Raw genomic sequence first — 70357 nt, forward strand, 5'->3', positions numbered from 1 at the left:
ACCCCCAAATCGGAGGGAGCAAGAAAAGCGCCCCTTTGCATTCCCAAGCCCGGCTGGCTACCACCTTCTGGAGCTTGCAGACCTCTAGCCTTGCTATAGCTCAGCTGGGCCTCCAGAACGATGTTCCTGTTCCGTTTCCATCTCTCGTTTCATGACCCTGACCAGGGGACAAAAATCCCATCCACCAAAGTGGGGGGGGGGCGGCAGGGAGAGTGGGGAAGAATATTTTCCAAAGCACAGGAAACAACATCAAGGTAGATGATACGTGAAAGCAGCGGCAATAATAATTGGTGGACCTATTGGAGATAAATGGGGATGAAAATAACCTCAACGGCCAGGATTCTTCCAAATACATCCGGTCAGGAGGAGGTGGGGGGGGGCTAGGAAGCGAAGGAGACATGGGGAAGTTAGATGCCGCGGTCCTGGAAAAAATATAATAGAGCCAGATCTAACTAGGCAGGAGGGAAAGTGACCCCCTGAGAAACCAGGGAAATTCCCACCCTCGGCCTGACCCTCTCTTTCGAAAGAAAAACGAGTTGGTCAAAGTTTAGCTTTGTCATCGTTTCTATTGTCGTTCGGATCCTTACCCACTTTCCCAGCCCCGACCCGCGCGTCTCCTTGCTCCTTCCTTCAGTGGGGACCCGAGTCAGGCGGGGACACATGGGGACAGAAACAGAAAGGGGCGGACTCCTCAGCGAGTTCTCCTGCGAGAGGAAAGGGAAACGGTGGCTTTTCTTACAAAAAACCGGGCGACGGTAAAGAAAAAAAATGATCGACAGCCGTCGATCTTCGCCTCTGTTTTGTTTTTGACTTTTTGAAACGGGGAACGTCCGTTCTCCTACCCGCCGCTGTATAAAAAATCAAGGTGGAAAATGTTCTGAGAGGAGGAAACTAGATTGGGGGAGAAAACCCGAGCTGGGAGCGGGTTGGGGAAAACATCAGTGCCCCAGAGGTAGGGAGAGAAGGCGCGTGTGGCGCCCGATTTTCCAGTTTACTTCCCAATGATTGGGGGGGGGGGAGACACAAGAAGATTCTCAAATCTAGCTGGTCTTCATTTTCCCCTCTCCCTGGTGCGGCCTCCAGAGCGTGTGGGAAAGTGGGCCTGGGAAGCCGAGCTTGCGGGCTCCTTTGTGCGTCTGGCGGGGTGGTTTTGGGGCCCGCACCGGGGATTTGAGAGAAGGGAGCCCAGTGGAAAGGGCCTGGCCTCGCTCAGGATTTGCCTTCCCCTCGCAGCCCCAGCGGGGCCCAGGCCTCGGTTTCCGGCCCACCGCGGCCCAGAGGTCAAATAGCAACTCATCTCCAGGCTTTGGGTTAAGGACCTGGGGTTGCGCACTTGGCCACCTGGCAGCACCCGCTGCACCCACGGGCCTCGCTCGGACTGGGGGAAAAGATAATGATGAATATAACTTGGGAAACGAAAGCGAAGCTCTAGGAAGCCACTGGGGCCTGGCCGAAAACCGGGGACCCGGGTTCTGCCTGCTGGACGCAGCGGCGTGTGCGGCCCGGCGGGCCCGCGCGCCCGCATCCGGCGCTGGAACCGACTGCGCGCTCTCCCCGCGGGCCTGACCTCATTAGCTCCTTGGGGGGTTCAGTTGACCGCGTTCCTGAACTTTTTGCCGCCGCTCCAGCCCCAGAAGAACCAGGCCTGGAGTCAGGCCAGGCTTTGGAAAACCCTGGGGACTGGGGGGGCGCGCGAAAGCCGGGATCGAACCCCGAAGCTGGGGGCAAGTCCAGCTTGCGAAGTCGGGCTCCCTGGGGAGGAGGGGGGCCCGAGGCGGGGAACTTACCCTCCCGGAAGGCCGGGCGCCCCGCTCGCTCGCTAGCTCCGTGCCGGGCAGGCCTAGCTCTGTCCTCCGCGCCGCCGGGGGCGTCTACGCAGCACACGATTCCCAACTGACCCCAGCGCGTATCCAGCTGCGCGCAAAAAGCTCGCGCGCGTCCTTCACGGGGCTTCGTAGAAGTTATGCCCCTCGATGAGATCAAAAATAATAATAAACATGAGTATAAAACCAAATAGAGCCCCTCGTCCCTCTGCAGGCCCCGGCGCTATCATTTTTTCTCTGCGGAAATCGCCCCTCTCCAAGCCCACCCACCACCCGCTCGCCCCCCGCCCCCGCCCGGCCGCGCGGGGCCGACCTGCAATCGCCGGACTTAGCTAAGGGACCATTCGCAGAACGGGCTTTTTCTCAGCAAGAAACACTCCTGCCCCCGCCGACTCTCTTTCTTCCTCCCACGGTCTCTGTGTCATTTCCCGTCGGCGATAACCCAGTAATTGCTCCTAGGCAGGTCTGCAAGGGGACCACGGAGTTATCGCGCCCCAAACGCAAGCCGCAGCAGAGGCACCGTGGGCCACGTTCACTGGCCGAGAGAGAGAGAGAAAGCTCCTCCTCGGAAAAAATAATTTTTAAATAATAAGGGGGGACTCTCTTGCCTCCTGCAAGAGCCCTCGGTTCCCCTGGAACCACCCGATTGCTTTCCAATCGTGGGCTGAGGTGGGCTCCCACCTCCCTGCGCGGAAAGGCCCCCCTCCCCCTCCCGAAGAAAATCGATCTTGGCTCAATTTGTGTCTGAAGTCCGCCACCCCCATTTCCCCAGAGGGCGCTGGGTTTGTTTATTTCTTTATTTATTTCCGCGCGGCCGAGGCGTCCGGGACTGGTGGCTGCGCGGACCCCGGGACTGATGGGCGAAGACGGGGGAGAAATTAACCTCCCGCCGCTGCCCCCCAGTCGAGCGTGACAGCGCGCGGCCCGGTTGCGTGACTCGTGACGTCTCCGAGTCCTATAGGTGCAGCGGCTGGTGAGATAGCCGGTATCGCCTGGTTGCCTCTTTACTTTATTGGGGTATGCCCTGGTAATAAACAGTAATATTTAATTTGTCGAAGACCACAAACCAACTTCGAGCTGGGAGGTACATGCTACTCTTGACAGACGCTGGAAGAAGGTTTGGCCTAAGAGGGGGTCTCTTTTGGGGGTCTTTTCCAAACGCTTCACCTGAGCCCCCCCCACCCCAGCGAGGCGTCACCCCTGGCTTCTGCTCTGGATAGAAGAGGTGGGATTTTTGGAGGTGAGTGTCGCCCTGGAGAGCTCTGGGGAGGAGGGGGGTAGCTTTCTCTCAGCTTTCTGCCTGCCTTGGTCCCCTAGCTTCCCGCCTCTCCTGGGTCCTGCCGAATCCCCCCCTTCTCAGCGTGGCTACTTCTCAAGGGGGGGCCAAATGAGAATGCACTTTCTCGCCTTTTGCCTTCGGGTGTCACCTGGCACGAATAGATCCCCCCCCCCCAGGAAGTTCCAAAACTCCCCACTTCGCTCGGTGTGGCCCACACCATCTGCGCTCCACAGACTTCAGCGGATCCGGCCAGGCAGTGGCTTCGGGGAGCCCAGATTTTCCCTCTCCAGTGGGGCCTGCAGGTTATTTATGGGAATTTATTTTATCCGCAAATCTCCGAGAATTTGCAGGGATTGAGGAGGTCTTTCTGGATTTCCCTTCCCCTTTGCCAGCGACGCAGACATGTAGCCTCATCGCGGAGCCATGTTTGTTTTCGGTCGTTGGCCCCGGGGGTCGCCTCCTTAGCAAGCCCAGAGGCCTCCCGAGCTGACATTTTGGAAGGGCCGGGGTGTTTTCACAAATAAATAAACGGCCCCGGTGAAAGGCTGTTTGCAAACAAACCTGGAAGGTGGAGTGAGAACTGCAGCGGAGGCTCGCTCGGGTTGGTTTTCTCCGGGGCTGCCCCACTTTCGGGGTTGGACAACTCACTTTGGAGTTCTGCAGGGATGTGTCGGGCCTGCCCCTGGGCTTCCCCGGGTTTTAGCCCCAGCGGCTGCAGAGGATTACACCGAGGGGGCTGCCGATCCCCAGGACCTTTCTCTTCCCTCCGTCCCTCCACCCAGACCTTGGCCTGCAGGTCCCAGGCTCTAATCAGAGCCCCAGAAAAGAACAGGGCGAGGGGGGACCGGAGACCAGAACGGGAACCCTGACATTCCAAGCGCTTGGTGCTCCAATCTGGGTCTGCTCAGGCTTAGGACCAACTGACTGCGTTTACGCTTCTATCGACCTCTTCAACTCGACCCTCAAAATAATACATTTTTTTTTGGGGGGGGGGAGGTGGGCAGGGAGAGGAGCGACGGGAGATGAAAACCCCGACCAGCCCCCAGCGACTGTTGGATTATTTTAATAAAACTGGGCATTGCCTGTGTACACATCCAGCCCGGGAGGTCTGGTGGCCCGGGGGTGGGAGTGGGTGGGGGGTGTAGGGGCCAATGGCGATTTCTTGGCATCTTTGATCTCGGCCCCCATCCCAAAGCACCTTCACCCTGCCTTCACCCCGGAGTCACTGAGAGCCTGGGTGATGAGTGGGGAGGGGGAGCGATGTCAGGGAGCGGCGGCGGCCGGCTGGGCCAGGCGGGGTCACGCAGCTCTCGGTCTTGAGGTCAGCGCCGGGAAGAGCGCGCGGGCCAGGCTGCAGGGGAGGCGCGCGGCGTGTGTGTGCAACACGCGTCCTGCGTTCAGGCTCCGTGCTCCGCGCGGCCCGCGTCACCGAGATGACTTCCCGGGCAGAAGCCGGCTGGTTCGCGATGATTTGTGCAGGAATTTTTGCAGCCACCGAGCCGCGCTCCGAGCGGCGGAGATGGATGGACGCTGGGAAGGGGGTGGAGAGGAGGGGGTGATCTCCAGGTCTGGGTTTGAGAGTCGTGTTGTGATGTGAGTGTTCGGGAAATCTAATGGAAAAATGTGGTTGGGGGAGGGAGTGGGAAGGGACAGGGAGGGAGGAAGGGAGGGAGGCACAGGGAGAGAGGGAGAGAGAGAGAGAGAGAGAGAGAGAGAGAGAGAGAGAGAGGGAGGCAGGCAGAGCGCAGCAGGAGTTAGCTGGAGAGGCAATTCCAGGACTTTGTAAAGCATCGAGGCGGCCCAACGTCACTGAGCTCAGCTGAGTCGGCTTGCATTTCTGAGAGACGGAGAGGGAGAGGGAGAGAGGGAGAGAGAGAAATATCTTACCTCGGATTCCGGAACTTTAACCCTGAAAGCGGCTCTCAGAAAGGACTTGGACCATTCCCACGGCTTCCTCTGGTCTCCCAGCTTTCCCTCCCTGGGGGTTCCAGGGAGGAGCAGGCCACTGAGCTTATCCTATTGCGGGTGCCCCGGAGGCTGCTGGTTTGCGTTATTCGGAGCCCTTCTGGCGCCTGACAACTCGGAAGTCTTTAGGGAGAGCGCGGCGCGGCGCGGCGCGGAGGAGGTGTGTGTTGGAGGTGGGCCTGGCCGCTGAGGCTCCGGCGGACGGTCCGTGCCCCTCTGTAGGCAGCGTAGCCGCTGGTCCGGGCACGCAGTCCCCCGCGGGAAGCCGGAGCCAGCATGCCGGCGCCCCCGCCTAGCCGCCGGCTTCCCTGCTAGGAGCACCAGGGATGCGGTGAATGCACCGGCTTCACCCAAGCGAGGTAACTTTGCCCGCGGAGGCCCGGGAGGCTCGGGAGGGAGACCCCCGGCCGACTGGGCTCCGGGAGGCGCGCCTGGCAGTCCTGCAGCCTCGCCTTGGATTCTGCAGAGTCCGGCTCGCAGAGATTTCACGCGGCCCCGAGCTCCTGGCGCGTGGGGCGGAGCAGGCGGCCGCGGCCCGGGGGGAGCGGCGTGGTTTCCAGGGCGCGCGGCCTGGTTCTGTCAAACCGTATCTGGTTCGCCTCCGCCAGCCCCGAGCTCCCCGGAATCCTGGTGAGGGCGCCGCGCCGGATTATCTCCGCGGCCGGCGGTGCACCGGGGCGCACGTGGGGGACGCCAGCCCCGCTATCTTTTGTTGTGAGCCTGCTGGGGGGTTCCCAGCAATGCCTCCCCCAAAGCCCCAAGGGCGTGGTGCGGGAAGCTCTTGGGAGTCGGGCCTCAGCCGCTGCCCTCGGCCCCATTTCAGGGTCTCCGGCCACTGCAGACGAGGTGGGATCTGGCTCTTTGCTCCAGAGGCTGCTGAGATTTGGGGGTGGGGGGGTGTCTTCCCTCGCGCCTCCTTCTGTCTTCCCGGGTTTCGAGGGAGGAAATCCCTACTTTGGGAACGTACAGGAGATTGGAAGGAGATCAGAGCAGGAGGCTGGCTCATCCGGGCTTGAACAGCTCTGCAGCTGCTATTTCGTGTGTTCCAAACTCTTCTGCCTGCAAACCCCGGCCCTTCTGCGCCTTGCGTGGAACCTAGGCGGCCGATTCCACGCCCGAAGCCCAGGATTTCTCGCTGGGACCCATTTTGTCCGGCCAAGTGCCGAGCTTGGGCCTGCACTTGCAGCGAGCCAGGCCCGGCTGAAGCTCGGAGAAGCTCCCTTCGGCCTCCCCGCTCGACAAAATGCCCGACCCGGGCTGGAGAGCAGAGGAAGCCGGAGAACGCGCGCCCCGGGCGGCGGCGGAGCGCGGGCCCCGGGCGCCCAGTAGCGCGACCGCTGCGCCGCGCGGCGCTCCCCTGCCGGCCCCCCTGTTTTTGTTTTTAACGTTCCTTCAGGTTGGAGGAAAGGGGTGGGCTCTTAATGTCAGAGGGCTTTTCACTGTTAGGCCCTGTAACCGATACAAGATGAACCTGAATTCTCTCTCGGACGGACGGGTCTCTGGATCTGCAAATCTTCCCCCGCCGAAGTGTTTGGTTTTGCAAGAGGCGGGTTTGTTTCCGACCCTCTGCCCGCCGCGCAAAAACGATTCCGAAGCTTGAGAGTTTTCATCAACACAGCTCTGAGGACCTCCTGTAATTCGACGGGGGTGGGGAAAAAAAATTTCTCAAAAGGACACTAGGTTTTTTTTGTTTTGTTTTTGGTTCCTACCCAATGGCTTCCAAAAATACCCAGGCCTTATCTTTATTGGCTCTTCCAGAAGTCCGGACAAATTTGACGGGCAGCTGGCTTATCGCGCGGGGAGCCTGCGCAGGGGCGATGCGGGCCTCGCCTCCTCCGGGTCTGACGCGGGTCTTTTCGCAAGAGGTGGTGGGGTGGTGCTGCGTGATCATAAAAATAATAGTAATGGAAATAATCACCGGACCGTCCGCGGCCTCCTTCCGCTGGGCACGGAGGTCCTGGTAGCCGGAAAGTGGGGCTGCAACTGCTCCTTCTTGTCGCTTGAACTGCACTTCCAACCCTCTCTCCCTCTCCCTTTCTCTCTCCCTCTCCCTTTCTCTCTCCCTCTCTCTCCGCTTCCCGTCCCCAGTGCAGGACCCCGCGCGGTCACAGGGCCCCGGGCACACCATGGCCGACGCAGACGAGGGCTTTGGCCTGGCGCACACACCCCTAGAAACTGACTCCAAGGATCTACCCTGCGACTCAAAACCCGAGAGCGCGCTAGGGGCCCCCAGCAAGTCCCCGTCGTCCCCGCAGGCCGCCTTCACCCAGCAGGTAAGATAGACCCGGCCTAGGGCCTTCGGCACAAACCAAAGCCCCTCTTGCGCGCGGGGGTGGGGGGGGAGGAGGGGACGGGTGGCCCAGCGCCCCTAATTGTCCCCTGTCTTTATTATTTCCCCACTCAGTCACGCCTTCCGCTGCCCTGCCTCCCCAAATACTAGTTGATTGCAATCCGCTTTGCTAGGGCGCTTGATCTCTAAGGCGGGAGGATTTCTGAAACGCTGTTAGGTTGTCAGAGAAGCTCTTTGGAGCCAGCTAACAAGAACCCAGAGCCTTCCTTTCCCGGTGCACGAGGTGTAGACTGGGCCCCCGAGCTGCTCATTAAGGGCCAGGTCAGCGGCCGCCTCAGGCCCGCATGAGCGATGGCCTGACCCCTCTTCAGATCTCCCCCAGCCTTCGCCTCCGCCCGCCTCCTCCGCGCCGCCGCCCAGACCCGCGCGGCGCACCGCCTGTCTCGCGCCGGGGCCTGGCGGGCCGGCGCGCGGGGCTGCGCGGAGAGGGCGCGGGGAGCCGCGGGCTCGCCAGGCTGGACGCTGGGCCCGGGGCGCTGGGCTCCGCGCCGCCCCTGGAGACTTTGATGATTTTAAAGAAAGCTGTCAGATGGCGCAAAGCGGGTGACTTACCCAGAAGAGATGCTTGGACGCAGCTAAAACCCTTCTTGGGGATTTCGACGTCCTTCCTGGCTAGTTCAGATACGTCTATATGCAGACAAGCAGAGAGAGCAGTGGCCTCCCCCTTTTTACAGAAAAGAAAATTCACTTATGTATGGATTATTGCCAGATGAAGACTTTGTATATAATTTTTTTTTTTTTGCATCGCTTTTGTAAAATAACTGAGTCGAAAGCGGAAATGTGAAGTGGCTTCCGCTGTGCTCCTAATTAAAACGGCTTGAGTGAAGGAAGCTGGGTGTGAGGAGAGCCTAGAAGGCTGATTCAATATCGACATCTGAGAATTCATTTTTGGTTTGGGCTGCGGGAACCGGCTGTCACCCATAAATATTTTAAAATTTAAAATCGCGCCCATGTGTGTATTTGTGCCACATGGTGAAAATAAACTCGCCACCTATACGGTGTTGGGGCGCCTGTGTGTTTGCGTGGGGACATCGGAGTCTCCAGGAGAAAGGCCCTGAGTGGGTTTTCGAGATTGAGCGTTTTTTTAACTTCAGTTGCATCTTGGATAAAGTGGATTGGGACTGGTCTTATTTTCCTCAGTCCCGTCTCCCCATTGGCCATTCTAGAGCACCCTGATGGCTGTTTTGTTTTGTTTTTTTCTCTAGTCTTGTGTAGGTGACATTAGCAAGAGACACCCCCCAACCCCCCATGGAGCATAGGCCGGGTTCCCGGGCGGGGGCTGCGCGCCGCTCCGGGGCGCTCCAGAGCCCAGGCGGCTCTGCGGTGGGGCCGGGCACAGCTTCCAGGCTCTGCGTCCGGGGGCTCCAGAGGGAAGGAGAGGTCCGTGTGTTTGGGGGCAGTTTGGGGAGCCAAGGCCCGCTGTCCCCGGGCGTGTCCGTGTGACTTTTCTCTCCTTCCTCCAGGGAATGGAAGGCATCAAGGTGTTCCTCCACGAAAGGGAGCTGTGGCTGAAATTCCACGAAGTGGGCACGGAAATGATCATAACCAAGGCTGGAAGGTGAGCCGGCCGCCCCTGCGGAGGGGTCGTGGGGAAATTGTGGGAAGGGGGGGGGAAGTGAGGAAGAAAAGGTGCCTGGGGCAGAAGGGGAGGGAGGGGAGAGGGGGAGGTTGAGCGAGTGGACTGCATTTTGTCTGCCCCAATTCTTGGAGGCTCGGAGAATTCCTCCAGTGAGCTCCATCGGGGTGGGGGGAACCACCTGGACCGGCCAACAGGTATTTCTTCCAACTGGGCAATTCTTCCACCTCTTATATAAGGGGAACCAAGAGCTTGGGAGGCTGTGCTATGGGGACGGGTTAGCAATGAGGGGGAGAGAAGGGGGGGGAGCCTGCAAACGGAGGTGCAGCGGGGACTCGGACAGGAGACCCCGTTTCAGACGCGGTCCCTGCGCCACCCGCCTGCCCACCCGGCCGACCTTGGAGCGGCTCCAGGGTTCCCCCGGGCGCCCAGGTCCGCGCCGCGGAATGTATTCGCCACCTCCTTCATTGTTTATAGAAAGCAGGCGAAGCCTTTGAAACTGAGCCGGGGCTCGGCCGGGCTCTATATACAGACACCGATAAACACGGCCGTTTCGCCAAGACACTCGCCCTGCGTGCAGTTCCTTTGGAAAGCTCGCTGAGTTGGAGCTTAGAAATGCTCGACTTCGGGGGGCTGGGGGTGGGAGGGACAGTCGTGCGCCTCTGCATCTCGGGCTCCGCGTGCGCCGTGCGCCGGTGCCCAGGCTCGGGGACAGCGCGGCCCCATCGCTGCTGGCCGTCCGTGCCGGGCTGGCCCTGCGCGTCCCGAAGGGCAGCCAGCCCCCGCGGTGACCCGAGAACGCGCGCAGGAAGCCGGGGAGGCCGAGAGGCCCCCGCCGCGCAGTGTGTGAAGGGGGAGGGTGGAGCCGCCTCGCCAGACGCCCCGGGGTCTCCAGCCCGAAGCCTCCCGCAATAAACTGACAACAGTGACATTTATTATTATTTGAAATTAAACAATGTCTGCTCCCCCGCTCGGCCTGGGTGAACTAGGAGGCGCGTTCTGTTTATAGCAAAGAACTAAGGTTTTCTTCCCATTCCGCCGAGGAAGGAAAGCCACGGCCGGGGGCCCTCCTTCCCCCGGAGCCCGAGCCGGAGCCGAGAGGATTTCACTATAAAAGGCCTGCGCGGCCTCCGGTGCCTGCGCCTCTGGGCGCACTCGCTCGGGCAGATAAACACCGAGGCTTGGACTCCCAGGCTCTCCCGGGGAGGCCTCCACTCGCCCCTTCCCGCCATCCCTGCGCCAGCTAGGACACCCCCCCTCCCGGGCAGCCTGCAGGATGCCCGTCTTTGAGGGCGCACTCCTCCCCAGGCGGGACGGGAACTGGAGGCGCGCCTTTGCGCGCAGAGGGGGCAGGCACAGCGCGCAGTTCTCGGGCACGGGTTTTTCAGCCACCCCAGCCTCTTTCTGAGACCAAATCTGGGTGGGTTTGTGGAGGGGCAGAGAGTTTAGACTCTGCAAGGAACAGCGCCTTGCAGAGAAGTTGTGGGGGGCATTTAGGAATAACCCCCTGGGACCGAGCTGTACCCTCTGGGGGCGGAGGGCGGGAAGCCAGGACAGGACATGTGTGTGTGGGTGGGTGTGGGCACCCACGTGTCCCTAAGGCGCACACACACCTTGGCGTCCACGTGACAGGGCAGCGCTGCCCACTCGGGCCAAAGCCCCTGGCTGGGTGGAGGGGGTGGCCAGTTTTTTACCTAAGAAGCCTCCTCTGCCCCCCCCCCCAATGTAAAAAGTAGGTGCCTGGCTCTGAAGAGAGCATTAGGCAAGCGTTGGAATGGGGGTCCCGCGCAGGCCGTCTTCAGACCCAGTTCCCCAGGAGCCCTGCCTCCTGGTTTCTATTTTCTGCCCAGACTCAGTGGCCGGCCAGCCCGGTTTCCTAGCCTGTCTCCTCCCCACAACTTCAAGGGAAACCCGGGATGGATCTCAGCCAGGGCGGAGTGGGGGCCACTTTTGTCTTTCACATTTCTAAAGGAATTGTCTCTTCCTTTGAGATGCGTGGACTTGCCCTTCAGAATATTAGCTCTAATTCTCTCTCCCCCCTCCCTCCCTCCGTCCCTCTGTCCCTCTCTCAGGCGCATGTTTCCCAGCTACAAAGTGAAGGTGACTGGCCTTAATCCCAAAACCAAGTACATTCTCCTCATGGACATTGTCCCCGCCGACGACCACAGATACAAGTTTGCAGATAACAAATGGTAGGCACCAGAGGGGCAGGTGGGGAGGGCACCCCCCTCAAACCCAGCCACATTTTATTTTGAGTTCCCACTGTGGGCGAGAGGCTTTGGCTGCCCACCCGGTTGCATCCCCCTGACCTCATCCTGAAAAGAAGAGCAGCCCTTAGCCCCCATTTTAGAGACGAGAAAACTGAGGCTCAGAGGAAGTAGCGTGCCTGTGTCTGCTGTTGCACCCGCGGGTTGCCGATTTTTAAAAAAAGGGTATTGTTACCAAGCGCTGGAGGTATTCGGGGGTATAAAACCATTTACAGTTACTTTTTATGAGTTACCCGCTTTGAACATGCCTTTTTATGAAATTGCAAAATCGGCCCGTGGTATTTGAGTAAAACAGGCAAGAGCGGAGAGGAGAGGCCCATTCCTTGGGTAGATCTCTCCCGCAGCTGCCAAGAGTACAGAGGCTTGGAGGGGAAGCCCCCTTTGAGAGCCCTCAAGGAGTTTTCCAAGACTTTTTTGCACTCCCAGGCTCCCAGAGCCCGCAGATTGTTTGTGGGCAGCGAGAGGCTGCGAGACCCGCGCGCCCCTGGGGCTGGGGAGGGATGAGATGGAAGAAGAGAGAGCCAGGGGGGCAGCTGGTCTGGATAGCAGCTCCCGGCAAAGCAGAGCCGAGGGTCAGGCCATTTCCAGAAGATTCTCACATGGAGCAGCCGGGGCCTGCACCGGCCCGGGCCTGCCTGACGTGTGAGCTGGCCTGCACCACGGCGCACTGAGGCTGAGTGTTCCCTGGTCTAGGTCGGTGACCGGCAAAGCAGAGCCCGCCATGCCCGGCCGCCTGTACGTGCACCCCGACTCGCCGGCCACCGGGGCGCATTGGATGCGGCAGCTCGTCTCCTTCCAGAAACTCAAGCTCACCAACAACCACCTGGACCCGTTTGGGCATGTGAGTACCCGGAGCAGCCCTGCCCAGCACCCTCAGGTCCCTCCCTCCCTCCCAGCTCCTCTCCCAGGCTTCTTGAACCCCCCCTCTCCTTTCCACGATTCCTTTATTTCACCCCCTTGGTCTTTTTCTTCCCCCTACTTTCTGGATCTGGCCTTCCTTTCTCTTTTTCCTGTCTCCTGTTTCTCTCACCTTCTAATTCAGCTTTGCGTTTTCTCTCCCCCTTCTCCGTTTCCACCTCTCTCCCCCCCGACGTTTGCCCCTCTGCAGTCCTGTCTGTGGTCCACTACCCCACGCTCTGGTCTGTTTTTCCCGAGTGGATGGAGATGGGGCCCGGGTTCTCCCGGCCTGGGGCTCACACTGCGTCCCTGCCACCGGCCCCTGCCTTTGCTGAGGGGAGGGGATCATGGTGTGGCTGAAGCTGCACATTCCCGGCCTGGACGCCGGGGCTGGGAACTGGGTCTGAGCCCCAGTCCCGTCTGTGTCTAGGGGTGGGGGGCTGGGTTTCAATCCCGCAGAACAAAACATGGTCACTCTCGCCCAGTGGGCACCCAGCGCGGACAGCTCAGAGGCCAGAGCAAGGTGGAGCCGTACACCTTCCCCACCCCCTTCCAAATCCTGCCAGGATGTTCCAGCTGAGAGGGAGACCCCCAGGCCGCCTGCCCCGTCTTTTACAGATGGGCACACCCACCCGCTGGAGGCGAGCCCTGGTGCCCCTGCTCCTTTTAGCTTGATACTCTTGGGCAGACCTGTTTTTTCCCAACTCCCAGCTTTCTTCCTCCCCCAGCAATGCCCAGAGCAGGCCAATCTAGACCAGGCTCCTCAACCTGGAGTCCCATTGGCCCTAAGAGAGAGGGGGGGCCTGGTGAACCCCCTGAAACTGCATACAGGATATTGAGCACGCAGCCCCCACCCTCCAAGAGACATGTAGCTTTTAGCAAATGCTCCAGAAGGCACCACCCTCTCCTCACCAAAGAAAAACAAATGAAGAACAAAACATTGATTTTTAGAAAAATGTCCCTAAAACTCGCTGTTGGAAAGAATTCATCACCAGCACAGAACATGGTCTCTGAATTCAGTGTCTCCTCCCCTTCGACTGGCTCCTTGGCCTTAGGGCATCTGATCCTCATAGCAGCCTAGGGAGGGGGCCTGGAGGGCAGAAATATGCAGCCTTTGTAACTGGGAGTCCCCGGGAGGGGAGGGGACTTGCCCAAGGCCCTACAGCGTGTATTTGGAGACAGGTTTTGAGGCCAGGTCCCCAATTCCAAAAGTGCTCCCTGTCCTGCTACGTTCTCTTTAGACAGAATGGACAGAAACATGGTCCCGGATTTGGGGACATGAGGGGATTGGATGGGAATGGATTTGACCCCCAGGGAGGTTGGTGTGTGAAGGTCCCAATGTGAAATCTCCTGTGGGGCCCTGGTGGGGAGGGGACAGCGGGGGCCCTCCACGGATGCTCTCAAAGCTGCTTTCTAAGTGTGGTGGGTGGGGAGCTTGAACTGCTGGCCGCTGGGGCAGAGAGGGAGGCCGGTTCCCTTTCTGGGTCCTTGTTGGGAGCACTCAGGAGGGTGCAGAGGGGGGTGCAGGACTCCTCTGGGTTTACAGCAGGGAGTTTTGTCCGCTGTGTGCTGTGTGCGGCTGGCCCCCAGAGCAGAAATGACCTCGAGCTTGCATGGGCGTCATACCTGCAGGGACTGAACCGACCATTTAGGTTAAGTGCTGGGGAGGGACTGAACTATTTTGTGAAGGTCCCTCTTGCACCTTCCGGCCCGCTGGGACCCAATTGTGGGAACCTGCGTGGGATCTTGGTGGCAGGAAGCCGGACTGTCCTCTGGCCCCAATTGGGCGCTTAGCTTTCCCTCTGTGGCTCTCGGTGCGCCTTTGGGGTCGTGCTGAGGTGGACCCCTGGGGAAGGCGCACGGCCCGGTCACCAAGCTCCGGGCACCCGTGGGAGTCGCAGGTCTTTAGGAGCCGGGGGAACAGAGAGCGTGCTGGGGACCCCGCAGCCGCCTCGCACTCCCACCCCAAACTCCGGGCTTTGAGTCCGGAGCCGTCCTAATGAAATTAGGAGCCATTAGATCGCCCTCGCGCTGATGTCTCCACACTGTCCCCGGCTGTCAAAGCAATTTGGCTAAGCCGGGACGATGACCTGCGCCGGACCAGGGCTGCCGCGGCCCGCGGGAGGGCCCCGCTGCGTCTCCCTGTCGCCAGGCCGCCCGGCCGGCGTCGCTATGGGTCGGGGCGGGCCGCCGGGCCGTGTAGGCTGAGATTAGAGCCTTGCGGCCGGGATCCGCGAGCCCCGGGGCCCTCCCCCTCCTCCAGGCGGGTCTCTAGGGTTGGCCCGAGAACCCTGACCCGGGGTCATCAATGCAAATAACCAAAGACACCCGGACGACCTGCACCCCTCCAGCCTGCGGTCCTGGGGAAAACTCAGGCCGGGTTTTCAGCGCATCAAACGCGGGGTGCGCCCATTCGGGGGTACAGATGGGAACATTTTGATAAAAATCAGCGCTGCCAGCCTCCCGGGAGCCTCAGGCCCCATAGAACCGCCCCCCCAGGTTAGGAGGAGGGATGCTCCTCTCCCAGCAGTCGCCCTGCTCCGGCCCAGAGTGTGGATCCTGGAGCCTCCTCCCTCCCCAGTATTGATTCTCTGGTTGTAAAAACAGCGCAGCCACGGCAGTCAGGCCCCGCTGGTCCCCGGAGCGCCCCAAACCAGAGAAGATAGAAAGGAAGGAGACGGAGACTATTCCCAAGAAAGGCCGTGCCGCGGTTCTGTCTGGAGCCATGTCTGGAGATAACTCCCGTTGTGGATCCTGAAATGTTGATAAAGTTGGAGAAAGACCCTCAGGGCAACCAGGCCCTCGCTGGAGGGTGGGGGGCGGGCGCTTCCCCCACTTCCCTAGCCTTAGGGTCCCCCCCATTATCTTTTCACCCACCCTCACCCTTTGTACCGTCTCCAAAGAGCCATTTTTACTCCCGTTTTGCCAATCCTTCGTCTTGTTTTTCATCTCTTAGAGTTGTTGTGTGTGTTTTTCGGGGGGTGGTATTTGTATGTTTGTTTATTTGTTAATTTCTTCTCCCCTTTAATTCCAAAAATTGTCCCGCACGCTTTCCGGGGCACCAGTCCCTAGCTCCAGACTTGCTTTGCTCCCGTTGGGGGCCGGAAAGTGCCCTACGTAGGGAGTTAATTTATTAAGCAAACTTTATTAAGAATTCTGATTTACTGCCGTGTGTGCTTTGGGTAGATTCCTGGAATATTACCCTGGCTTTTTCGGTTGGAAATTGTCATTTTTGAAATGTTTCTTTTTAATGAAATCACTGGACCCTTTTCAAAACAGGAGGGGGAAGAAAATCGGACTATTTTTCGAGAGCCTCTACGAGGAGGCGAATTTGGGGGGGGGGGGGCGGAGAGCGGGGTTTTATCTGGAAACAAAGGGGTTTTCATTTTTCTTACAATCTCGTTTTCTTTATTATTTTTTAGATTATTCTAAATTCCATGCACAAATACCAGCCCAGATTACACATCGTGAAAGCCGACGAAAATAATGGATTTGGCTCAAAAAATACTGCCTTCTGCACCCACGTCTTTCCTGAGACGGCGTTTATCGCGGTGACTTCCTACCAGAATCACAAGGTGAGTCCCTACCCCACCAAGGGCCTGGGGCTGCCCGCGACGCGGGTCTCCCGCGGAAGCTGGGCCGGGGGCAGCCTGAACTGCGGGCACCAGCGCCTACCCCGGGGGCCGGGCCTGGGACGGCTGCGAAGGATTGTAGCCTTTTCCTATTATATTCACGGTTTGGCAGACTCCCCTCCCCCCCAAACACACACACACACACAAACACGCACACCCCAGTTAGAAACAAAGTTATCAAACCCTAGATTCCCAAGCACTCAAATACAAGGAGACATCATCCAACCCCACGTAAGAAATGCTCAGTGAGGAGAGAGGTTCCGTCCTTGCATGACTCGAGCTCTTAGATGGGGACCCGGGGCCACCCTTCCTGGGGCCACTTTTCCGTGGGGATCAGCCTCCACCTTCCCCTCCCTCCGCTGCTCTGCCTATTGGATGCATTTCAACTCCAATCCGGGCAGGCAGGTGGCAAAGTTGCCGGAAACCTTGGGCTGGGATTTTCCAGATGCTTCTCTAATTGGTTTCAGCGATTTCTGATCCCCCTGCCCCCCCAACCACATGCGGAAAGCAAGGTCTTCATTGTTAAAACAAAAACAAAACGTAAAGCCGCGCGCTCTCCGCCATCAGCAGCCTAGAGCCCGGCGCCCAGGACTCGGATAGGATCCTGCAAAACCGCAGCTTGGCGAGGGGGTCAGGCACGCGGCCCCTGCATCGTTTGGGAGGGGGTGGCTTCCGTTCAGGGCGGAGGTGGGATGCTGCCCGATGTTGTCCATGGCAGACCCCTCGGGGTTTGAAATCCGGAGTCTGATTTGGGCATTTGGAAGCTTGACAGTGCCATGGGAACGGGGTGCCCCGCAACCACAGGCCGGGGAGTGCCATCTACTCTCTCTCTTGACTTGTCATGGTTTACGTCTGTTCTTTAGAAACCCGAGGGCGTGTGGGTTCATCGCACTGGGTGGGAAGCGGGATTAAATGACTCCTGAGGCTTGTTGTGAAAAGATCGGGGATCTGGAAAAGGCAGGAGATGGGTGCTGGCGGGGAGGGGGCGGAGACTCAGCCAGTGCGCAGTTGTAGCCTGTTGAGAGTATTAGGCAGTGATTTGGGGTTAGGGAGCTGCTGCAGGGGAAAGCGGAGGGCTCCATATGGGATCGGCGAGGGCGGGTCACGTGGACAACTTAAGGAGATGGATGTGGGAATGGTGGCGCCCCTCCCCCTCCACAGCGCCTGCCCCCACCTGCAAGATAACGGAGTCAGATAGGCCGGGGAGCCAGCAGGGGAGGCCAGCAGGGTGACAGCACCCTACAGACTCCAGTCATCCACCTGGCCACCCACTGAAGGTCGTTCCAGTACAGACTGGGTGCCAGGTGAGCCCCCCTCGGGAAGCCGGGGTAGTTACAGAAAGCTGCGGGGTCATCTCCAAATTCAGATTGTCAGCGACCAGGCCAGGCTGTGATGGATGGTCCCTTCTAGGCCACCAGGCCTGCCTGGGAGCCCTGGTCTGGAGAGAGCTTCCCTCCAGAAGAAAATTCGCTGTTCCCCAAAAGCAACGACTTTTTAAAGGGGAAAGAAGATTTGGCAGAGTTCTCCCCATCTGTGAAACCTACGAGAGCAGAAACGTTAAGACTAAATGCCCTGAAAGTTGCAAAACCATTGCAGGCTCCTTGAAGTCTGGCTGCTGGAAACCTGTTTCCCATCCCTGCTGTAAACCCCTGTGTGCTTAGAGGCTCCCAGACCTGACTGAGGGCCCAAAAGTATATCGAGTCTTTTTTTTCCCCCCCCAAGAAAGCCCAAGTTCATACGGAAAGGACAGGAAGTGGTGCACATAGGACAGTGACCTGCTAAAGAAACATGTGGATGGGCAGGTCCTTTGGGGCAAATTCCTCAGCACTGTGTAGTTACCATCTTGGGGTCCATCAGGCCTGGGCAGCTATGGGGAGTTCTCTCTCCTCTCTGTTTACAGCTTTATGGAGGCATAATTGTCACATAATAAACTACAATGTTGCAAGTACACAACGTGATTAGTTCCGTGCAGGAAACTAGCACCATAACCACTTGTGAATATACCTGACTCCCCACCCCCTCAATTTCTATGTTTTTCTCATCTTTAAAAATTAAATTTATGGGGGTAACATTGGTTGCTAACATTATATACATTTCCGATGTATGACATTATAATTCGATATGTGTGTGCCCTATCAAATTTCTACTTTTAAAAAAAAATGTCTTCTCCAATGAATAGATTTAGTGGTCTCCCTGCATGAGGGAGCTTGTCCAGGGGGGTGTGTGCATGTGAATTTCAAGCAGAGTCGAGGAGATTGTGTGTCTCAGTGCTCATGGGTCTAAAAATGTGTATCTCCAAGTACGCATTTGGGTATTTGGGTATTTGATGACCACACGCCGTAGTCGCTTGTTTTCTTTGTTGGTTGGTCCAGGGAACCCAGGTGAGCTGCACATACAGGTCTTTTTAGGCAGCCTGACACCCAGAAGAGGGATTTCTGGGGAGACATCTTTCCATCACTCTCCCCGCTGTGAGGTTCCCCTCCCTTTTCAGTCTCGAGGCACGCGAGGCACCTACTTTCTTCGTCAGAAGGAAGCCTAAAGCAGTTCAGTTTTCCAGTTCAAGTCCAGGGCCGCTGCCAGCGGGCCTCACGTGGATATACGATGTGTGACTTAAATCCGCGGGCCGGGCTGAGTGTTATTTGTGGCCTCTTGTCTTGTTATTGGCCCACCTGGACCAGGTGTTGAGACCCCTGACTTCATGGGTAGAAGCCACCTGAGCTCTTGCCACCGCATGGGGTTAAGGTGGGACTCCGGAGGCAGACTGCCTGGGTTCAGATCCATTTGACTTTGAGCAAGTTACCGAGCTCAGCTTTCCCCATCTGTAGAATGGGGATAGTTGAAGGCTTATACGTTGTTATCGCTGTGAGGATTTCCGTGAGATAACCCGTGGAAGGGTGTGGCATAGACCCTGGCACAGGCTTAGCTCGGAGTGTTAGTGGAAATTCCATTGTCTTACTCGGTTGCTGCTCAATTTTATTAACAGGGCAGCTCCATCCCAATCGCAGGCTCTGGCAAACTCCTTCTTACCCTATTTTAGAATCTGAAAGGCTGAGATTTGCAATAAGTTCTTCTTACCGTGGTTGCAAAACCACAAAAGGTTAGTCTTTGGGGCTTCGTTTATCCACCGATCATGTGGTCAGTTCGAGGCCTCTCTGCCCAGCGTGATGCTTTGGATAAGTGGGCAGGGAAAGAAAAGCAATCCGTGTGATTCAATTGCCAAGGCAATTTGGGAAAGTAGGAGCCACCGATTTTTCAGTGAGAAGGGCTCAGCGATGACAAGGATCTGTGTGGACGCAGGTACCAGGTGGACGCAGGTATGCGGCGGGGTTCATTCCACAGGCCGCAGTCACACGCCGGCGTCCACGCGGGCTGCTAATGACACGACGCGTTTCCTCGGCCCAGCTGCGATCCCGAGCTGGATTTGGGAGTTATTTCCCCAGATGGTTGACAGCTTGGAAAAGATATTTAAACACTCGAATCTTCCCCAGCGACGCTCGCTCCGTGAAACACGTTTTTGTAAGGTTTTCGCTGGAGTTGTCAGCAGCTCCGGGAGCAATCCCTAGAAATATTTAGGTGTTAAAAAAAGGTCACGTGGCCATTTCATTTCCCTGCTCTTGCAACAATGGCTGTGTATGCGAGCTCGCCTGTCCCCCGATATTAACTTACTTTGCCATTAAAAGGCATTTGCCTCCTGCTTAAATCATTGTGTAAGGAGCCTGTATTTATGAGGTATGAGCTTTCTGCTTGGGACCAGGAAATGAACCCCTAATAGAGAGACATAATTAAGATTTTTGGCCCTCGTGAGAGGTTTTTCTTTTTCTTTTTTTTTTTTTCAAAAGCAAGAATTCACAACAATTATTCTCATTAATTTTTACAACCTCTGTCTCACTGGTTGGAGCTGGCATTTATATTTGTACTTTCCCCCACCCCCACCCCCTCCCCCGGATATCCAGCTTTAGGCTCCTTGCGGAGGGAGCGTGGAGTCAGGTTCAGGGGAGCCTTTTGGTGCAGCTCAGACATCACGGTGCATCTGTGTGTGTGTGTTTGTGTGCCCGTGAGTGAGCCGGCTGACACTCAGCACATCGGAAGGGAAAGTCAAGGGCAGGGTTACTGTCTGGGCCGAAACAAAGAAGACATCGTTATTACGGAATAAGACGGACATTTTCACCTGCAGCTAAGCTTGCGTGTTAACATCTCCCAAGGGTCGTCCTTACGTCCTGTAGGCATCTATATTCAGTCTCCAAAGCAAGACACACGCAAGAACAACACACCTAAGTGTCCATGTAGCAGATTGCATGTATCCTGCGCAATCCCATTTTCTGGGGACGGCGGTAAGTGCAGGAATTAGGTACAACTAAACTATTTGCAAGAAATGGGCTTGAGCGATTTTGACCGATAAAATATCCAAACCCACCCTTATATTTTTCTCTCGGCTAATATTTTCGTCCTGAGCTCTTGCTAGAGCAATGATGTCATGAACTGGGCATTAATTCAGACCCGATGCCATCTCCCATTTGTCTTCAATCCGCTCAGGGACTGGTGGCTGGGACTGCAGGGGAGGGGACAAAGGGAGTGGGGCAAGAGCTCATTTTCTCATTAGATCTTCAGTGATCAAATTCTTACTTAACTTTTTGAGAATCCCCCGCCCTTTAAAAAAAAAAAAAAGTGACTCATGGTCCAGGTGTGTTGCATTTTATTGTGACAAGACCCATTAGATGATGGGCTTTCAGACCCAAAACAGAACTGGACTCAGGAGCCCGAATTTTAAAGACCATTTTTTAAAGGGATTTTGTGGACTTTTCTACTCATTCTGAAGAGTCACATCGAAATCAGAAAGCTGCAGGAATGGGTACAGTTTTGTTTTGTTTTTAAATGAGGGAGAGGAAATGTGTATACACATAAATACCCATATATACGTATTTAAAAATTTAGTGGTTTTTTTTAGAGCAGTTTTAGGTTCCCAAGAAAATGGAGCAAAAAGTACAGAGACTTCCTATGTGCCTCCAAACACGAAGGCCTCCCCCATTATCAATGTCCCCACCAGAGTGTGACATCTGTTACAATCGCTGAGCCGATACTGACGGGTCATTTCACCCAAAGTCCAGTCTCCGTGAGGGCTCACCCTCGGTGTTGTCCATCCTGTGGCCCCGGACAAACCCTTAATGACAGTGCCCGCCATTCCAGGCTCCTAACAGTAGCTTTCCTCCCTAAAACCCCCGTGCTCCGCCTGCCCATCCCTCCCTCCCTCCCCTCCAATCCTGGCAGCCGCTCATCTTTTTACTGTTTCCCTAGTTTTGTCTTTTCCAAAACGTCATACGATTGGAATCACAGCACGTGTTTTAAAATATATTCAACCCACATATATCGCTGTGATGCACACGCACGTATGCGCACTTCGCACTCCGACGCCCGTTCAGGATGGTGGGGGCAGACGCCCCCAATTAGCCACGTCTTCTGGACAACAGACCCGAACGCCTGCCCCCGGAGGGGCTGACTGGAGGGCGCCTTCGTGAGTTACGTCCACTCCACAGTTTCCCAAAGTCTCCAACGATACTGCGGGGCGCAGATGAGGTGACTGGGGGGTTGCTTGAATACGATGCCATCACAGGAAGTCCCCCTTTGACGGTCTTTCTGGTCAACGCCAGGGAGACAGTGCGAGTGCCCTTGGGTTACGGGCGCTGGGAAAGCGCCTCATCTCCCCCTGGAGCGGAGAAAGCAGGCCTTTGGCGTGGAGCCTCCTGCGGGTACCAGCGGGGAGAACTGGATTCGACTGTTTTCTTTCCTTTCACCAGCAAGTGACGCTGGTTTGACAGAGAGAGACGGGATAGAATGTTTTGTATGAAATAAATCGAAGTAAAAGGTGATTAGGTTGAAATAAAAATAGGAAACAGACGAGTGTACAGGTGCGATTTAGAAACGACGGTGACGGGGAAGGTCAGGCTCGAGTGGCCGAACCCTGACGTGCGCTGCCCTGGTGTCCGCAGAGTAACATGACCTGTAGAAATTAACTCACGCCCGGCTTTCAGGAGGTACTTGTGGCAAATGCTAGATGGAGGTGCTCTCTCCTCTGGGTCTGCTGCTGTTCACTCCTGCTAATGGAATATATGTTGATGGTTGACATGCATGTTCCGGGCCTGGAACCAAAGACCCTGTTCTGTGACTGAACTTTGTACATCGCAACAAAGATATCCAAGAGGAGGGCCCTCTCCTCCTTGCCTAAAAAATGAGAGCGGTTTGGCAGCTGTTCCATACCATTGTGTATGTTAAAATTCTACCCGTTGGTGTTTATTTAATTAGACACCGTTTTCCACCTGAGCTAGCAAAATCCACCTGAAACTAGGAAATGATGTCGAGTGTGACTCTAATGGGCAAACCCCATCTCGATTTTTCTCTGTTTAAAAGCAGTCTGATCTAGGTCATTTTTTCAAAGCTTCCACCTGAAGCAAGTGGCGGGGTGGGGGTGGGGATCCCGTTGATGGGACTGGCTCGATTTGCTAATTTTATTTATTTTTTGGTTGCCAGAGGCTGCGTGCGTTTTGCAACAGTCTCGGCTGCTGTCCTGAGGTTGCCTTGTGGGGATCATGTAAACACCAGCTCTCTCCTTTCTCTAGATCACTCAGTTGAAGATTGAGAATAACCCCTTTGCCAAAGGATTCCGGGGCAGCGATGACATGGAGCTGCACAGAATGTCAAGAATGCAAAGGTAAGGCCCTGGGCTCCCTCCTCTCCATGAACCCCCTGAACAGCGCAGGTGAGCCCCCAGCCTCGGGGCGCCTCCCCTCCGCCAGCCAGCCAGGTACAGAGACATGGGGCCCCTTCAGCCATCAGGCGAAGGGGCCCCCCACTTTCTAAGATCATCTTCACATGTGGCTTCCTCTGTCGGGCAACCTGGGGAGTGGCTCCCGGAAGTGTGGGGGCGGGATGCCCCGAGAACTTGGCCTCCTGCGTGCGCCCAGGGAGCAAAGCTACCCGTAGCTGCTCTTCCTTTGCTGTCTGTCTCCTCCTAGTGAAACCCTCTCTTTCTTCCCATAAGTCCCCGGCGATGAATGACTTTCTTTCTGGCAACAGCTCTTGGTCAATGAAAGGGAACTTAACGACTTGATTTCCTGGGGGTGAAACGCAGACAAACTCGACACCACGTGGTGTCCAGGGCACCGGGGACTGGGAGATGGTGATAAAAATCGCTGCATATTTTTACATATCCTGTGGTCACAGTCGCTGATGTGATGGATAGAAGGGGCCGCGGCAAATGTATATCGTGGGAATTGGGTCTGATTTGAAAGGATTGTACAAGCATCGCCAATTTTGTCAAACACTCTCCCTGCCTCTTGATATGCTTCCAAAATAAGTTACCATATGGCAAGAGAGTTAGAAATACATCTTGATCCCTTTGACCAAGAAAGTGGGCGTTTTGTGTGTTTTTTTCTTCCCCTTTTGGTGGGTTTCGTGTTTCAAAATAAGATGAGGTCATTTAGGAAGCTTTTCCTTCTTTCTGGGAGACAGAGAGAGGGAGAGTCAGACAGATGGACAGCCAGGCCCATTCAAAGGACCACAGAGAACTGAGACAGAGAGAAGGGCCCAGCTTCGTGGTTTTAACATTGGGCTTGGAAATGCGAGCCATGGACATTGTGTTTAGGCAGCAGGCTTAGCAGATCCGATTTTGCACACTTGTGGAAAATAAAGGGCAAGGTGAAGGGGAATGAGAGGTACAAATGTCCAGGTATAAAAGAAAGAAGTTGTGCGGATGCAATGTCAATAATGTGGTGATGACCTTGGGTGATGGTGACTAGACCTAGTGTGGTGATCGCTTCATTAGGTATATTAGTGTTGACTATTTTGCACACCTGACACTAATATAATGTCTATTAACTGTATCTTAATAAAGATAAACACGTCATTATCTCCAGGTGTGCACACCCCACTCAGACACTCCCTGGTCATAATTGGTTTTCTACATGATTGTGGATTAGTAAGATGCCTTTTTTGACTAAGACAAGCAAGTTTTTAAATGATTATTTTTTTAAAAATTGGCATTAAGCGTCTACATTTTGAAGCTGGAGTTGGATTTAGCCTCTGACCAGTGAAACAGTTGACGACCAACAGCACAGAAAGCTGAGAGGGGTCAAGCTCTCTGTGGCCCTGGGCTCAGAGTGCGAGGTTTTTCTTTCTGCCGGGTTCACACTCCCAGCCCTGTCTGCGGCAGTCTCATCTCCTGGATTAAGGTGTTCTGAATCACCCACTCAAGCTTCACCAGTGGATTCTACCCTCTTAACATATCCCAGAACCCACAGCCCAGCCCCCTTCTCCTCCTGCCTGTCTATTCTGGCCGCCACCGGCCCTGCCCGCAGAAGCCTCCTGACTGACTTAGACCTGGTTTCGGGCCTGGTCCCCTCCAGGACATTCTCTAGGCAGCCGCTAAAGATGGCTTCGCAAAACACAGAGGAGACTAGGCCCCTCCACAGCTGGAACAGCCCGGGCCCCCCGTGGTCATCCCTATGGAAGGCCCAGACGCCTTCAGAGGCTGACCGTGCCCCCTCAGGCCTGGCCACTCTCCCTAGCTTTGTCCCTCACCAGTGCCCTCTGCTCCAACCATGTCCCAGACCGAATTCTTTCCCTGACTTTTGGCTCTTTGAACAACACGTTTGGTCTTCCTCAGACTTTGTCCCCTCCTCCTGCACTTGGCCATTCCCTGCCCATCACTAGGCTCACCTGGTAGCTCCAGCAGGCTTCCCCCTCCAGCAGGCTTCCCCCTCCGGCAGGCTTCCCCCTCCAGCAGGCTTCCCTGGCCGCAGACAGCCGGGCCCTGTCTGCTCCCGGGTCCCCTCGCTGCCCTCCCCGTCAGGCCAGGCCCTGCGCTCCAGAAGCTGCTCGGGCAGGTGATAGAGGGGGGAGGGGAGACGGGCAGGAGGCCCAGGTGCTTAAGAGCTCAAACTTCAGTGATCCTGCGGACTCGCCCTGAAGGTCTGAACACAGCGGGTAGATAGTAGGCAGCTGATTCTGCTTGGGCCTGAAGGCCCCCCTCGCCACCCCTCGTGGAGCTGGGGGAGGGCTTGGTTAGATGGCTTTCCCGGCCGGGCTCTGCAGAGGGCGGGAAAGCCTGGCTGGTAGTCGTAGGCGCTCAGTCATTGACAGGCGGGACCAAACCTCTCAGCCCGAGAGCCACTGGCCTTTGTGGCTGTGTTAGGAGCTGTGTTGGGGAGCGAGAGGGCCAAGTGGTCACCAGGTGGGGCGTGTGTATGGGGTCTTTTGTCCAATTTCCTGGACATGGCCCATGGGAAGGACAGGAGACTAAGCAGGGTGGTTGCAATAGAAGGCTTTGGAGTCAGACAGACCTGGGTGCAGTCCTTGCTCTGCATGTGACCTTGGGCAAGTAATTGAACCCCATGGAGCCTCAGATTCCTCATCTGTAAAATGGGTGCAAATAAATGCAGCTTTCACTGTCTAGGGTTCCTGTAAGAATGATATGAGAGAACGCCTGGAGAGGGCTGGGCGCCTAGTTCAGGCCCAGTAAAATGTATCTGGTGCGAGGTGAGATTCCCCATTGCTCCCCGTTTCGCCCTTGCTCAGAATTTATTCTGGGCTGTGGTCCCAACTCCCAGGTTGCAACAGGTAGTGACAAGTGTCCCGGGAAGGTGGCTGTCCGGCGTCGGCCTAGATAACGTCCAGGCCGGACCGGCCTGCTCACGGCTAATCGTCTAATCCTGTTTCCTGTTCCACACACACCCGGTGACAGCTGCTGGGGAGAGAAGCAGGAGGGGCGAAACTTCCTCCGCGTCCAGCAGTTGGGCGGAGGCTGAGCGTGAACTTGAGGTTCGCCCGCAGAAGTCACTCTTGGATGAGCTTGGCCAACGTCTGGGCACGGACCCCACTATCTCTCTTCACCTAACTCCATGTTTGGAAAAATGCAGATGGTGCCTTAGTGATTTTCCAACCTTCATTTATAGTTTCTAGTTACAGAAGCAACAACTGTTTCTTATAAAAATGGGAGAGCACACAGAAGAAAGAAAATCAAATCATTTAAAAACCCCGTCTCCAGCAGACTGATTAAAATATGCGCCAAGGTTCTTTTGAAAGGTTAGCCTGTGGCTTAAAAAAACATCTAATCCTAAAAACCAGTATTTCCCAAACTGCAGCGTCTCTACCCTTGGTGACAAAGACGATGAACTGAGAGGGTGCCAGACTGATTCCATAGACGTTACTGCTCTGAGAGTAAGCTCGGAGGGAGGGAGGCTAACGGGAATTAACAAGTTGATTATTTAAAGAAAAATAGTAACCAAATTACATTTCACACTGAGTTGCAGACTGAGTACATTCCACCCCATAGACTTCGGCGTGCGTGTCGTTAATTAAATTTTACGGCAGGTAAAATTTACATACAGGGAAATACACAGACCTCAGGTGCACCATTCACTTTTGGCCAAATGCACACACCTGTCCCAGCCAGGCCTCCGTCGCCACAGAGACCCCGGCACCCTGGGAAGTGCCCGCGTGCCCCACCCCGGTGAGCTCCGGCCCGGCCTCCCCAGCAGACGCAGTCGGTGCCCTGCTCCTCTCGCTGTCAGTTGGTTTTGTCTGTTCTAGAATTTCGTACGTGAATCATTCAGTGTGCACCCTTTTGCATAAGGCTGCTTTCTCCTGGGGAGCTTTTAAAACTCCCCATGTCTAGGCTACACTGCAGGGGAACAAAGATCAGAGTCTCTGGGGGGTGGGCTCAGGAGTGAGAATTTTAAAAAAAAAGAAAGAAACGCGGGCATTACAGTTTGCAGTCACGTCTGAAATCCACGCCCCTAGAGAGGTTTCCCCATCCCGAGCCCTCCCCACTCTAAGCCCCGTTTCTCAGCGACCCCACCCCAATGGTTAATGCTCCCACGTTAGAAATGAAGTTTTTAGAGACCCGCTCCCCGGGAGGGGTTCTTTTTTCCCCCCTAGGACAGGAGACGTTTAGATTAGTACACAGAACAGTTGGCATTCCTGCAGGAGCTGTTGCTTTGGGGTGCTAAGCCTTTTTGTTTTAAATCCTCACCTAAGGATATGTTTTTATTGATTTTAGAGAGAGAGGAAGGGGGGGAGAGAAACATCACTGTGAGAGAGAAACATCGATTGGTTGCCTTTCCTACGCGCCCTGACCGGGAATTGAACCCACAACCTTTGGGTGCACGGGACAGTGCTCCCACCAACTGAGCCACCCAGAAGGGCGCTAAGCCCTTCTGTGCAACGTATTATTTTCTAACCCCGAGAGGTGGCGTGTCTTCTTCCCATTTTCTAGACAGAAGCCTGAGGCTCAGAGGAAGGGGGAGCCTAGCCAGCACCTCATGGCCAAGTTCAGGGGGGCCTGAAGGAAGGCCCAGCCACACAGCCTGGCTTCAGAGCCCCAGCCTGGAGTGCCTGACATTAAATGGCCTAGAGATGTGACAGGGGAGCCCCCAGATCTCAAACCGAAGTTGTCCTAAGAGTTGTGTGCTGTAGGCCACAGAGGGAGGTGTCTTTGAGTTTCTCGGTGCCCCTGGAAGCATCCAGCCCTGGTTAAATCAACGGTGGGGAGGTTAGGTGACTTCTTGTGGGCCCCTGTCCTCACCAGCTGGACGGAACGACCGGCACCCGCCATCCCTTGTCCAGCTTGCTGACGTGGTGGGCACCCAGCAGCAGAACAATTGTGGGTGCCAAGGAGAGAGCGGTTCTTGCCAGACTGAGCGAAATGCCACCTGGGGCGAACCCATTCCTCTCGCATCCACGCGTTACATCAAAATAACTTCCCCGCCCGGCCGGTGTGGCTCAGCGGTTGAGCATCAACCTAGGATCCGGGAGATCGCGGTTTGATTCCCGGTCAGGGCACAGGCCAGGGTTTCGGGCTCGATCCCCAGCGGGGGGCATGTAGGAGGCAGCTGATCAATGGCTCTCTCATCATTGATGTTTCTCTCTCTCCCCCTCTCCCTTCCTCTCTCTGAAATTAATAAAGACATATTTTAAAAAATGACTTCCCCAAGCATATTAGAAGGTTAATAAATCGCGAACGCTGTCTCGGGGTTGTGGGGCCCTCTGTGAATTTAAGCACAGCCTGGAGTGCTCCCCGAGAACAGGAATGTTACAGTCCCCAGCCTCGCCCCTCTGCACTGCTCCAGTTGTTGGGGAAAGGCTGCCAGGAACTGAGTAAGCAGCGCAGGGGACACCACCGCCGTCGCCCAGCGCCAGCAGCCGGCCACCTGCTCCCGTGAAAAGGCCGATTCAGCCCGCTGCGGTGGAAAAAGGTTCTCAGGGGCGCTCGTTAGCTGGCGGCACGCTGTGGGTGCAGCTTGGCCGCGGGTTTCAATATTCCCTTGTAACGTTTTACAACCCAGAGCCGGCGACAATGGCGTCATTCAGTGCACTCGCTCACGTGGAACAGAATGTGAGGGCCCAGGAGGAGCTGGGCTGCGGCGCCGACTCCCAGGGCGGAACAAGGAGCTCGGGACCCTCGGCGGGTGCCCTGTGAGCCCAGACGAGGCAGAGCGAGTTGGCAGGATCGGGTGCAGCTGTGGACACCGCCAAGCGCAGTGGGACTGGACAGTAAACGACAGGTTCTAACAATAGGGTCAGCAGTTCGGCGCGTAGACCTTGACACTGCCCGGGTGTAGCCAATACCCAGCCCTGTTATCACCAGGAAGCTTTTTATCACAGGATGGTTGTTGCCCAAGCAGTTGGTATGAAGGCAGCGGTTTCCTATCACCAAGTGTAAGTTGGCGAGAGCTTTGGAATAATACTGACCCGGCCTGACACTCAGCTTTACCCTTCTTAGCTGTGTGGTCTGGGACAAGTTGCTTAACATCTCTGAAACTTAATTTCTTTACCTCTAAAGTAAATCTAATCATACCCATGAAGTGGAGTTCTTGCTAGCATCAGATGAGGGAAAGCATTTAAGTCAACCAGTACCGCGGCTGGGACATCAGGAGACACAGGACAATGTGGGCGATTTGGAGGAAGATGAGGATGGTGACAGTGATGGTGGTGGTGATTATGATGGTGAGGATGGTGATGGTGGTGATGGTGATGGTGATGATGGTGGTGATTATGATGGTGGTGATGGTGATGGTAGTGATGATGGTGATGGTAGTGACGATGGTGATGGTGGTGGTGATTATGATGGTGATGATGGTGGTGGTGATGGTGGTGATGGTGGTGATGATGGTGATGGTGGTGGTGATGGTGGTGGTGATGGTGATGGTGGTGATGATGGTAGTCGTGATGGTGGTGATGGTGAGGATGATGGTGAGGATGGTGATGGTGGTGATGGTAGTGATGATGGTGGTGATGGTGATGGTAGTGATGATGGTGGTGATGGTGATGATGATGGTGGTGATGATGGTGGTGGTGATGGTAGTGGTGATGGTGGTGACGGTGAGGATGATGGTGGTGATGGTAGTGGTGATGGTGGTGATGGTGGTGCTGATGGTGGTGGTACTGGTGATGATGGTGATGGTGATGGTGATGATGGTGATGATGGTGATGGTAGTGATGATGATGGTGGTGATGTTGGTGATGAAACACCAGCCCTCTGTTGCTACCCTTCTTTCCTGATACACAAGGGCCTCTCAACTCTCATTTTCATCCTCTTGTGCCCTGGATTCTTCAATGATGCTCTCAAGCTGTGGAGAAATATAATTTATCTTCTCATCACAAGGACTTCAGAGATTTTCCCCTGTATTGCTACTGATCGTGTTGCTTTGATGAGCCCAGTGACAATTACCCGAATGTGGTTTGATTGCAGCATTTCCTCCCCTTTGTCTCTACCATCTCCTACTGACTGAGAAGTCACTTCACCTTCCCGCGCCCCTACTTCGACACCTGTCAGGTGGGCTCGCAGCCGTCGTATTTCAGGCGTGATGGATGGTGGGGAAGATGTTTCAGGCTCCTCAGAGAGAAGCACACTGTGAGGGACAAGTGGTTATTGGGGTGAAACGTCTTTCCCATCTCTGTGAGCATTAGTAATCAAAGGCAGGACTTGCCCTTTCCAGACAGTAATTTTGCAGTTTGGCAATGCGGAATGTAGAATTCCTCAGGGCCCATTGATACACTCTCTTATAAACTCCCTCAGCCAACATTTTTGGGAGTTATTTTCTTTAATTAAAAAAAAATAACCATCTCCATTAAGAATGTAAAACTAAGATCCCCCTCCTTTTGGGGGAGCTCCGACAGCCCAGAACTTCCACTAAGCAGACCCAAATAGAATTGCCAGCGAGATTTGACAACTTTAATGTTTTATTATTATAATTCTTCTTCATTTTCCATGACGTAGCTGGAGCCGCAAAGCAAGAACTATAAAGCTAATTTCATTCCTTTCAGCCTGTGGGACCCAGGGGGAGATTCTGAGTGGTGTGGCTGCACGGGATGGCTCCAGCTTTGGTTCTGAGATGGCACATGCCACGGGAAATCTCGGCTGGGAGACCCCTGGGTGTCCTGAGGGTGTCTGGAGCCTCATGGAAACTTGGCGGACACTTTGTGTTCCCTGCCTGGCTACTCTGACGTGCTTTCACATGAGAGACAAAGGCAGGGGCCCAGAGTGGAGGTCGTTATACCCCTGAGGGGTGGGAGTGGTGAACCCCAAACCCCTGCTCCCCATAAAGCACATTGTGTTTTAAATATTAATGGAAGTAATTAGGAGATTGTCTAGAATCATTAAGGGGACTGTTAGGTTAAGTTTCTGGTGTGTCTCTTTCCAGCTCTGTGACTATGAGCAAGTTGCTTACTCTCTTTGGGCCTCAGTTTCCTAATCTTTAAAATGGGGACAAGAAAGGCACCTACTTTCTATGGTCATAGAGGGGATAAAATGGGTTAATGCAGCAGCCTTCAAAATGTGTTAGGTGTAGTGTTTTCTTCTGTGAGATGATTTCAGGTGTACTCTTTGATTTTGATAGGTAAGAATTTATTTTAGCAGCACTAGAGGAACTGTAATTAGCATCACAAGCCCATAATTTCACAGATATTATTGCTCAGAGTGAGGCTGAACTTATTTGGATAAAAACTTAATTTAAAAAAATGCACTAAGTTAAAGAAGAGTTGGTTCTGGGTCATGGCAAAAAGCACAACTCCGTTTGGAATTTACTGATATGTATTTCTTCTGGGTCAGGGATGCTGAGCCTGTTTAGTGCCATGGACCTCCCTGCTCGTCTGGTGAAGATTGTGGATTACTTCTTAGAATAATGTGATTAAATGCACAAAATAAAATGCATGGATTGCAAAGGACACCAATTATACATTAACAATGACAATAATGATGATGGCTGTCATTTGTTGAGCACTCATTATGTGCCAAGTATTGTTCAGTTTTTTTCACATGTATTCAGTCATTTCTTCTCTCAACACTCCTTTGAACTGGGGATTTTTATTACCCCTTGGAAAACAAAGGCATGGAGAAGTTAAATATTATGTCAGTGGTGACAAGTACAGCAGCTCTAAAGGAAGTTCTAAGGCACAAGCAGTAAATTCAGAGTTGGGTAATTTAGGATCATCCCTGACTATCCATTCTTGACTCATTTACCTTTCTGCATACACGTAGAACTATTCATAAACCTACTTGCCTAATGTATAAGGCATGAAAAGTTAGTGCCCAAATATGTATATCCAAGGCATATGATGCACTTGAGTATAATTAGATCACTTTGCTCATCAAAGACCCCTTTGTTTTTATTCTGTGATTTTTCTGGTGGATTCATTGACCCCGTGGTTCAGCCAGTGGGAGGATCTGTATCAGGACACCGATCGATGTTATTTCCCATCTTCTCTCTTTCAGTAAAGAATATCCCGTGGTTCCCAGGAGCACAGTGAGACAAAAAGTGGCCTCCAACCACAGCCCTTTCAGCAGTGAGCCTCGAGCTCTCTCCACCTCATCCAACTTGGGGTCCCAGTACCAGTGTGAGAATGGTGTGTCCGGACCCTCCCAGGACCTTCTGCCCCCACCCAACCCATACCCACTGCCCCAGGAGCACGGCCAAATTTACCATTGCACCAAGAGGAAAGGTGAGTGTGACATCCTCTGCCCAACATGCCTCTTCCTCTACTTCTTTCCTTTCCTTGGGAAAAAAATAAAAGTACACATAACTGCATTTATTTATTTTAAAAATGCAAACAATACAAAAGTACACAGAGATTGTAAGAAATTGAAACCATACCAGTAAACCATGTTTTCCCCCAATTCTAGCTCCTTCCGTGGGGAAAATTTATTTGAAAGGTCCAAATGTATTTTATTCATGTACACACACGCACACACATAACTAAAAATAGCTTTGTTTTAACTTCTAGCAGTTACTCTCCAACTGTATATATTGTGCAGCTTGCATTTTTTTAAAACTTCAGAATATGCTATAGATATCTGAACCCAGAGCTGCCTCATTTTATTTTTTTTAAGTGATGAAGAGGAAGTATTACCTCAAAACTCTCACTAGCGGACAGGCAGGTGGCTTCCAGCGTGCCTGGTTGTATCACAAGCCGTGCTGCTGGGATCGTCCTTCTCGTTGGATGTGCCGGTTTAGTTCATGTGCCAGGCTTTCTCCCAGGTGGATTCTGAGCTCTCCTTTCCTTTCCAGATCAAAATCAGCACAGAAAGAAAAAGAAAGAAAATCACAACTGATTTTTTTCTTCTTTGCACCCCTTTTTCAATCTACTGGGCTGGTGTCTGAGACACTCATAGTTTCCTTTGCCAAATAAGAAATGGATGGCTTTTCCTTAGTCATTTGAGTCCAAAGGGACTAAAGAAGGAACTTTCTGGTGGCCCATTTTTTGGGGGGTTTTTTTTGAGCCCGAATGGAAACAGGTGACATGGGTGGTGTGGTTGAGCTCAGCTTACTAGATCCATTGCTTGGTGTGAGCTGCAGACAGGATGGGTGAGGACAGGAAAGACAATGGGGCCATGGAAACACAGGTTCGAGTCTCACGTCTGCTACCAGCTTCCTGTGTGATCTCAGGCAGGTGTTCCAGGCTCTCTGTGCTTCAGTGGCCTGCTTTGTAAATGGTGCTAAGTTTCCTAGAGCACCTGATACTTGTGAGCACCCAGGGAAGTGGTAGCTATGCTTGAGTAAGTGGCAGGTATCACTCCAGAAATCGTGTCCCAGGGAGAAGCAAAGAGAAGGCTGCTCACCTAGGTGAAGGCTTCAGAAAATGGATACAGGGGGATGGGACCATGTAGCCTGGTGCTTATGCCCATGATCTGCAGAATCAGACAGTTTGGATGAATCATATCTTTGCCAGTTGCAAATTTTGGTTAGGAGCCAGTCACTTAACCCCTCTGTGCCTCATTTTAAAAAAACAAACCTGTGCCTGTGTGGACCGTCTCATAGGCTTGGTGTGAAGACGCCGTGCTATCAAGCTGATGTTCAGCACAGGGTTGACTCAGTAGCAGTCGCTGTTTGGCTCAGGCTGGCCCAGATCCTAGTCTTTAGACTGATGTATCCCAAAGCCTCAGTAGTGCCTTTGGACATCCTGTGCCCAGCGTTTGGCCCTTTAAAAAAAACAGCAACAACTCAGTAATAAGGACCAATGGAAACGAAGCTTTGGTGGCTTTCTCTGGAGCTGGGGTCACACGAGGAAACTCACCACGTTGACTCTGTGACAGTTACTCATCTTGCATTTTAAAAGGAGGGAAGAGCTGTCTTTGGTCCAAGCTCAGGCTGGGGAGCTGACCTGGGTTGAGGCTGAGGTTTCCGGACTTACCTGCAGCCCATCCAAGCTCCTTGGATCTCAGAGGCCTGAACAGTATCACTCCCCCCAGACCTCTTGGCCCGACTCCCGGCAGGCCCTCTGGCGGGTGGGCTGCAGACCAGATGCCTGCAAACGTGTCTGCCGGTTCAGGCACGAGCGGGGAGGAGGAATGTCTCACGGAGCACAGGTCCCTGCCCGGAAATCCTGTTTTCTGTTATACTTAAGGGTGGCCTGCCTCGGGTCCAGACCGCAACCTTTTCGGTAACGCTATTAAATAGGTGCTTCTATTCACCAACGTTACAGATGGGGAAACTGAGGCTCAGAAAGGTGAAACCACGTGCGGGCGGTTCTTGAAGGCGGAATCTGAACCCACGCCTGGTCTGCAGGCTCCCCCGGGCCCCGAGCCACCGCTCTGTGCTGTTCCCTTTGCTTCTCAGCAACAATCTCAAAACTTCACCCTCCGCTGGAGACTTGCTCTAGAGACTGGGTCAGGCGCTCAGCAGGTTTGAATTAGGGAGCTCGGCCTGTTAAATCAGCGCCAGGCCAAAAGAGAAGGTTGCAGAGAATCAAGGCGCTTTTTTCGGTTCAGTATTTTCAGCAGCATCCTACACGCGTGTGCCTGGCCGGGGAACCGCTTGTGATGACAGGAGACGTGACTTTCACGGGGTACTTGGTGGCATCCTCGCGTGAACGCGTGGTCAACTTAAGGTGGCCACTGGGTAGGCTGGAGCTGGTGGCTGGTCCATTGCAAGACATGGCCATAGGTGACACTTTCCCAGCTGTTTGGCCCTGGGCGAGCTGCTTTGACTTTCTGAGCCTCAGTTACCTTTCCTGCAAAATGGGCATAACAATAGTACCCACCCTGTGGGCTTGTTAGGGGATGAAATGAGACCATCCTCATAAAACACCTAAAACAGGAGCTGACATAGTAAGTGCTCAGCCTGCCCTGGTGCAGCTCGCTCGTCACAGCGGATCAGACATTCTAGTGACATCTAATTATATGGCTCTTGGGTGGAAATGGTGATCAGACGCCATAAAGGGGATACTCAAAGTGCTAATGAACTTGAAAGGGGGTATCAGACTCGGGGGGATCGGGGAAGAATTTAAGCGCAGAGTAGCTGGATAGGAGGATAGTGGGTGTCCAGGCACAGAGGAAAGGGCGTGTGCAGCCCCTGGGAAGATGGGGAGCCTGCCCCCTACCCCTTGGGGAGTGAACCAAAGGCCAGGGCAGCTGGAGCTTGTGAATCATTCCAAGGACTTTAGGTTTTATCCTGACACCGAAGGGCAGCCATCAGAGGGGTTTAAACCAGTGAGTGATGGGATTCCGTTTGTTTTGAAGCCATCACTTGGCCGGAATAGGAGGGGACTAGAATTGACACCAGAGCTTAGTTGGGAGGTTGCAGGGGGCTCTGGGGCTCGAGCTGACGGTGGCTCAGACCAGGCTGTGGGGAGACGTGGTGGAATCAGGACTCGGTGATGGGCTGGAGATAACAAGGTGAAGAATTACCCCTTTTTCATGGATGAGGACACCGAGGCTCAGAGAGGCTAAGGAACCTGCCCAGTGCCACCCAGCTAGTGAGTGGCCCCACCCCTAATCCACAGGGCGACCTATGCACTGGGGTGCATGGGACTCGCACCCTGTACGGGCTCCTTTCACCCTTCCAGAAACCTCTGCCCTTCTCACCTCCCTCCACCCCCAAGAGAAAGCTCCTGGGGACAGGGAACATTCCAGCCAGGCTCTGTCTGTCCTGCCTGCCTCAGAGACGACAAAAAAGCAATTCATCATCAGCCTCCATTGTAAAGTGATAAGGAATCAGCGGAGGCTTCCTTCCAGTTCGGGATTCCCGTTAAGTGATAACTCCATGGGTGGCTTTCCCCTGGCCCCTGGCTGCCCCACTCCCTATCTGACTTCCCCTCATTGTCTGTCTCCCTTCCAATGAGCCCGGGAGGCCAGCGCAATGAAATGTCAAAGGGCCAGGCAGGCCAGAGGGCTCCTTGTGTTTGGGCCCAGCTGTCTCCAAACTATCTGTCCCGATGGATGGAGCCGGGAAGGTCTTTTATCAATGCCACTCAACCACAGCCGGACCCCGGGGCCTGGGAGAGCACTTGCCTGTCTTCCTTCCCCCCTCCCACTCCGACGACCCCCACCCCATTAGAAACCCAGGGCAACCTAAATAAAGATTTTAGGCGAGCCATTCAGGAATTGGATATGCAAAGGGAAGTCAGAGGTGAAAGGGGAAGGGGCACTGGATATGGTAAAGGGTTTGCAGGGTGCATTTGCTCAGCGTGATACACTTTCTTAGAGCAGCTTCACAGGCTTCCTTCACTGGACCCTCCCTGTGCTCCTTGAGCCAGGGGAGATGCCCCCCCTCCCCATTTCTCAGGGGCAAGCAGAGGACGAATAGGCTGGGCTTGATCGCTGAGGCCCTGCGGCAGCAATCTAACCTGAGGGCACCTGAGGGTGGATCTGGGATGCATTCGTCAAATAGATATTGCCTGGGCACTTACTTTGTACTGGGGTAAGAGCAAGATGGCAGAGCTCCCTGCTCCCGTGAAACCTGTGTTCCACTGGGGGAGACAGGTAATAAGGAAGAAAATAAGTTGAATGGCTTCCCAATCAGGGACAGTCCTCCAGCAGCATTCCAGTCCCTTCTATTTTAAACTAAGAGCTAAAATCCACCCATTCATCCATCCACCCCCCCCCACCCATCCCACCTATCCATCCCCCCCACCTCCCCCCACCCACCCACCCCACCTATCCATCCCCCCACACACCTCCCCCCACCCACCCATCCCACCCATCCATCCATCTGAGCCAAGGTTACCACCCTTTCACCTTCTCTAAGCTCAAAGGCTGGGGCCGTCCAGCAGAAAGAGCACTGTCTGGTGAGTCAGAGGCCTGGATTACCGGTAGTTCCACTTCTGTGTTGCTGAAGATCACTCAGCAAGGCAGTGGCTGCTCACCATCCGCCTCTGGGGTCTCGGTCTGAATGAACTCGGCCGCCAAGGGGAATGACCCATTCGAGAATGGTGGCGATACCTGCTCAATGGGATTAGTGATCTGAAAGCAGCTCCATGAGCTTCCCAGCTCTGGGACCCACCCAGACACCTTCAGGTACTGGATGACCTTCACCGAGCAGCTGTCCAGTCTTCCAAGGGGAAAGAGAGATAAGAAAGAGTCGACCTCAGTTACTTAGATAAGATTTAAACACTTCCTTTACGCGCAAGGAAGACAGAAGCTAGACTGCACTTCTTAGGACCTCGATTCCTACACGAAATTTCTGTATCTTCGTCATGTGCAGTCAAGAGCTGAGATTGGCAAGGTCCCAGTGGTTCGTTCAAGGTCACATAGCCAGCGAGAGCCAGAGACAGAACTCCGTGCCCTAAAATCCATGTTCTGGATTCGTCATTAAAGCCACTTTTTCCAGAATCAACAGCATCCAGAAAAGTGCAAGGGACCAGGGTTTTCCCCATCGCTGTGCAGAGCTCGGTGGTCAGAAGCAGGAGGAGCTTTACTGCTCTCCGAGGTCCTCGGGTGGGTCCCAGGACCGCGCTTTTCGCAGACCTTCCAGAAACCGAGCTGTGGGCTCATCTCACCCAGGACTTGCCCGGGGCCTACAGCCCCTTCCTTCCCTGACCGTGGACGGTAAACATGACTTGTCTGGGAGAGTCGATCAGTTGTCGGGCTCCCAATAAAAAGACAGGAACCAAATCGTAACCGAAATAAACGCAGAGATGACATCCAAAGCATTTATCGCAAGCTGAGATTTGGATGCTGCATTTGGAATTTCTTTACAATGCGGTGAGGTTCGAGAGGAATCTGAGAATGCTCGGGACCCGCTTTCATCAATGAGCCAGGATCGGGCCTTTCTCCGGACTCCGCAGCAGATCTTTGGGGCACGGAAGACTGGAATGTGTAATTTTACGATTTTCCAAAATGGGCTCCAGCCTTTTGCATATTATTGTCCCCCCCCCCTTTTTTTTTTTTTACTTGTAACAGACCTGGAAGGGGATCAGAAACTCGGAACGGTTGGTTTGCCTTTTTCCCCCCTCCTGCCAAGGGTACCCTGCAGCTGTATTACTGAAAGGGGAACGCCCTGGTTAAATGGAAAACCCGAAGGTTCCGACTCCAGCAACAATGGAAACATTCAGATTTATGGATCTGAGGGTGGAAGGAAGACTGGAGGGAAGAAATCGAGGGGGAGGCGACCAGGACAAAAAAAAAAAAAATGGAGTCTTGGCCATGTCTTCAAGACGCCAAAACAACGCCCAGTTGAAAGGTGACCAGCGTGGTCACTCGCTCTTCTGGGTGTCTTCAAACATCTGGCATGACGTAGACAGACACCTGGAAGGGTGGCTGCCCTTTTTCACTTTTTTGTTCGGACAAATCCTTGGGCGTCCTCTGGGTCCCAGAGGTGGCCCAGAAAGAGTATAGCTGAAAATAAACGTGCAGGCTGCTCGGTGGGTACAACCCTGGCGTAGCTATGTTTGGTTGGGGAGATTTCCGACTTACCTGTGGGTGTCACGGTGACAACGAGGAAAACGAAGGTGTCGGGGTGGACCCCACACCCAGGCCGCCCTCCCCGGCTGGGGAGCTGTTTGGCGATGTAGTCCAGAGTCAAAGGATTTCTCTCTAGGAGAGAGCCCAGCACTTTCGTTAGTTCCCGAAGGGGTCAGAACGTTCCCACTGCCCCGCGCTAGGGCGCACCTGTGCCTCGGGAGCGGCGGGGGCCCGCTCAGCAGCGACACGTTAACTTGTGCTGACTCAGCAGATATTAACCAGGCGCTCGCGTAAGGCTCCAGGAGAGGGTTTGGAAATCCATTCATCCACGCTCCCATCTGCTTGTCCATTTGCCCGCTTGTCCACCCATCTGCCCTCCATCCGTTGCACAGGTATTTATTGCGTGCCCTCTGTCCGTGCTGCATGGCACTGGCCTTGGGAGTTAGATTGCTTGGCTTCTGATCCCGGCTCCACGGTCTGTCAGCCATATGAGGCCTCGGCAAGTGTATTAACCCCTGTGTCTCCTCTCTGTCCTCTGTAGAATGGGGATAATTGCAGGACCCACCCCGTAGGGCTGCTGTGGAAATTAAGTGCTAGGCTATCTCATGGAGAGGACCTACAGCACTCGGTGTGTGGTTTTTACTGTTAGCGCTGGTTTTATTACTGTTTTTGTTACCAGGTATGAACCAGGTGCTGGGAATTCCCTGCGTTCGTGGAATTTACGGCCGGGGAGGAGGGAAGATAACAGGAACAATAATTCTGATTTATTGAGTGTTTCCTTGTGCCGTGCTCTGGACCAACACGCGTTCTCTCATTTCATTCCCCACGATTCCTCGTGTAGAAAAATGCCATCGTTACCCTTTCCGTATTGCAGACAGAGAGACCGAGCTCAGAAAGGTCAGACCGTGGGCCGAGAACTCCATGGCCAGGTCCCCACCATGACGGTCCACCCCTTTGTGTCGGAAGGGAGGCCGGACTCGGTCCTAGGGGACTTGAGTCTGCCTTTAGTCGTAGGGTGGCTGGTCCTGGCCTCACGGGTCTCTCTGCTCCTGTCTTAGCAGACGAAGAATGTTCCACCGCAGACCATCCCTACAAGAAGCCCTACATGGAGACATCGCCCAGCGAGGAGGACCCCTTCTACCGGCCCAGCTACCCCCAGCAGCAGGGCCTGAGCGCCTCCTACAGGACAGAGTCAGCCCAGCGGCAGGCCTGCATGTACGCCAGCTCCGCGCCGCCCAGCGAGCCGGTGCCCAGCCTGGAGGACATCAGCTGCAACACGTGGCCCAGCATGCCCTCCTACAGCAGCTGCACCGTCACCACCGTGCAGCCCATGGACAGGCTACCCTACCAACACTTCTCGGCTCACTTCACCTCGGGGCCCCTGGTGCCCCGGCTGGCTGGCATCGCCAACCACGGCTCCCCCCAGCTCGGAGAGGGCATGTTCCAGCACCAGACCTCCGTGGCCCACCAGCCTGTGGTCAGGCAGTGTGGGCCCCAGACTGGCCTGCAGTCCCCTGGCGGCCTGCAGCCGTCTGAGTTCCTCTACTCCCACGGCGTGCCAAGGACCCTGTCCCCACACCAGTACCACTCTGTGCATGGGGTCGGCATGGTGCCAGAGTGGAGCGAGAATAGCTAAAGCGCGGCCTGCTTCCTAACAGACATTTGCTAGAGAGAGAGGAGAGAGAGAGAGAAAGAGAGAGAGAGAGAGACAGCGGGAGAGAGGGAGAGAGACAGTCACAGAGAGAACCCACGGACAAGATTCATTTCACCCACGTTCATGTCTGCACGCGAGACCCCCATTTACTGATCTAATCAGTAGCCTGAAACCACAATTCAAAAAATGTGACTTTGTCGTTTCGCCTCAAAACTTAAAAAAACAAAAAAAGTTGAGTCCCGTCCCCACCACGACCACCACTCCCGTCCACGGGCCACGTCCACGCCACCTCCGGAGGGCCTCCCCGATTCCTTCTTTTGGTCTCCAGCGAGTCTCGCCTCATCGAGTGTGTTGTCCTAACTCGGAGTTGGAGTCCTTTCCTGTCTTGGTGTTAATGTTGACACTGTTATATAATAAATAATAATATATTTTTTCTCTTTCAATTTTCTTAACGGGACCCAGTCCCTTATTTCGGGGGAGGTCTGAGGCAAGTATGTTTCAAAGTATGTACTTGTGCGGTTCCCCTCCTCGAAGCCGCCCCTAAAACCGAAATTCGCCACTCTCCCCTTGACTAAGAAATGACCTACCTCTTCCAAGGGATGTTTCTGAAAAGGTCCCGTGTCCCCAGCTTTTCTCTGATCATGTCCTGCCTTCCCCATCACCACGGAGCCCAGTTTGCCTTCTAGGGGAGTCAGGATGACCTTGGACTCCATCTGGCGTCATATCTTACTCAGCACTCCCGTCTTTTTCCAGCTCTGGGTCTTTGCAGCCATCTGTCGCTGAAAACGTGGCCTCTAGCTCCCCAGCCGGAAAGCTCGCTCGGAAAAACTTAGAGAGCCCTGGTTTCCACGCGGGCAGAACTGTGATAAGCTCCGCGCTGACAAGAGCCGCCAAAAAGCCAAAGTAAATATTCGTCCTGCTAAAAAACAAAGTCAGCCCCCCAGCCTCCAAACCTCCCGCCCGCGGCCCCCCGGATGCAGACGCCAAAGCCACGATTTCTAAAGAGGGGGCAAGACTCGCTCATGGACCGGTTCTCTCCGGGAGACCCACGCAGTGCCGACACCAGACTGTGGTTACGGAAAGCAGAAAACAGTGTTGTTGTTGTTGTTTTTTTAAAAAAAGTGTGTAAGTAAAACGTTATTGCAGGGTTCTTCAGATGTAATATTTTACTGGTACTATTTATTTATAAATAGGAGTTCTAATTAAGTAATAACATGAAATGAAATCCAGCACGAGAGCTGGCCAAGAGCTTTTAATTTTATTGATACTCAAATACCAAGTTGGCTTTTTTTTTTTTCTTCCCTCTTTCGAATGTGCTTTGCTTTCTTGATTTAAAAAAAAAATAAATTCTTTTTTTTTAACCGACCCTAATAAAAAGAACAGGGTAATGTGCGAGGCTGAGTAGGTCCGAGTACGTGCGAGTGTGTGAGTGTTTGTGCGCGAGCGTCTTCCAGCGGTTTTGTCCTATGTTGCTAAGGGGGGTGGGGGAGACCTAAGTACTTGTTTCGTATATTTGTGTGCCAGTTAATGCCTAATAAATACCATGTGCTTCAAAAAGTACAAGGGGCTTGAACATCCGTTTTTTTCCTGCTCTTTCTGCTGACTGGCTAGACGGGGACTTAGGCAGCGGAGGGGAGGAGTTGGGGTCTTACAGGTGAATTCCTCACCCCGTCTGCTCTCGCGCTCCTTTCAAGCTATTTACAGTCCCTTTGCCCTTGAGTGCGACGGAGCTGAATAGATTTACCCACTCGCTTATGTCCCTGGAATGGGGTTATTTGATTTCATTGAATGTGTGTCATCATTGGAAAAGAAAACCATCAGGAACTCCAAAGGATCAAAAAATGAGCCCGGCCGGCGTGGCTCAGAGGTTGAGCACTGACCTAGGATCCAGGAGGTCGCGGTTCCATTCCCGGTCAGGGCACAGGCCCGGGTTTTGGGCTCAATCCCCCAAATCAGTGACTCATCATTGATGTTTCTCTCTCTCTCTCCCTCTCCCTTCCTCTCTCTGAAATCAATAAAGATATATTTAAAAACACAGAAAGAAAACTATATCTGTCATGCTACAGGTAACACCCAATCCTCGGCTTTCTGAAAGAGCTCTTTCTGTGAATGAATTGCCAGATTTGAAATATTTTGGAGGTCCCAAAGCCTGCTCAGTAAATGCTTGAAAAGAAAGACTTTCATCACTGAAATGCAAGTTGAATATCGTTTTCACTCACTGACTTAGCAAATGTATATATTAAAAACAATGGTATCTATTGCTAATGAGAAAGTAGGACATCTCAGAAACTGCCGACTGGAATAAAAATAAAGCCTTTTAGGAGGAGGGTTTGGCAAAATATAGAAAAAGCTTTAAAACTGTGCCAATCATTGAATCTGACAATTCCACGTTGGAGAGCTGGTCCGAAGGAAATAATTGGGAATGTCCGTACGTATTTCTTTCCTGAGAAGTTCATCATGAATTTTTTTTAACCATAAAAACTGGAGACAGCTTTATTATCCAATAACATGGGGTTGGTTAGATAGATCGGCGTACGCCCCGACGATGGCATGGCACATGGCCACCGGAAACCCATTTGTGAAGATGATTTAAGAAGATACAAGGTACGTGGTGAGTAAAGAAGCCGGGAACAAGGAGCGCCTCGGTTTTATTAAACACACCTGCCGCCTTCACTCTCACGGGGGAGACCGGTCAGGACGTACAGCCCTGAATAACAGTGGGGGGCCGTGCGCTGTAGCATTTCCCTTGCTTTGTTGGGCACTCCTTTTTTGTGGTGATGAAGACGAGTTATCTTTGCGACCAGGAATAGAAACAGTAAGACAAAACCCAGTCCATTTCCTGGCCATTGGTCAAATGGAGTTTCTGAGGAAGGCGGGACACCTGTTCTACTCTGAGCGCGAAGGGATGGCGACCCACGAAGGGGTGACAGCCAGCCTGGTCAGCGACAGAGCTGGGTACCAGTCCGAGCCAGAAGGTGCCTGATGCTTCTCTCGGGCTCCACTGGGGGGTCCGGCGGTTGTTCGGGGGCGAACTATCATTCTCGTTAACAAACGCAACACACCTGCACTGAGCCAGGCGGCTGTGAGACTCTCGCCTTTGTTCTCCGACTCTGGCGCATACACTTCCCTTTGCCAACTGCTGCTCCCGTGACCTTGGGCAAGTCACTTAACCTCTGTGACCCCCGCACGGAGCTACCTATGAAATGAGGGCGATGAGAGCGCTTGCTCCAGTGAGGGTTCACGGGCGATGCGTGCAAAGCCTGAGCCCGCTGCCTGGCGCGGGAGCGCTCGGCACGGTGAGCTGAGAAAGGCTGAGTCGGTGGTGATTGTTGCTGTTACTGCTCTCATCATCATCACCATCATCATCACCATCACCATCATCATCATCACCATCATCACCATCGTCATCACCATCATCATCACCATCATCATCACCATCACCATCACCATCACCATCATCATCACCATCATCACCATCATCATCACCATCATCACCATCACCATCATCATCACCATCATCATCATCATCATCACCATCACCATCATCATCATCATCACCATCATCATCACCATCATCATCAGCATCACCATCATCATCATCACGTCTTCCCTTCTTCCCCCTCTCGCATCCTGCGTGGTCTCGGTGGACACAGCAGATGCTGTGAGTGCCCAGCCCTGTCTCCGGCGCCCGTGCTCCAGGTCACCTCCAGCTTTGGAGGGTGGTTCCCATGCACACCAGGGATGTCCCACCTCCAGCACCTGTGTCCCTTCTCTGCCTGAAGCCCTTCTCTGGCCCCACGTGTGTGCTAGGCCAGGGAATGAAGTAAAGAGGGACAGAAGTTGGTTTGTAAATACCCCAGCTTCCTGTCTCCTTGGTGGGACGAGTTTGAGTAGGGTGGGGTTTTTTTGTGTTTTTTTTTTTAATATCTTTTATAGATTTCAAAGAGAGGAAGGGAGAGGGAGAGAGAGAAACATCAATGATGAGTCATTGATCGGCTGCCTCCTGCACGCCCCCTGCTGGGGATCGAGCCTCCAACCCGGGCCTGTGCCCTGACCGGGAATCGAACCGAGATCTCCGAAATCCTAGGTCGATGCTCAACGGGCTTGAGTAGGTTTTACACAGACCCCTTTAGAGGGGTCTCACAGGACTGAGTCCCAGTTGCTCACAGAAGTGACCTGTTGCTACCACGCCCTTCGCTGGCTTCCTTCCCTTCCTCATCTCATTTCTCACCTGCTCTCCTAAATAAAACACGGCACCAAATCCCAGTTTTGGGGTCTGCTTCTAGGAAAGCCTAAACTAAGACAGCAAAGCTGTTAATCCAAGATCTCTTCCCCTTTAGACAAGAGGGTAGGAAAACTTGATGAAAGAGAGGTTGATAATCTCTATCTTTATCTCTCCATCTCCATCTCTATCTCCATGTCCATCTCTCCATCTCCATCTCCATCTCTCCATCTCTCTTTATCCCATCTCCATCTCCATCTCCATTTCTCCAACTCCATCTCTCTATCTCCACCTCCATGTCTTTCCTCTCTCCCCCCGAGACAGAATCTTGAGTGGAGAAATAAACAGACCGAAACTGCTAGTGCACGTGAATCTAGTGCCAAACTCAACTTTTTTTTCCCATTTCCTTCCACCTAGATCCCCGAGATCCTCCCTTCATTATAATTATGGCTCTCCAATCTTTCCTTCGCCTCGCGAGTTCCCTTCCAAAGCTGCCACCCGGGCCGATTGGCGGAGCGCATCCCTCCCACGGGCCCATCTGAGCGGAGACGGGCAGTGCACGGCCTGCCCACCTGTCCACGGCGGCCCTGCGCCATTGCACTTTCAATACATTCTCTCTGAGGTTGTACCACAGCTGATAAAAACCTCAACGTGGAAATAACATGGAGACCTTCTGCTCCGGCCTCTGGCTTCAGATAAGTGAGGGTCTAAACCATGGGCAGGAGATGGTTGCGGTTAGAGCCGAGTCCTGCCGGAACACAATGCAGGTATCCTGCAGGTTAAAGTGTGTCCCTAAAACACGGGTCCAGCTTTTCCCAACTCTATCTGCTACCTGCCTCCTTTCCCTGGAGACAAATACAGTTGAAGGGAAAGCAGAGGAGGGAGGGAGGGAGGGGGGGGGAGGGAGGGAGACGGACCCAAGAACAGCTTGGACATTGCTCTAATTTCTGGGACATAAAAGCTATTCTTTTACAGTAAATCCATTTTTCCCCGTGGCACAGAGGATAGAGAAATTCCTAGGAAAATAATTTGTCAAGTCTCGACTGATCAAAGATACATCTGAAAGGACCCCACTTTTTTTCTTCCCAAGGCAAAACCCAGCCCCCATCTAAGCGCAGAATGAATCGGCAATTCATTTACTGACTGTCACATAAAGTAGCACAATCCCCATCACATCTTTACCCGGGACGGGGCCAGAAGGAAGCAATTCCGTGCCCACCGAGTGTACAAGCCGGGGGTATGTTAGTGATTAGAGGGATTCTGGCCTGGGGGAGGCAGCGAGATATGACTCAGATTCGCAAATGCACCATAAATCTCCCTTTTATTCAAAATGTGTGTTTTATAGTCGTTTCCTGGCCAATTGCTGCCTTGAATAAATATATAACATATCTGGGCTTAGCTTTTAGGCCCAGAGCTGGGGTTTGTGTTGAGGGCCAAATATTCTTGCTATTTCCAAGAGCAAATAATGCCAATCGCCTCTCTCCGGGACTCGCCAGCCACGTCCTACCTCGAACACAGAAACAGAGGTTGGTGCTAACTGGGCCAAGAGAGAGACAAACGCAACATCGGGCAGGATGAACTAATTCCTTACATTCTTCGAGCAGGCTGCCCAGCCTCTCATCCTGACACCCCTCAACCAGACACAGGTAGATGAAGTGACGACCTCCTAGGGCCATTGACTGCATTTGGTTAAATCCACTAACTTAGATGTTTAGCCCCAACCCTTGGATTGGAAGATCAAGAGTTTCCCAAAAAAGTTTGCAGGTTTATACTTGTTCTGGGAACACCAGTCCTCCAACCCCCAAACATCCATCCTGTTGCATCGAAGCTGTGTCCTCTGGAGGTGGGAACGGGAAAGACCAATGACTTGTTTCATTTTTTTCCTCCCCCTTGCATCCACTTCAGTTGAACTTGGAGTTCAAGACCCAGAGTGCCCTTACAGCCCTGTTTATCGAGGGCCCATTAGCACTGAGCGTCTTACATGTTGTCCTGCATCGGCCCCAAACTCGACTTGGAAGTTGATGTAAAAATGGAGACCCGCTCAGTGACAAGGTTCCCAGTCCAGCTCTGTGAGGTGTGCAAGATCCATCCGTATCCCCATTTTACAGGTGAGCAAGTTGAGGCTTGGAGGGGTCATCACTCGCCCCAGGTTTCACAGCTGCAATAGACAAAAACCCTCTCACCTTCTCCATTCGCGATGCCGGGCACTGACAGTGTGCCCAACTACGGAGCCAAAATGGCACCGTCCCTGCCCTCAAATAGATCTCAGTCCCCATGTGACAGTCAATGTCTTGTGTCTGGATTCCTGAGAGCTAGCGCAGGTCCTGGCAGGAAGTGGGCGCTCGGAGCCTTCCTGCCAAACTCCCGAATTCCTGGCAGGCCGGCTGATCTCAGCTGGAGAGAATGTTAATTTTGATATATACAGAGAAGTCCATGAATACTCATGGTCAGAGGCGATATCCGGGGAGAGGAGAGGGCGACGTCTGGGATGGCCCTCATGTTACTGTATCAAGTGAGCCTCGTGGCGTGGAGAGAGGCGCAAAGGACGCAAATGGAGGTGCGCGGGGTGGCTCCACCTGCGCCGAGCTGAGTCAGCTGTCCCGAGTGGAACCCCACCTCTGCCACTTCTCCACTCAGCCAAATCTGGTAAATTTCTTCAGCTCCCTGGGCTCTGGTTTCTCTCCTTGTAAAACGTTGCCAAGAAGGACATCTGTGGATTAAACTGGTGGAGGCATGAGGAGGGATCTGTGTGCACAGCACACGCGTGGAACGAGCCTCAGAACACGGAGGTGATTACAGATACTGCCCGGCTCCTGCCTTGTCCCGGAAAGACTCTTGGGCTGCAGAGCTACATGTAACCCACAGACAATTAATAACACAGTAAAGCCGAGGGCGATGAGCCTGTATCAGGGAACTCCACTTGGTCTTCTGCGGCACATTGTTTTCCCAGAGTGGCCACAGCAATGCTTTTGTCCTGTGTTGGGTTCCAGACATGATGCTTTTCCCATCAAGAGGGGGAATCTGATTCTCCCCCTTAATGATGGGCTGGACCTAGTGGCTTCCTTCTGGCAAATAGAGTGTGTGTGTGTGTGTGTGTGTGCGTGCTCCCAGCACTAAGGGCTGAGCTAAAAACAGGCCAGGCCCAAGGTGGGGGACAGGTGGTGACCTCCTCAGTCAGAAAACCTCTCAAAGCAAGGTCATTAAAGCCCCCAGGGAGAGCCCACGAGGAGCGGCTGAAGCCCCAGCCTAAAGCCAGCACCCGCTCCAGCTACGTGAGCGAACAGCCTGCAGATCATCCAGCCCCCAGCCCTGGACACGGTGACAAGGAGACCCATGGGCCCCACTGTGCCAGGTTCAAAGCCCTGCCCCACAGAACCCTGGAACATAAGGAAGGGTTTTAGGATATTTTGCTTCTCAGCCTGTGGAACTAGAACATCCTGTGCAGTTAATAGAAATACATTTGGCTGTGAGCTTCCTCGCTGCCAAAACAAGGAGAGGATTATAGTTAGTTACAAGAGCCCAAAGTATTCGCAAAAGACAAGCAAGGGGGGATGTTTGCTAAAAGCCGGGAGGGAATTTTCCCCGAGGTTCTTGGAAAGGTGGCATCATGCTATGTCATTTTTTGGGTGATGTTCTTGAGGAAACCTTCATGTTAAGCCCAAGAGCACATGTCACAGGACTATTGATCCTTGGTTTCCTCCATGTGCTACCGACTCTCCACCACAACTGGGCAAAATCTGGGGGCCCAGGAGCCACCGAGGTCTCCGCAGGTCTGGCTTAATCTAGGGGAGTGTTTTCTAAGAACCAGTGAGCAATGGAGGCCAGGCCCTTATTGCCAGCACCTGGAGTCGATCCTGACACGGACGCCGTGCTCCAAAGCTATTTGGTGAATGAATAGAGAATAGTGGCTGTGCATGAGCTCACACACTCCATCGCCATGACTTCTCAGAACTACGGAGGGCAAGGAATGAGAGAGGTGCAGATTGAAATCCCAGCGATACCTCTGATGAGCTGTGCGATCCCGGGGGAGTTACTTAACGTCTCTGGATCTGGTTCTAAGTTCTCTAAGACGGGGAGAATACAGCACCCATTCCGTAGTCTAGGAGGAGCCATGTGGGTTTGGAAAGGACCCGGGGCAGAGCCGAGGTCAGCGCAAGAGGCTGCAGGCGCCTTTCCCTTTCGCCCACTCTCTCTTTCCCCAGCTTCACACTCTCTCCCCCGGCCACTTGAGAAGGACAAGTTTCGGTTTCAAGCGGTTCCCCTGGGAACGGGGCCCCAGGTAGGCAGCCGAAGTGGGACCATCTCGCCAGCACTCAGGGCTGAGCTAAAAACAGGCCAGGCCCGGGTGGGGGCTGGGGGAGTGGGGGTCACCTCCTCCCTCTGCAGACCGGGCCCCTGCTGTCTGGGGCGGCGGGCCAGGGTGCCCCGTCCTAACCGCCTCCCTTCCTCCCCTCCCCCAGCCTCCCCACGGCAGACCTTCTCTCCAGGAGGGAACTGTAAGTACTTTAGACAACAGGCCGATAGTGTCAAAGAGATGAATGGGGACAGGCCGCTTATCTCGCTTAAAGGGACGTGACTGCCTGGGCCTGTGGCCTCTCCCCTCCTCTTCCTTCCCTGCCTGTGAATTGCATTTTCTTTCAGACGCACGTGCACACACACACATGCACACACGCACACACACACGCACGCACACACATGCACGCACATGCACACATGCACGCACACAGACCCCGGGAAGCCTCCTGCTGGTTCCCAGGAAGCCTACCTGTCCTCCCTCTTGTCCACACTACTCGCCACTTATAAATCTCAGAGCACCCGGGACACAAGACTGTGGCCTCAGACTGAGAGTCCACTCGGGGACTTAGAGGTGGGGACAGGATGAGGGAAGGGTCTTCCCCTCCCCTCCCCTCGGCAGAGCTACCTAAAAATACGAAGCAAAGAGAGGAGTGGGCTCGGCCCTATTCCTGTTGGACAGTCCCTTGCGCCTGGGCGGATCCAGCAGCGCGCTCCAGGGCACCGTGGCACTCCCGGGCCGCGGGGCCGCGGGGGGCGGCGTGGAGTGAAGGTGCCCAGCATTCGAGCCCAAATTCGAACTCCAGGCCGAGGGATGGGTGCCTGTCGGCAGGGTCGTCCTGGACAGTGAGACTGTGAATTAGTGCGGGCACTCGGGAGCACCGTCGGCTCCAAGGAAACGTCCCCTAGAACCTGGCCTCCTTCCCCCTGGGTTCCTGCCCCAGAGCAGGGCGATTTGGCTCCCGGGAATATTTAACCATGACTGGAGACCGCATGTCAACCGTGCCGAGGCGGGGAGACCTGCCCTGGGGACGTGCCAGCACTCGTGCACAAGGAAGGACATGCAACACGGAGCCCAGCAGGCTGTTTTTCTTTGAGTAGCAAAGACTTGGAAACAGCTGAAATGTGCATGGTAGGGGACTGGTTAAATGAATGTCTCCCTCATTTCCTCTGGAAAGGAGCCCAGACATCCATATTTTATAAAGGACCACCTCCCCGACACACCTTGCTGGCAGCCAGAGTTGAATAAACCAGGTTTATTCAACTATTCTATACAGCAGTGAAAAAGGGAATGGGGAATACTATACGGCAGTGAAAAAGGAACAGGTTTGATCTGTATACATCTGTGTGGCAAGATTCCCAGACACACTGTTGAATGACAGAAGCTGGTTGCAGAAGCATATGTTCAAGTTGGGACTATTAAGAAAAACAACAAACAAATCAACCCCACGGGAAATCAACCCCACCGGAAAAGTCTTTATAACAATAGTATATCCACATGCAAAACAAGATGACCTATTGCATGATGTATGGGGGACGTCAAGCATAAAACAAGTTCTGGAAAGATTCATACACCCCAAAATGCTGTCAACAGTTACTTCCTTGGAGGCGTTGAGGGGACCAAGATGGGGTGGGGTTTCTGTGGCCTTATCTGTAGGGTTAATTTTTTTAAGCAAGGGGAATGCATTATTGATTGAATAAAACTTAATAGGAAACTATAGGAAAACAGGAAAAAATCGGGGCTAGAGTCACTTAAAGCTGTCAAAATCCACGAGGCTGGATTCTGCAGGGGCACCAGGCTTTCAAGGGGAGGCTTGAGCTTATTTATGTATTTACTATCTGGAGGCAGCCACTCCTCATGGGCTCCCCTCCCACACCCCGATTTGTGGCTGCCCCAGGCCTCCCCTTCCGTCTGAGCAATGGACAGCTGATTGGAGCAGAGGTTGACAGCTGCTCATTTTACTAATAAGCGTTATGTCCAGGGAGCTCAAATTGCCAGATTTCTGTGTCTTTCTTCCATGCAGGCTCCTGTCAGTGATCAAAGCTGTTCTGTCTCTGGGCAGAATGGGGGAGGACCGAGGGGGCCGGGGAGGCTGTCCTGCCACAGGGCGCTGAGGATCCCCACCTGGATTTGAGAAGGGAGACGGGAAAGGCTCGAAGCAGGCAGCAAGGCTGGGAGTCGAGGTGGCTCAGGTAGGCAGGACTTCCTAGGGAGTCGTTCCCACCTTCAGGCATTCAACCAGTCCCTGTTTATTGCACATCTACTAAGTGCCAGGTCCTGTGCCAAGTGAGGAAGATAAAGAAATGAAAAGGCATATAATTATCTCTGCCTTTAGTGAGACAAATATTCACCTACCTAGTCAACAAGTATTTGTTGTGCACCTACCATGTGCCAGCATCTGCTATGTACTGGGAATGTGAATGTAACAATAACAATAATAACAATGTGTATCATCACCGTTATTGCTAGTATATTAAATACTTGCATAGACATACTATGTATATAATACATACTATTAAGTACTTATTAAATACATACTATGCAGGCACTGTGCTAAGCTTTTAAGGTACATTAACTCATTTAACCTGTAAAGCAACCATAAGACATAGATTTTATTCTTATTTTTATACACAGGGTCCAGGCAGGACTTCTCTTGTCCTCTAATTTAGGGTCTCTCACAGGACTGTGATTGAGGTGCCGAACATGGCTGGGTTCTCATCTGAAGGCTCAGCCGGGGAAGGACCTATTTCTAAGCCCATGTGGCTGTTGGCAGGATTCAGTTTCTTGCAGGTTGTAGGACTGATGGCCCCAGTGTCTTGTTGGCTGTTGGCAGGAGGCCACCTTTGGTTCTTGACCACGAGGGACTCCCCGACACTGCCACTTGTTTCATTAAAGGCTTCAAGGGGGAGAGAGAGTCTGTTAGCAAGACAGACATTACATTCGTATGTGATGTAATTGCAGAAGTGACAACCTGTCACCTTTGCCAAGTTCAATAGTTAGAAGCAAGTCACAGGTTCTCCCCACGCTCCTGGGGATGGAGTTATACAGGGAGGTGAAAGTCAAGAGGTAGGGACAACAGGAGAGCATCTCAGAGTGTGACGCTGGGGTGGTGATTCAGAGTTGTCCCAAGTTGGCTGTTCTCCAGGTGGCGATGCAGTGACCTGGCTTCCCTTCATCTTAAGCGCACAGCCTCCTGGGTCATCGAGGGGAAGACAGAAGATTTAAGGAGCGAGGATATATGATCTCCCTCCCAATGGCCAGGACCTACTCATGCCATCAGCCTCGCAAGGGATCCTGGGAAATAACAGGTTGAAATGGAATGTCGCCAACACAGAGCATTATCTCTGCCACGCCCACCAATGAGTCCGAAAGGGGGCAGGCCACGCGGGATGGTAACTCTCTGCAATTAACTAGTGGGTTTGGAAGACCCAGTGCTTTCCCCTCCAAGCCCCGGCTTCGGGGTTCCCACCCTTCCTGTGGATTTTGCTGGCGGAATAATCAGATGGCCTGTACTGGCCAAGCCCCGGGGCGCTGGTAAACACCGTCACACCATCGCCTCCTGCCTCCCGAGTCTGTTTGACCCTCTCCCGGGTTTTCCTGAAGCTCCCTGCAGCCTGTGGTCCCCGGGGGTCTCGGATCTGAACCAAGAGACCCTGAGAAGGGAGAAAAGCGATCTGGGTTTAAACTGTTCCCAGACGAGGGGGTTCTTAGCGCCTAAGCCTCGAGGGGAGAGACACTTGTCTTGAGACACCGTCTGAGCCCACACCTGGAAGAGATTGATTGAGAGACAGTTAATATGCTGCGTGATTTATGAGGAGGGGGTATTGTAGCCAAGGTGCGCGGGGCAGGGGGGTGGGCAGGGTGAGCGCAGGCGATGTTAGGTACTTACTGCTGGGTCAGGAAACACTTGATAAGGTTCCACAGTGGGGCTCATTGCGGAGGGAGGGGGGGAAGGGCCAGACAGCCGGTGCTGGGGGAGCTGGCTCCAAACCCAAGTGCGGAGGGGGCTGGGGGCTGTGCAGCGCTTCTCCCATGGACGCCGGTTTCAGTGGGACCCAGGGCTCAGCCCCACTGCCTCGCATCCATCATGTGGATGAATAGTCCCCCGTGAAATATCCCATCTGTCAGGAGCCCTCGGAGCTCGCTGGCGTCCATCGCTTGGGCTTCAGCTCACATCCATCCAGCCTCCACTCGGTGCCAAGTGCTTAATTCACACACGTGTCTGAAATCAGACATCGCTGGGAGACCGGGTGTTCTTCCAGCTCGCTGCTCTCTGAGCCTAGCTCTCCTTTTCTGAATTCATAAGGACATCCTCTCCCAGGAGGCTGTGTGCCCCTTTGGACATCTTGGTGACTTCTTGTGAGTTTTGGGTTAACTGTCCATACCTCAAGTTCCCATCTGTACGAAGTCATGCGTAATACCAATTTAATGCTTGCTGGCAGGGATTTTAGAGTCAAGCACACGTGGGTTTGAGTCCTGGCTTCACGCCAGACTACCTGTGCAGCCTTGAGCAAGTTACTTAACTTCTCTGAGAGGCTCAACTCACTCAGTGATGAAATAAGTGACAGCTGCCTCTTAATGTCATGCAGAATTAAAATGATGATACAGGTAAGGGGCTTACCCCAGGGGCTGCTGCACAGCATGAACTCAACAAATGAGACGTAAAATAACAACTACTAATAATGCTAATATTAAGGATGGATAAAGGGCATGCACAGAAAGTGTTTGCAAACACGAGCAATGGTTACCATTGATCGCAGACCCAAAGATCATGCCCGGCTCTGTCCAAGAGGGATGTTCTAGAATCCCCAGAAGCCACTGTAACACTGCTTTTAGCAGGTTTCCCACATCTTGGCCAAACGCCCATCAACCAGTTGGAGAACTGAGCCTGAATAAATAAATCCACATTTAGTTTCTATTGTCTGGAGAATATTCTTCTGGAAAGCTCCACTGTGTGTGTATCTTCACAGGTCAGTAGAGAAGACATTTAAATAAAAATTAAAAAAATAAAATATAGTCTGATAAGGGCCCCGGTTGGAGTCAGTACAGTTGGGGATGGAGATGACCCTGAAAAGTGACTAGCAAATCATTTTCTGGACTGATCCAGGGAAGGAGGCTGTGACATTAGACCCGGGTTTGCAGGGATAACAGGAGTTCGGCACGGTCTGTTTAAGGTTCCTGCTTACTGACTCTTTTCTGTCAGCGGATGGGTAGACTGCCTATAAGATCTCTTCGCCGGCAGCATCATTTATACCTTCCGGGAAGACTGCAGGGTCTCCAGGAAGACCCGAGTGCTGGGAGGTGTGGGTAATAGAAAGAAGGTGGCAGAACTGAAGTTATGAGATAGACTTTCTTTGCACAAACTCTTTGTAGTGGTCCTCTTGTGGTTTTTACTATCCCACATCTATTTTCTCTTTTTCAGGCAAAATGGCCTCAATTTTCCTTTGGAGATCCACCTACTCTCTACTCCCACTGTGGCTTAAGGCAGAGTTGGCTGTATTTCTCTTTGGCTCCCAGGGTTCCAAAGCTGTCCTTCCGAGAATTCCATTTCCTAGGGGAATTCACAGTGATTGGCTTAGGGATGGTCGTGTGCCTTTAAACCAGGCCAGTGAGGCTCAGCCTTGGAACTTTTGCTGATGCTGTTGGGAAAAGAGAGGCTCTCTCTTTCTGCAGGTCTTGAAGTTGGGTGAATAGAAGCCAGGAGGCCACCATGGGGAGAAGGCTGGGCTGGGAACAGAGCTAACAGGGAAGAGACCAGAGCTGAGGAAACAGAGAGACGAGGTCCTGATGGCATCAAATAATCTGGTGTTTTGGATCTTGAGTTGCACTTCTCTCATGTTGCGTAAGCCACTTTAAACTGAGTTTCTGTCGCTTGCAATCACAGTGATTGTAAAAAACAACAACACAAACCACCAAAAACCACCAAGAACATAGAAAAAGCCCACACCCTGTGCTCTGCAGATACTGAGTCTGCCTACATGCACAAGCGTGGCACTGAGGATCCCGCAGTGCTGCAGGTGGAGTTCACTGGCAGGCTGACTCTGAGGTGGAGATTAGGGTACAGGATGTCTCTTGGCCCTGGGGACCAACACCTGTGGAAAGAGTGGGGCGGAGCCAGCATTAAGCAGTGGGAGAAACTGAGCTGTGACGTAGTTTCAACCAAGCCAAGGCTAACCCCACAGGGATGCTGGAGCTCAGTGGCCCCTCTGAGTTGTCCTGAGTTGGGAGGAGGCCAGCATGGACCAGTTGTTGGGTGTGGGCTGCTCCAAGGAGGGGGGGTGACTTTGGGAGGAAGGGCTTTCTTCAGCCAAGGGCAGTTTTCAGAGCGGCTGTCAGCTAACCGCCATCAGCTGGTAACATTCCTGGCAGGTGAGGGAACAAATCCTTTAATCCTGAGGGGGGATCTGGGCAGCGCAGCATCCACAATAATGTGAGCCCTGCTCTTAGTTGCCCACAGGAGGTGGTGTCTTTTTACTCTTCTGTGCCCTGCACTCTCAGTTTCGCACATCCTGTAAATGTCTGCCACTGTGAGCTGGATGAAGCGTGAGGGGACGGAGCACTGGGCGGGGAAGAAAGGACACCAGAGGACACAGAGCCCACGTGCCGGACAAGGACTTGAGCCCCGGGGAAGATGGAATATGCACGAAGACCTTGGTTCAAAGCCTGGCACCACCCCTTACTGCCATATAACCTTGTTAGGCTTATGCCACCTGCCTGCGCCTCGGTTTCCTCACCTGAGAAATGGGAGAGATGGTGCTGACTTCCGCCTCATAGGGTTTTCGAAGCAAGACGCTGGGCACAGTGCCTGGGACACAGCAAGCCCTCTGTAGCTGTGAGGCGTTGTTACTCTTCATATTATTACTAACGGTAGTAAAAGTCTTGTTAGTAATGCTCATAATTGGTAACAGTAGGTCACATCCTATTTCCGAATGAGGAGACTGAGCCATAAAGGCAACTCGCTTTAGTCAAACCTTCCCATCCTCCAGGCCAGTAACGGGCTTTACAGACCCAAACGGTGGGCTTTGAAAAGCCTTTCCATAAATAAGTGGGAAGAAAGCAATCCCTTGGCCCTGGAAACAACCTCCTAGGCCGGGATAAGCAAGTACGATATTTACGACGCAGGCTGAAGAGAGGGGATATTGTTCTGGGTGGACCAGGAGGGCACTTCTGAAACGCTTGCACGGGCTTGTTTTTTATTTTTTTGCTGGGCTCTCTTTTTCATAAAGAGAGATCTTACTGCCTCATGTCGGGCCGCGGGACCATTCCAGGTGGCAGCAGGGCTCGGGAGAAGCCCAGGAGTGTACCCAGTGGAGGGCGGGTTTGGGGGAGGGGACGCCGCAGATGAATGGCCCGCTCTGCTTTGCAAGGAGAGGGGAGCAAACCGTGACCGCGGAGCCGGTTTAGTGACGAGGTAAGAACAGTAAAGGCAGTAAAGGCAGTAAAGGTCAGCAACTATGGAGCACCTACTGTGTGCTCTGTTCTCATCAGCTCTTGATTTTAGTTTTCCCATTTGACCCTTAAAAGGATCCTGCAAACAAGATACCAATTTCTAATTTGACAGACGAGCCAAGTGAAGACCAAAGAAATGAAGTCATTTTCCATTGGGCCCCGGGTTCCAATCCGAATTCCCCGGATTTCGAAGCCCATCCCCACCCCCACTATCAAATTGCCAAGGGAAGAGTAGGAGTGAAGCACGGAGATCGACCCCGAATAAGGGAGGCCTGGCCCTGGGAGGCACTGGTCTCCTTCTCGCTGCAGAAATTCTGGCCTTTGCAATGACCATCCTTTGCCAGGAGGCCAGAGGCTGGAGCCTCCCTTCCCCCTCCCTCCTCCCGCCACCCACACGCCCACGAGTCACTTCCAAGGGTGGGGAGGCCTTTGAAGCGGGTGACGCCCTGGGAGGCAAAGGTGGCGGGCGCTGCCGGAGAGGTGAACGCGGGGCCAGCAGATAAGCCCCCCAAACAACCGAGCCCCTCCCGGCGGAACGAGGCATTTCCGACGCCCAGCGGGTTGTCGCCTGCAGGGTGCCGCCTCAGCCTGGTTTGCAGAGCCGTGAAGGACAAGCTCCCAACCGCGGCGGGACTTGCCCCGGGGTTAGAGCTCGCGCGCGGCGGTCTCGTCCTGAGACTGACTTACCCGTGGCTCCCTCTCTGTGCCTCCACTGAAAAAACCAACCTGGGCCCAAAGAGTCCTGCAGGTGCATTTTGCGTGAGCGTGGGTTCTTCTCTGGAGGGTGTCCACAGCTTGTATCAGGGCCTCTGTGACTCCCTCCCTGGGAAAGGTAAAAGAACATTTTGGAATAAATGAATGAAAAAAACACATGCGAATATCAACTAGGTAGAGAACACCAACTCTACTTCTGTTCATAATACTCATCTATTAGGTAGGGTTCCCCCCAATAGACCCTGAGACAAGGATCTGAATGCCATTAATTGTCGTTTGGTTCTGCTGTGTTTTTAGAGGTGATCCCAGGAAGCACCAAGAAGGGTGGAAAGGAATTTAAAGGGAGAGCAGCCAGTTTAGCCTCTGTTAGTGGGCAGCTTACTGCTGTGGAAACTGAGGGCCAGCCCTGCTGGGGATCTCCGAGACACAATACACAACAGGCCTCTGAGTTGTCACACCCAGGGGACAAGCAGATGGAGTATCCAGCCCCTAACTCCAGTCTGTCCTTGTCTGAGGGCTACTCCTGGAGGTGTCAGCGCCCCAGATTGCCGGTCTACCCTGCGAGCTCAGGCCAGGGGAAGCTGGCAGGTGGTGGGCCACACACGCGCGTCCTAGGAAGCGATCAGCATACACAGGAAGGGTGTGTGCTGAGCGCATATGGGTGCACTCCCCACGGGATCCATACATCCATAAATTCACGTTTACTCATTTCATCACCGAGTGTAATCCCCACTTGTGGGAAGGCGACACAGCTCTAAAGATGACAACCTTGGATTTCCCAGTAAATTAGGAACAGGGGCTCATGTAATATTAATAGTGTAAGTATTTACATGAATGCTGTGGGCTTATAGGTGAGTTTCTGGGTTAAAGCATCGTAAAACATTCCCTTGTGCTGGAGATAAATATGCATAAATGTCTCCGAGAACTGAAAGGAATGGGAAACGCAGGAGCATGAAAGTCCAATGAGATTTCTACAGCTCCCCTAAAGGGATTCAGATAGCTCAAGTCCCAGGTCTGACACCTGGGGCTGTGTGACTTCCAAGATGTTGCTTGACCTCTGAACTTCAGGTTTGTCTTTTTTTTTTACCCTGTCAAATGATATGACTACATATCATGGGGATTCAATGAGGTAATACATAGCGACAATAGTGTGGATTGTATATTTTTTTAGATTTCTTTTCTCTCCACCCTTGCCACGATTTACCATGTCAGGGGTATACTTCCTTGTCCAGTTGATGGAAGGCGTGGCCACGTGGCTTACTTTGGCCAATGGGTGTGAGTGGATGTGACATCTGCGCCATCTGAGCCGAGACTTTAAATGTGCTCTTTTGTACTCCTTCCCTGAACCGTGAGAAGAGCATGCCTTGGGCAATTGATGAAGCTTTAACTTGGGCCCCAGAGTTATAGACACACAGAGCAAAACTGCACTCCATCCATAGCCTGAAGCAGAGCTACACCAGCTCATCACAGGCCAGTGAGTGAGGAAGAATATTACTGACCTGAGTCATTGGGATTTGGGCTTATTTGTTATGCAACGGTTACCGCAATAATAGCTGACTATTACACACTGTAAAACATTTGGCACAAGGTCTAATTGATGCCAGTGCTACTGCTAGCTATGAAGCTGTCTTGTCTCTGGTTTGAATATGACTATGACCATGGCCATGGCTGTCAGCGCTCTGTCTGCATTCATTGGGACATTCCCAGAAGAGGGTGTCAGATGCTCAAGTGTGCACAGGAGACCCATGGCTTCTCCTAAGTGTGACTAGGACATCTGACATCTCTGTTACCCCAAATTTGGGGGTTGAGTGCACATTGAAGTTTGGAAGCCAGTGGTCTCAGGGCTGTAACTGAGAAAAAACCCTCAATTTCCAACATCTTTATCCATCTGGTACCTTCTTATTACCTGAGGCTCAGTGAGTCCCTCTCATTGTTTTCAATTTGACCAGCATGTAGGCAATTCGCTGGCCCCCTGTGGCATTGCCCCAGTGCCTATAAACCTGTCTTGGAATAGATTGTCCCAAGCCAAGCTTGCTGAATGCATTTCATTTAGCCTATACTCTGTGGTGCCAGCCAATTTGGACACATCCCCAAAGAAGGGCTCCTGGTCTCCATCGTTTGCAACACGATTGCCGAGCAATTCCATAAATCTGCGTCGGAAAGGCCCGGCAATTTTTTTGGAGGTAAAAAAGCTAACAAAACTAATCCCTCGCTGTTCCTTGAAGTGGACTCAGATGGAAATAAAATCTTTCCACAAAGTGAGCTTTGGCCCCACTCCCTCCTTTCGGGTCCAAAAGCGACTTTCAGAGAGCATGTTAGCAAGAGCTCTGGCTGGCCGGGGAGGCGGGCCTGCCACGGGAGGCGGAGGGGCTTGTCACCGGGGAGGATGCTAATGAGCCAGGCTGCACAAACATTAGCTCTGAATGCTGAGCGCAGGAGCGACTGGTAGAGAATTCATCAAGCTCTAGACAGGAAAAGGGCTGGGTTCCTGCCCCTGGCATCGCCCGGAGCTCGGGGTGGAGCTGAGTCGCCTGCAGTTATTTGGGGCACAGCCAACACCAGGCCTTGGTTAGCAGCAGGCCGAGTGGACTTGATGGGAGTGGGAAGGGGAGCGGTGGCCAGGCCATTGGCCCAGACTGGAGACTGTAAGGGGGCCACATGTCCCTCCATGGTCCCAACTCCCGGTGGGAGCCCCAGGTCCTGGGTTCTGGAAATACCACCCCTCCCGTGGTCTCTCCTGTCCCAGGGCCGTAATGGCTTCCTGCTCTCGTCAATCTCCGTGGAGCCTCCGGTGCGCCGTTTGCCCTTTCAGCAATCCCGACACCTTTGTAACTAGTGACCTATATTAAACCCTTTCTCTTGAACTTCCTGGTTGTGCGGCTTTGTCTTCTAGGCTAGAGATGGACCGAGAAATGTTAAGACTGCAGCAGCAACTTGAATGACATCAAATGAATAAGTACTTATAGAGACTCCATCAATCGATGACTCGGGCTAACCTATTACAAGGACACAGGGTATTCCAGTGATTTGTAAAAACAAACAAGAAACTGAACAACAGACCAGAACAACTAGAAAGTAAGAAGCTTCCAATATCTAGGTAGCAAGAACTAATAGTTTCCTTAGGATACAACCTTGAAGACAAATCGACTCCAGCTGCCTTCCATGTGCGTTTCGCGGTACTCATGGTTCATTTCTTAGCAGGCAGAAGCTCTCGTGGCCTTATCTTGGGTCCCATGGCCACTGGTTGACCAGAAAGCACAGGGCACCCTGACTGACAGTCCCACCAAAATGAAAACCATAGAGGGCTGTGGTGATTTGAATGCCTACCATCTGCTTCTGAGATTCCTTTGAATAATGTCTGTGGTTAGACTGCTGGTTTATCTCCAATATCTGGTCTCTCCTACTTTAGTGAGGAAATAAACAGTCCGTAAGAATTCAGTGATTATAGGAGATAGAGAGCAAAGAAAAGCAGGGTAAGAAAGCAGAGAATGACCAGCTATGGTCAAAAGCAGTCTCTCTAACAGGGTGAATTTGAGCAAAGACCTGAATGAGTTAAGTGAATGAGCCATGCAGATCTCTGGAGCAGAGTGTATCAGGCAGGCAAACAGCAAGTGCAAAGGCCCTGAGGCAGAGGCATGATTTGCATGCTGGGGAACAGCAGAGGCCAGCACTCCTGGAGTGGAATGAAGGAGTCTGAGAATGGCAGGAGCGAGGTGGGGAGGTCAGCTCGAAGCAATTCCTGCGGAGGCTGAGGATTGCGGTTAGGACTCTGGATTTTACTCTGAGCGAGTTGGGAGTAACTGGACATTTTCAGTAGGAGGACGGGATTGCACACATTTTAGGTCAGATCACTGACTGCTGTAAGGAGAACAGACTGGGGGGAGCAAGACAAGATCATTATTCTGTCGTCTATCATCCACATGCCAGCCAGAGAGGGAGTGACTGTTGGAAGGTGAAAGAACAAATGGATATTGAAAGTCAAAGGTTTAAGTACGAGTTCAAGACAAGACTGAAGGGCTGCTATAGGCTCATGAATGATCGGTTCATTGCCAAATGCAGGGAACAGGCAGGATTTACTCGGGGAAATCCGAGGTGGGAGCCAATACTTCGGCCTGGGGACGAGAGGGAGGGTGTTAGAAAGGAGATGGGGTTTGAGTTAGGCTTGAAGATGCTGCTGACACACTCCAATCCGTGCCCCTGCGGGAACTGATAGGCAGAGGGAAAGCGTGGGCCAGGCGGGCCTGCCAGTGAGGCTCGGGCCAACCAGGATTATTAACACATCCGGCCGAGGGGCAGTGACGGACGGCTCTCGATTCTGTTAGCACTGGCTGGGTCTCTATCTTGCTGCAAAGACTGAACCCCAGCCCCTCTTGCTGGCAGAGGCTGGGCCTCTAAATGGAAGGCTAGTGGGTGAGGCAGAGGGATCTACAATGGTGAGTAAAACACAAGCCCACTCCCCAAGGGGCTCACAGACAAGTGGGAGCGTGAGATGCGAAGTACAAGAGGAGAAATACATCATTACAAATTGTGGTGAGTGTTATGACGAAAAACATCAGAGTTGAGGGGGAAGAGGGGGAGGGAAGTACCCCCCTCTGGTCCGGGGGGGAGGCGACATTTGGGTGGAGACCTGAAGGAGTCTCAGGTTTTGTAGAAAATTTGAGGGAAAAGCATTGGCGGCAGAGGGAACAGTAGAGGCTAAGAGTTCAGGGCAAGAAAGAGCTTGGATTCAAGGAAATGCAAAAAGCACTGTGCACAGTGAAGACTCTCCAGCTATTCTTTGACCCACTTATTTGGAGGAAAGGCAGAGAAGGCTGCACAGGCAGGAGCAGAGTCGTGGGTATTTTATTGCAAAAATATATATATATTTCTTGTATGTGGAATAATGCGGGGAGGGGTATGTGAGAGGCTGAGCATCGACAACAGTGGTCACTGTACTGATTTTTAATACAGCAGGTCCTCAAATGAATTTGAATTCGTTCTGTCCAACGTCATTTGGTTACAATGTTGATGAGATGCCGTGGGAACCTGATTCTTGTTTATGTCAATTAGCCTCTGGGAAAATTGGTTTCATCATAGGTCGTCTCACCGCAGTTCCAAGAACCTATCAACGACGTTAAGTGAGAGCTTACTGTATTCTCATCAAAAAGCAATAATTTCCCGGCCTGACAAAGTCATGAAAACTCACTTTACAACGTTATTTTGCAAGCGCTGAGTTCTGCCTTCCCGGCTCAATGGTCTGACTTGTCTGCTTTGGGGAATGTTTTGTCCCCAAGGCTTTGGTGGTCTGGACTGTTTGCTGAACTGCTACTGTGCCCGGAGATGTCAGTTAGCAAGGAGTCTTTTTTCAGATGCAGAGGGGCTGCCCCGAAAGCCTATTCCAAGTTGCCAAGAAACCAATCCCAGCTACTCAGGAAAATCAGGAAAAAAAAGGGGGGGGGGGAAGCCTGCTGTCCGGGCAGGCCCAGAGGCTGGGTGAGCTCAGGGACTTGCCCGAAAGTCATTTATAAAACCATTTCTTTCGAGGACCCGGAAAATATTCCAGCTGAGCCCCATTTCATTCCAGAGCCACTTCGTGTTCCAGAGGATTTTAATTCCTGTGATTCACATTCATTTGCACCCAACTCATCAAAAGGGATTTGTTTGGTTTCCAAATCCGCACAGCATCATTTGATACCCGAGAAACCTCCCGATCCTCGCGGCCTCGCCCGTCGGCGGGGCTCCTGCCAGTTCTGAACAGGATCCAGAACGAGCTGGGAGCCCAGCGGGCAGGAGCCTCGCGTCACTCACTGGCAGCCGTATTCTTTATTTTTTTATTTTGTTTCCAATTCGAGAAAAGGATTGGTCCCTGGACAGTCTTTTAAAGAGGTTCGTCTCGGCCTCTCCATTCTCTGTGACAAGGATGATCGCTCATTCATTCAACAGGCAGTTAGCAAGTCCGCACGGTGTTCCGGGCCGAGCTAGAACTGGGGACCGTCCGCAGCGTGGGCATGACTCACGCCCGTCCCTAAATGGCATTTGCAGTCCAGCGAGGGAGGCAGACGGCAAACCGTAATGACACATAAAGTAATTGAATTGCAGATGCAATTTTTCAACAATCAACCATTGTCTACTGAGCATCTATAACGCTAGACATCACCTAGGTATCGGAGAGGCAGCAGTGAACAAAATAGATCCAGCCGAAGGTTGAAATGAGATAACACACAGAACGCTTAGCCCAGGGACTGATATTATGAGTTTAGTTGCCTCGCTCTAAATCTTCAATGGCTCCCCAGTGCGTAGAGGGCAATGTCCCATCTCCTTGGATTACAAACAGCTGGGCTTTTCTTCCAGGCCTGGTCTTACCACTTAGCAGCTGTGCGACCGTGGCTAAGTCAGGAGTACTTCTCTGAGCCTCAGTTTCTTCTTCTGTAGAATGGGGACAATGATGGTGTTTATCACAAAGGATTGTTGTGAGGATGGAAAGGATTGTGCCTGACCCAGGAGCAGACACTCAGTGAATGTTAGCTGTTATTATTATAATAATTATTCTTTTAAAATGCACTGCTGCTTGTGGCAGAGAGCCTCAATGATTTGATTTCTCCGTTTCATGATAGTAATAGAATCTTAAGCTGGGCACATGGCTACCTATTTCTGTGAGTGGCTAGAAAGATTAAATGTGCCCATAGCAAGCACCCAAGGCATGATGGGTATTATCAGTTAACCTGGAGGTGCAGGTTCAAGGTTAACCAAATGAAGGAGGTGCTTCTAAAGTTACAGAAGGTGTAACTGAATTCCTCTCAACATCAATTATTTGCACTTTACGTGTCCTCTTGACTGGCTTGTCCCCACCAACGCTCCCTGCCTGTCCCCTCCTGTGATTTGAGCACCCAAACTCAGTGATTTTGGCCGGGGGATGAGAGAAGCCCAGTAGCACTTGGAACTATAAGAGTTAAGCATTGGTCCAGCTCACAAATGCAGAAAAACCCCACAAAGACACAGGGGAGATACTGCCATCTCTAAGGAGTAAAAAAGGGAGCAACTTATTCCATATGGCCGGCAAGAGGGGCGGCATACATGGTCACGCTGGGCCCACGAGTGACCGCTCGGGACAGGCAGACCGGCCTCGGCTTTGGAGGGACCCGGAGAGGGAGGATCTGAATCCTGGGCGAGGACCGGGTACTGCCGGAGCCCACCGAGTTCTGCTGCTGGGCGGCAGAAAGAACACGCGTCAACATCTGTCCTCTGGAAAGAAACTGCGGCTCCAACCAGAGGGGGGGGTGGGAAGCGCAGCGTTCATTGTTTTTCAACTTCGAGTCAATCTGGGTAAAAGTCTGATGGAGTTTAGAGAAAAATCACACAGGCCGTCTTGGTAGGCTGTTTGGCAAGACCGAAGAATGTGATTTTTCTTAAAATTGGTGCCTGAGAGAGAAATGAAGTACTGCTTGGGTTGAGTTGGATCGACCGGCTGCATTCAGCCCATGGATGCGGGTTCCACGCTCTGCTCCTGTCCCCAGGCCCTTACCCAGGCTGTGCCCTCTGCCGGGAGCACCGTTTCTCTTCCCTTTTTAATCTGGACATTTATTAACACTCACTTGAGCTTCTAGCTTCAGGTCCCAGTTATCCCCGGACTTATAAGTCCATTTTCTAGCTTTTATCAGCATCAGAAATGGCCTTCCGAGCGTATTTACTTGTTTGGCACCTCCGTGGTGCCTGGAAGGTGCACCCACAACTGCAGGACCAGGTGGGCTTGCTCCCGGTGCCGTGCCCAGCGCGTGGCCCAGGGCGAGCCCCGCTGCCATCCTGAAGGAGGCGCTCAGCGCTCCGGAAGGAATAAATGGGCCGAGGGTACAGTCCAAGCAGGGAGCGCATGCCTGCACACCTCTTCGGGCAGAAGGGCGAATGGGTCTATTCAGAGGGCGGAGGGAAACGGGAGGTGGGACGAGCTGACGAAATATTGGTTGGGGTCAAGCCAGTCGTGGGAACGGGGAGAAGAGCACCTCAGCAGGAACCAGGGGCCGTGCTGCTGAACTCGAGACATGGAAATGGTCCAGGTGGCCATCTCTTGTTTGGGGCAAGCGACAGGACGCCCATCGGCCTGACACTCCCACGGCACGAGGTGGACCTTGGCTGAGTTTGAAGGCACAGCCCTTCTCCGCTGACTTTCATTTCAATCGGATACAATTCCTGGTTGCTTAACTCCCTTTCTGGTCTTTAAAGGTGTCCTTGCCAGAGCCACAAATCACTCAAGGGCCCTCCCAGATGGGGGGACACACCATCGGCTTGCTTTCTGCACGGGTCCTTTGTGGGCAGTAAATCAGTCCCCTCGGCTCACTCTGCCCTTGGAGCCAGAGAAGGGAGCTGCTTGCCAGAGGCAGTCAGCAGGCCAAGGGCTCTCTGAAGAGGTGCATCTTCCCTGCGCAAGTGGAGGGAGGGGGCTGCTTGGGGCACAGTGAGGGACCCAGGGGTGTCCTCAGTCCCAGTCCTTGATCAAGGGGAGGGGAGAGGGGCCAGTCAGAAGGTGGGGGCTGGTCTCCCTGGCAGGCGGGGGAAGGACAAACTGCCTAAGAACAGTGGAGGCGACATAATTAATGAGTATTCTGGGGCCTTAACGAAAATATACTTGGAACTCTATTGCTGAAGTAATCCATGTTTTTAAAATAAAAATGAAAGAACACAGACAAGCCAAAAGAAACAAAATATATACACGCTTAATCCCTCTACCCAGACATAACATTATTAACATGTGGTTTAGCTTTCCAATAATTTTATTCATAAATATATATTCTTTTTATTAAAATAGAGTTACACAGTCTATGCTGTTGTACGACTTGTCTTTCTCGCTTAGCATTATGTCAGGACGTATTTCCTTGGAAATAAATGTACGGCTACCTCATCATTTTTGATCGTTACATAAGATTCCAATGTATGGATAGCTTGTCATTAAATAGTAATTTAACCAAGTTACTATTGTTGACATTTAGGCCATTTCCAACGTTTTTTGCACTCATGAATAACAGTGCTGTGAGCACCCTTTAACGTCCCTGTTTTCATACACTTCTGCATATTTCTCTACAATAAATTAACATAAGTGGAATTGCTGGGTCAATGGGTAGGCACGGTGTTTTGATTTCTTGATATATGTTGCCAAGAAGCCTTCCTAAAGAGGTGTATCAATTAAATTCTCGTGAGATGTATTTATGAGAAGATGCCTTGATAGCAATTACCTTCACAGCAAAAGATGCGTGTAAAAAGGTAACCAAACAATACAGGAAGAGGAAGCTGCTGCTTTAAGTTTTCTTCTTAGAGAAGATGGTATTTTTATTGATTAATATCAGATGCCAATGTTCGTTCAATCTCTATCTTCCCACCTAACTTCACCCTCTTTAGAAGACTTGCTTCTGGACTCTGAGCTCCGGGAGGGCAGAGGCTACAATTGTTCTGTTCACTGTTGCACGCTAGTGCCGGTTGCAGAGCCTGGAGCACAATGGATATCTGTTGTGCAAGAGATTATCCCCAAATCTAGCAGTTTAAGACAATAAATATTTATTATCTCACACAGTTTCTGTTGGGTCAGAAATCTGGCTCAGGGTCTCTCGTGAGGTTGCAGTCAGGTCGTTGGCAGGGGCTGCGGTCTCATTTGAAGGCTTCACTGGGGCTGGCAAGTCATGCCTGCTGTTGGCGGGAGGCCTCAGTTCCTGGCCACGTGGAATCTGCACAGGGCTGCTTGGGAGCCCTCACAATGTGGCGGCTGGCTTCCTCTGGAGAGATGGTCCAAAAGAGGGGGCAAGGTGGGAGCTCCAGTATCTTTTTAAAAATATATTCCTTTTTTCCTTTTAAAAATATTTCTTTTCAATTACAGTTTACATTCAATCTTATTTTGCATAGTTTCAGGTTTACAACACAGTGGTTAGACGATCATATACTTTACAAAGTGTTCCCTCTGATATTTCCAGCACCCATGTGGCACCATGCATAGATATTACAATATTAGCTGTATTCCCTGTGCTGTACTTTACATCCCTGTGACCATTCTGGAACTACCAATCTGTACTTCTCAATCCCTTCACCTTTTCACCCAGCCCCCCCAACCCCTCTCCCCTCTGACAACCCTCAGTCTGTTGTTTCCATGAATCTGTTTCAATTTTGTCTGTTCAATTATTTTGTTCTTTAGATCCCACATATAAGTAAAATCACATGGCATTTGTCCTTCTCTGACTGATGTATTTCACTTAGCATGATACTCTCTAGGCCCATCCATGCTGTTGCAAAGGGTAAGCTTTCATTCTTTTTTATGGCTGAGTAGTATTCCACTGTTTATACGTACCACAGCTTTTTTACGCACTCGTGGAAGCTGCAGTATCTTTTATGACCTAGCCTTGCAGTCACACTCTCTCATTTCCACAGTATTTCACTGCTTGACCTTGCAGCAGACCTTCCTCTGCTGAGGCCTCCTGCCACCAGCAGGCACATCGGTTCTTGGTGGCAGGGATCACTGGGGACCATCTCGGAGGCTGACCACTACATTTATTAAAATGAGCTAAATCAATGATTGAGCCATTGGATCATAGCCTTAGGACTGGAAGATGCCAGGGGTGCTCCCCACGCCATCCCAACCGTTGGGTGTAGAGATGCGATAATTATCTGAGGGCCGGGTTTGGACGAGGCTGTGTGTTTGCTGCAGAAGCTGCCAATTTGAACTGGTCCTGCTATGAGTTGGGATGGGCCAGCAGCAGCCTAAAACTCCCAGAGACCTCTGGGAAATTCCCAGGGGGTTGGGTCTTGTGGTTCAGACCACAGGCCAGGGGAAAAGCTGGTTCCTGCCACTCTAAGGAATGCCAGGCCTGCGTGTCAATCAAGGCAGGGTGGGTCATTTGGCCAAGGGAGGTCACTCTCATCATTGAAATACTCAGTAGTTTATGACCTCTATAAAGCCATTAGCCTCGAGAGATGAGGGGAAAGTGGTTCCCAGCACCCTCGGCCTCTCTGGGGTCCATTAGCATTAGGGTTGTAAACTCTGTCTCCGGCCATGGGTGACTGGTTTTATTATCAATCAATTACTCGTGCTTGTCAGCAAGTGCTTGTCACAAGCATAGGATCTGGCCAGATAGCCATGGGCACTTTGTACAATTCAGCTCTATATTCCAGAACTCAGTTTCCCCATATGTCGAATAAGAGGTTGGACTAGGTCAGAGGTTCCCACACATCTCACTACCAAACTTTATTTCCTTTTCTTTCACTTCTGTTGTGTTTATTTCATGCTTTGAAATTATTTCTCTAGCAACCAGAATTCCTTAAAAATTTGTTTCTCTTCCCCATTATTATTTAATATTATTAAAGACAATTATCTTTATATAAAAAAGGAACACACAGCTGACCATCAAAAATCCTGACCGCCACAGGTAGGGCTGCACCCAGGCTGTGCAGGGCGTTGGCCAAATACCTTTTGCAGAGCTCTCTCTCTGTAAACAGTTTGAGTTACCTAAAATCAGCATGACAGGACCAGCGTGGTGGCATGATTCCATGAGAGGGATGGTAGGCAGGCCTGTGGGTGTGACTTGTACCCCAAGATGGCCCCCTGGAACTGAAACCAGCCTTGGGGCCCTGTGACAACCCTAGAGATGCAAGTCCTGGAGCTCCTCAGGGCATCTGGTTGACCTCACGCACGGGCTAGAGGGTCAGAGAGAGCCACAGAAGGGAGTAACTGGACCAAGACCCATGTGGGTCCCACCCAGACCCAGAGCGCTCTGCTCCGACAGCAGAGCCGGCCCCGGCTGGTCCCAGACACTGGAGGGGACCCACAATATTTCAAGGAGGGTAGTCCCAAGTGTGGGGCCTGGCTCAGGGTCTCCTTACTCAGCTCTAAGGGCCATACTGACCATGGGATAACGAACGTTTCCATGACAAGTTGTAAACATTCTGGCCCAAAGGGAAATCAACACATTTTAGTTAATCTGAGAAGCCACATCATCGGCACGTTAACAATTCTGCCCACCTGTTGGAAATACAGGACGACAGCTGAGTCTCAATCTTGCTCCTGGCTAAGACTTCCAGGGGAAAAGAGACCCCAGCCATTGTACTCACTGCTCTTGATTGAGCAGCTATTGTGCCCAAGACCTCTGACACACAGTATTTCTCATCCTTTGTAAGAATCCTTTAAGGAGATGGAAAGAACTTATGCACCTCTGCCTCAGGCTGGGTTTTCTAGAAGCAGATACCGAGTTCCGTGCATTGGGCCAAACTGGCCAGGCACCGATCACTTCCATCAGTTGCTACTGTAAGGGCATGACCTTGGGTGAGGCAGCTCTCTGCAGCTGAGGGGCTGGCTGCCAGGGGTCAGCTGCTGACCACACTCCCTGCCGCTGGACAGCAAGTTCTTCCTTGAAGAAGGATCTGGAAAGTACATCTTTGCGTCTACCAAGCCTGCTAGGCTGATGGGGCCAAGGATGCTGGGAAAGGAGCAATGAGGTCATTGGGCTGAGCAGACAAACCACATGTTTAGTCTATTCTCTGCCCTCCCACCCACCCCACTCCCCCTGCCCAAGGCTGGCTACATTGTGTTGCACTGTCCAAGTCCTGCCTGGCCATCAAAAATGCCCTAGGACGCCTCCCTCCTGGCAGCAGATGTTGGCTCTCATCTCTGCAGAAACCCTCGTGCTGGGCAAATACTCATTTATTTCTCCTGGAAATTCTAGGGGTTCTCTGCTAGGCTGCGCATGACCAAAGGCTTAGCACGGAAGCTTCTGACGTTGTTTGCCCTTCGGTCCCCAACATCTGAGAACACAGGAGGCCAATCCACAACCAAATAAGGCTCCCAAAGGCAGACTGTTTCTGGGGAGCCAGAGTAGGAATGGCCGAATCCACTTCCCCTCTGAACCTCAGCTTCCTCATCTGTGCAATGGGACTCCTCGTAATAGTTCCGTGTCACAGGGCTGGTGGGAGGACTGAGGAGACAACAGGTACAAAGCACCTGGCACCTGGCCTGGCCCTGGCTCCCTTTGTTGTGTTTAGTATTATTACTCCCCCCACCACTGACGGTGGGAACTGTTTTTTTCCTTCCCTGCTCTGTAAATTCTGGAGGCCAGGGGTGAGAGTGATGTATTGCAACCTGTAATACATGTGATGAGCTCTGGACAGCATTTCAAATCCCATTTCCTGCTGCTGGGAGGAATAAACCAAGACACCTTCCCCAAGCCAGAAAAACAAGACTAAATAATAACCGAGTGCAGCATTTAACCTCGCGGTGCCCCTGGGAGGGAGACCCGCAGGAGGATTAGGAAGCAGTTGGAAACATGAAGTAGAGTGTCTACAATCTCTTCTTTGGCCAGCTTCCCCCCCCGCCCCCTTCAACCACGCAGATCTCCACAGTGAGAGGTCCAGACCAGGGGGTCTTAAAGTACCACAGGCGCATCTGAGGGTTTGCTCAGGATTAAAGGAAGGGTGATCTGGCCAGAGCAGCTTGTGCCTGGAGGCCTTCCAGCCGAGCCCTCTGGCTCTGGCGTGTGGGGTGTGGTGGGAGCCGTGCACCCAGCTCGCCAGCCCGGGACCAGGGGCTGCTAAATGGGGCCTGACGGGTACTCAAGCTGGAGGAGACGGGGCCGCAGGTTTCCAATGCCAAGACTCGGGCTCAGCTTGGAGAATGTGCCAACTCTGAAGATCCTGCCCGCAATTCCTGACCTTCCCCAATTTGTTCTCTGCTTCTCTTAAGCCTGCGGCTCAGCACAAACCTCTCCTCTTGGGCAGCACCGAGGCGGGTACCTGCGGGCCGGGGAAAGGATGAGAGTTTGGCGCTGAGAGCTGGAAGCGCAGATTGCTGCGGCCGGCGGGCTGTGCGCGGACCTCTCTGAACCCCGTCTGCCTTTCCGCTCTGACAGGTGGGAGACAGGCACTGTTTCCTTTTGTCAGATGTGGAAACAGATCACGGTGATGATGCAGACGGTCACTAATGTTCCGTGGGCATTTCCTGTGTGGCAGGCACAGGGTAAGTGCTTGGGAGGCTCCGTCTCATTCAAGCCCATTCACTGTTTCCATCTCACTGGTGAGTACACTGCAGCCCAGCAAAGTGGAGCCAGGTGCTCACGGCCACGCAGC

General features: G+C 52.9%; 1 protein-coding gene across 6 annotated transcripts; it reads left to right on the forward strand.

The window, feature by feature from the left end:
* The first annotated feature begins 2761 nt into the window (after positions 1 to 2761).
* Positions 2762 to 40717, forward strand: TBX5 (T-box transcription factor 5). 6 transcript variants are annotated; one of them, XM_081122792.1, is made up of 9 exons: positions 2762 to 3063; positions 7161 to 7340; positions 8881 to 8975; positions 11066 to 11185; positions 11954 to 12101; positions 15580 to 15732; positions 22401 to 22492; positions 31553 to 31779; positions 39016 to 40717. In XM_081122792.1, exons 2-9 carry the CDS (start codon positions 7194 to 7196, stop codon positions 39591 to 39593), a joined length of 1560 nt encoding a protein of 519 aa, XP_080978918.1. In that variant the 5' UTR covers positions 2762 to 3063; positions 7161 to 7193; the 3' UTR covers positions 39594 to 40717. The 6 variants fall into 6 exon arrangements, with proteins under 6 accessions (XP_080978918.1, XP_080978916.1, XP_080978919.1 ...); XM_081122790.1 differs by having other exon boundaries at positions 2763 to 3063; positions 7156 to 7340; XM_081122793.1 differs by having other exon boundaries at positions 2765 to 3063; positions 7156 to 7340; positions 39019 to 40717.
* Positions 40718 to 70357: the final 29640 nt, after the last annotated feature.

This window comes from Miniopterus schreibersii (assembly GCF_964146895.1).
Source record: "Miniopterus schreibersii genome assembly, chromosome: 20".
In the NCBI taxonomy this organism is placed as follows: domain Eukaryota; kingdom Metazoa; phylum Chordata; class Mammalia; order Chiroptera; family Miniopteridae; genus Miniopterus; species Miniopterus schreibersii.

Excerpts from the sequence above, each read along its gene's own strand:
- TBX5 (XM_081122792.1), top strand. The coding sequence starts at position 7,194 with ATGGCCGACGCAGACGAGGGCTTTGGCCTGGCGCACACACCCCTAGAA. Across the intron at positions 7,341-8,880 it reads AGGCCGCCTTCACCCAGCAG|GGAATGGAAGGCATCAAGGT; the intron begins GTAAGATAGACC and ends TCCTTCCTCCAG. Across the intron at positions 11,186-11,953 it reads AAGTTTGCAGATAACAAATG|GTCGGTGACCGGCAAAGCAG; the intron begins GTAGGCACCAGA and ends TCCCTGGTCTAG.